The 72,089-nt window shown below is 36.1% G+C and overlaps 2 protein-coding genes across 2 annotated transcripts; one reads left to right on the top strand and one right to left on the bottom strand.

Moving 5' to 3' along the window:
- Positions 1-22,581: 22,581 nt before the first annotated feature.
- LOC110703006 (protein FAR1-RELATED SEQUENCE 5-like) lies at positions 22,582-25,683 on the top strand. The gene is made up of 5 exons (XM_021880763.1): positions 22,582-22,773; positions 22,912-23,024; positions 23,456-24,065; positions 24,143-24,290; positions 25,331-25,683. The coding sequence occupies exons 1-5, from the start codon at positions 22,582-22,584 to the stop codon at positions 25,681-25,683; spliced, it is 1,416 nt and encodes a 471-aa protein (XP_021736455.1).
- A 12,576-nt stretch (positions 25,684-38,259) lies between these two features.
- On the bottom strand, positions 38,260-44,484 carry LOC110702943. Its single transcript, XM_021880703.1, has 2 exons — positions 43,873-44,484; positions 38,260-38,767 (listed from the first exon to the last, which is right to left on the bottom strand). Exons 1-2 carry the CDS (start codon positions 44,108-44,110, stop codon positions 38,526-38,528), a joined length of 480 nt encoding a protein of 159 aa, XP_021736395.1. The 5' UTR covers positions 44,111-44,484; the 3' UTR covers positions 38,260-38,525.
- Between the last annotated feature and the right edge of the window lie 27,605 nt (positions 44,485-72,089).

Genomic DNA, 72,089 nt, shown 5'->3' on the forward strand with positions numbered 1-72,089 from the left:
TTTTGACCATTTCAGCAAAATAGACATAGTTCCATAAATGGAAAGAATCCACCATTATCAAATTTTTATGTATCATAATCATCATCGTGGTCCACTTACGTTTCTTAATCTCACACATCTACTCCCTCTATTTTTATTTAAGTACCCTAATTTGACTGGCACATGTGCCAATGCGTAACATTGTCTTACGATATCTTTAACTATTAATGAGTATCCATATAGACGGTTCTAACTATTACCAACATGGTTATGTTTAATCTTATGTATAAAGCGCAAACGTTAGTCAAAGTAATGCATGTGAATAGTGCTAAAGTCGAACCAGGTACTTAAATAAAAAGGCAGGGAGTACATAATAATTCCAAAGTCACCTTTCAGCCCTTAACTACAAGCCTCTAAACTTTCAATTTTCAAAATATATGAATTCCCTTTTTCTTCTCTTTTCATTATAATAATTTACCCAAAAAAAAAAAAAAAACAGGGTTGTTAAACATCGCCCTCAAATCTCTGGGTAACGCCCACAAAATAAAACTTAATTACGCACTTAGCCTTATATATAAATGAAAACTACCATCTCCAATGACTTTCACCACTACCCACTTCACTCCACTCCAAAAACTTCCACCACCCACTTTACTCCACTCCACTCCAAAAACTTTCTCTTTACTTACAAATCACCACTACCCATACTACAAAAAATCCCAAAATTAGATCTACGCATCACCATCGCTGGAAATAACCAACTCTAGGCATCACAAGGTGAAGGTCGTCGTGATACTTGTGAAAGATGTCGGCGCGTCAAAGAATTTTATTTTATTTTTTTATTTTTTGAAATAGGTGGAAACGTCCAATTTATTCAAAATCTTTGGGTGGAAACGCCCAAAAATTTCGAATCTTCTATGGAGGTTCTTAATTTCAAGGCGTTTCATGTGGAACAGTCCAAAAATTTCGAACCACTGTCTAAGTTTCGAATTTCTGGTCGTTTTCGACTTGGTTGTGTGAAATAAATTAACGTTTTGCCGAGAATGTATGTATTCTTTTTAATGCCTAGAATTTAAGTTATTTTGTAGTTAGTAATTAGTATTATTATTATAATTATTGTTAGTAATATTATTGTTAATACTATATTATTGTTTTTGTTAGTATTGTCATTATTATTTATTATTGTTAGTATTATTAATATTATTAATTTTGCAAAATTGGAGTTATTTGGTTGATTTTGAAAGTTATGGTGGTTGGTTGTTGATCGGTACTCGTTGGTGGCTCACTAGCTGGTGACCATTAGAGAGGACAGTCAAAATATTTGTGGAGAGTGAAAGTGGGAAGTTGAGGTAGATTTGGTTAATTTTATAACAAGGGTAGGAATGTATTTTTTAGTTATAAATGCGGGCGTTATTTAGAGATTCGAGGGTGACATTTAGCATTCCACTTAAATTTATATGATACACCTTTTCAAATATAAATTAACACCAAAAATAACTTCTATTGAGGCATAGACTTTCGAAACAACGCGAGATTGAGGGATAGCTCAAGTGGTTAGAGCTTCCGTCCTTGTGGCTCTCTAAACACCAAAAAAAAAAAAAAAAAGACTTTCGAAACAACACATGTAATTAATTGTCCTACATTGATGAAAGAATAGAGAGTTAAATACTCTATAAGGCCAAGGGCTACTCCTCTTTTTTCCATATGCTTTTATGAAACCTCCTTGCACTTATGAAGTGGACTCTATTTCTTTTGGTTGTGGGTGTCGCCTATACCCGTATTTAATATGGTATCAGCAAAATTAGACCCACAACTTGGACTTTTAATGGTTTATTTATAGTACTATAAAACAATTTGAATGAGTCCATGTGAGGGGAAGTGTGAAAATCCATTTTGGCCCCATGAAAACATCACATGTAACTAGATTTAAAATGGACCTTACATATAAGGGGAGTGTTAAGACATAGCCTTCTCAAACAACACATATAAGTGGTCCATATTGTAGGCTAAAGTGATAGATAAACATTTTAAAGACTAATGGGCTATTATTCCTCCTATTTTCATATGGTTTGAAATGGAACTTCCTTGGACTTATAAAGCGGACTCTCTCTTGGTTGCAGGTGGCGGGTGCATCACATATGACTTGTGAAGTGGACTCTCTCTCTTGGTTGCTGGTGTGACACGTGTTTATTGCACTTTGGATCAAATTGCATGTGAGAGAGTGTGTGAAAAATGCACTCTAGCCCCATGAAACATCAAATGTCACCAGATTAAAAAGGGACCTTACATGAGATGATGTGAGGGAATTATATTGAGGTATAGCTGTAGGGAACATTTCAAACATCAATTTCGAGCCCCACTATGATCATGCATTTAAGTATGGTGGCGTCCAAAGGGAAAGAAGCTAGAGATAAAAGAGTCACCAACAAGTTTTAGGAACTTGTAAACCGTCCACGGGTGTGAAGGTTACACCCCATTCACGATCACGGAGATCGCTAACTCCATAGTGGTCCGCAACCATGACTGGATATTTGGGGATGATGGTATGAATCTAACCTAAAAGAGATTGAACCCGCCCTAAATCGGCCTCTACTTAATTCTTATGATATTCATGTGCGCTTTTCAATCAACATACATTTCCCTAAACCTGTTTAATCTATATTGGTTGATTATTAATGTACAAATAAAGCTATTATTGGTGATCACTTGAGTTAAAATCATATTAGCCTAAATTCAAATTATTAGTTATCTTATTAGATGTAATTTCAAGTAAAAATTCCCTTTAACCTTCAGAAAAGGGCGTGATCAAGCAATAACAATAAATCATGAATAATCAAGCAATATAATAATTATTAGGAAATTTTGAATTTTGGTACCTTAAAAATGGGCCTAATTGAATTTTCGCACCCGTTTAAAACTTTTTTTATTTTGGTACCTATCAAAGTGTAAAATTATAGGTTTTGGTACCTCCGTCCATGTTCTATTAAATTTTCCGTTATTGGGACCCATTATCTAATAATTAAATAATTTAATTAATTAAAAAAAAACTTTTTTATAAAAAAAAACCTTAAAAAATAAAAAAAAAAACAAGCAGCCACTGCCACCCCTCCCCCCTCTCCGTCAGCCACCCTTCCCCCTCCCCGTCCCGGCTGTCGGTGCCTAAACATTCCCCCGGCATCGGCGAGCCCACCTCCTCCCTTTCCCTCCTCCGATCTCAGCCACTAAACCACCGCACAGCTTCCCTTCAAAACAACCACCATTCGCCGAAAACAACCCCCTCCCCTGTTCGTCGGCCTCCTCCCTCCCCCTGAAACAACCACCCTCCCCTTTTTGCCGCCCCCCAAAACCCTAAAACCCACCTAAAACAACCCGAAAAACAAAACCCATTTAGGGTTTTTAAACAACCCAGAAAACGGGTGGTTTTCTAGGTTGTTTCAGGTGGTTTTGCGGGGGATGTTTCAGGTGGGTTTTGCTGGTGCGTGTTGTAGGGGGTAATTTTGGTGGTGGTGGTGTGATGGAGCGGCAAATTGGAGGTGAATTAGGGAGTTTCGAGTGGTGGTGGTGGTGGCTGGAGTGTGTTCGGCGGCTTTGGTGACTGTGGGTTGCGTGCTTGGTCATGGCGGTAGGCTGCTGTGGTTGGTTGCGCACCTGATAATTAGTGTTTTGGTGGCTGGAAGGTGGTTATCGGGGTTGCCGGCATCCGCACAGGGAGAGGGGCTAAGGGTGGCTTGGAGGTGGCAGGACTATGGCTAGGCCCCACTAACGGAAAAGTTAACAAAACATGGACGGAGGTACCAAAACCTATAATTTTACACTTGGATGGTTATCAAAATAAAAAAAAAAGTTTTAAACGGGTGCGAAAATTCAATTTAGTCCCATTTTTTAGGTACCAAAATTCAAAATTTCCTAATTATTATTGACACAACAAATCATGATCATAACAAAGCAATATCTCCAAAATAATATTAGCAAGATCCTAGGCATAATACTAAACAAATTAATAACAAACCCTAGCATGTCACTAAATAATAAAGATCAAAACTTTAGGCTAAACATGATAATATAAATCATGATATTAGGAATATTAATTAACACCCTAAACATGATACTAGGAAGCATGATAATATTAGAAATATTAAGCATCTTAACATGTACTAGAAATCATAAAGACATCCTAACATGATACTAGGGATTAAAATAATATTCTAAGCATGATTTCTATATCAAAAGCGAGGAATAAGGATAGTAAATCTACTCACTTTGGTGTCTCGTATCTCTTTCTATCAAAACAATACACAAGTTAGTAAGTTCAAGAAAGAAATAAATCAAATAAACAAATCAAATAATAATTGAAATAAGGATTAAGGACCAAACCCTCAAAAATATCAACCTTTCACATCGAGGTTGAAGGCAACTACGAGAAGGGCTTGGAGTATTCAAGTCTCGCAAAGGTCGTATGGTGTGATGTGTGTTTAGCCTAAGGCTAAGCAGAGAGGGAGAAAGAATCTTATAGCTTAGTGAGGGATTAAGATGATGATTGTTGGTGATCAAGCTTGTTGATAACTGAAAACTGGTGAAACGACCTCTATTTATAAGAAAAAAGAGGGTCAAAGGATTAGAAAAAAATCCGAATTTGATTCGGAGTAAAACTATTTCGATGGACAACAGTTTTTGTGGTTTTTGTTTTTATCATAACTTTTGATCCAGTAATCGGAATAAGATATATAATATATCGTTGGAAAGATCTAAAAATCTACTTTCCAAACAAATTAAATATTTTGTAGAATAAAAGATATGGTCGAAATAGTGGAACAATATCAGTTTTGGATTGAGTTTGGTATTTTAATCATATCTTTTTTGTTATAGCTCGGAATTGGGATTATGATATATCATTGGAAATATAATTTCAAAGGCTATCACACCATCTAATTTTTGGATAAAAATTATGAGGCACGAAAATTGTATCTGAACCTCTTTTAATTCGAATAGAACAAGGACTTTCAAAAGGAGGAGCTTTATTCAATTTCAAACTCTTTGATCTTTCTCTTTCAAAAAGTATAGATTAGAACCATCTAGAGGCTTCTAGAATCTCCTAATGAATCCTAATTGGTTTAGGATTGAGATTAAGGTATTTGGACCCTCACATGATCATTGGGTCGTAGGTAAGATGGACCTAAGTCCGGTTTGGGCTTGATTTAGTATTTTGGCCATAACTTATTCCTTTTAAGTCGGATTTGGGCTTTTAATATATCTTTGGAAAGCTCTTTTCAAGACTCATCCAACTAACCAATTATTGGACCCATATTATGAACAAAAATAAACTAGTTTGGTCGTTTTTATAAAGTGGACACGAAATGAATGATTTTCAAAGACACAAAATGAATGATTTTAGGTTTAAAGACACAAAATAAATAATTTTTGGCTCAAAACATTTAAATAAAGGTTAGAAATTGTCAATGTTAAAGGGAAATTCACGAGACTCTTCAACTCTTCACCTAACTCGATAATCAAAGATGTGTAAGGTACTCATCACTGGGTTTGGTTTTTGGGGAGACACAATCAGGTGTTTACAATAGTCTTCCCAAACAAAACATGTAAGTGTCCCACGTTGATAAAAAATGAGAAATTTAAACATTTTGTAAGGCTAAGAGTGTTGAGATATAGCCTTCTTAAACAACATATGTAAATGCTATATTGATGAAGAAAGTGAGAGTCAAACATTTTATAGGGCTAATGAGTTACATTCCATCTGGTTTTGGAATGTAACTTTCTTGGACTTATAAAGTGGATTCTCTCTTGGCTGTGGTGGCGGGTGCAGCATGTATGACTTATGAAGTGGATTCTCTCTCTTAGTTGCGAGTGTGACACATGTTTATTTAATGGTTGTAATTCACTTTGGACCAAATTGCATGTGAGGGGGTCAGGAGTGTGAAAAAATGCACTCTAGCCCCATGAAACATCAAATGTCACCAGATTAAAAAGGGACCTTACTTGAGATGATGTGTGGGGAATATTGAGGTTTTTTAAGGCTAAGAGGTTATTCTTCCTATTGCTTAATGGTTTTAGAGTTGAACCTATTTGGACTTGTGAAGTAGACTCTCTCTTAATTGTGGGTGCGGCCGATACCCATATTTAGTTACGGCCCTGTTTGATGGTAGCATTTTAGTCAGCGGTTGGACCAAGTCAAAACACTTGTAGGAAATATAAGTGTTTAGTAAGGTAGCATTTCATGTAAAGCTGCGCACGGGCCGTGCCAGCCTGCGGGCGACCCAGCACGACACGCTGATTGGCACGACACGGCACGGAAAGCTGGTCGCCAGGCGTGCCATGGGTCGTGTCGCGTATAAGCCAGCCAAAAAACAGGCACGACACGAGCCCACCGTGCTTGCCCGTTTTTTGGCACGTGGGCGGCCTGCCAGGCACGGCCCATGGCACCGCGTGGCCCGCGGTTTTAGACTGTTTTCAACGAAAATAAACGGCTATTATAGCCATTGCTTGTGCTTCCCCGACTAAATGCCCCAATTATTCTATAAATACCTCATCTCCCTTCAATTCCAAATCACAACTCATCTCTTCTCTTAATCTCTTAATCACTTATATTCTCTTAATCTCTTATATTCTCTAATTATTATTTATTAATATCGAAAAAATTAAAAGTTCGTAATCGTAATTAGCGGAAAGCGTTGAAGCACGGTTGTAAGATCTAACTAATCTTTATTATTGTTGTTATTATTATTGTTATTACTTATTATTATTGTTATAATTATTGTTATTAATTATTATTATTATTGTTATTGTTATAATTGTTGTTATTAATTATTATTATTGTTATTATTAAAATTGTTAATTTGTTAATTATGACATCACCAAACATGAACAACCCATCATCCTCTAGAAAAGCCCAATTTGTCTGTGGTAATAGTTCTAGGGTATCACCTAATCCAAGAACCCCCCAATTCCAAGTCCGACCAATGACCCCAGAACCGCCCCCTTAGGTTTTGAGCAATTTAGGTATGGTGGTATTTCCGGTTTTCAACCCTATAACATGAATATGCCCGGATTTCCACAAACCCAATTTCCACAAAACCAATTTCCACCACAAAACCAATTTCCACAATTCGGTCAATTCCCACCTAATTTCTTTTACCCACAAAATTTTTATACTAGCCATAGTAGCCAAGGTAACGAAGAAAATAGCCCATTTGCCTCCGAGTCTACTACTCAACAACAAACCCCCGAATCTAAAAACACCCATATCCGAAACACACAAGAGCAATGGTTAACCAAACAAGACATGGTAAATATTAAAAGCTGCAAAAGTGATGTATGGAGTTATTTTTTGCTAAATAAAGAACAGTCAAGAGCAAAATGTAAAACATGTGGTAAAATATAGTCGGCCACATCCAAGGCCGAGACGGGACACTTAAGTAGACACTTTAAAACATGTGCACAACCATCTAGTGATCCAACCCACCCAAAAATTTCCCAATTCCATCCACACGGCTTTACCTACAACTATGAGAGGGATAGGGATGAACTAGGGAAAATGATAGTACACGCCGAAAAACCTTTTCTTTTCTCTGAAAGTGACCCATTTAACACTTACATTAATAAAACATTACAACCCCAACATAAAAGAATCTCTAGAAAAACCGTTTGTTCCGCCACTATGAAAAACTTCCTAGAGTATAAAATGCGGTTACAAGACGAATTGAGTAAACTTAATTGTAGAGTATCTTTGACTGTCGATTCTTGGAATAGTGGTTATAAATATCACTATTTATATGTGACTTGCCATTGGGTAGATGATCAATGGTTGTTACAAAAACGAATAATCCATTTCAAAATACTAGAATACCCCCACACCAGTATTAACATTTGCTCGCTATTTAATGGAAGCTATAAATGAATACAACCTTAGAGAAAAAATCATGTCTATGACATTTGACAATGAAAGCTCAATGACATATACTTCTAATTTAGTGAAACAAAATTTAACTGATGTAATATTAGATGGTGACGCACTTCATACTAGATGTGTTTACCATGTTCTTAACTTATGTGTATAAGGTGGAATTAGAGCAATTGGTCCATACTATAACAAAATTAGAGAAGCTATTATGTCTATTAATAGCTCAAACATGAGATACCAAGAATGAAAAGGTTTTCTAGGACAACAAAAGATAAGAGCAATAAAAATCAAAACCGATTGTCCAACTAGATGGAATTCCACCTATGACATGTTAACCAAGGCAATTGAATATAAGAATCCTTTAACAATTTTTTACAACCAAAATTTCCACAAAATGCTTATATGAGGATGATTGGGATAAATGTGAAAGATATATGCAATTTTTACAATTATTATATAACATGACATTTTATTTTTCATCTGGTTATAATCCTTGTGCTCATAACTTTCTTTCAAATGCATGTTTACTCGCCCAGCTTTTCTCTGATCATCGCAACCAAAGTGATTATGATCAATATCTCCAAGCAATGGAAATAAAGTGGCGTAAATATTATACTAAAATTCCTTTAATTTATAATTTTGTTTCCATATTAGATCCTAGGCAAAAATATGAAAATACATTTATGTTAGTTGACATGTATTTTCAATGCATGCTTATTGAAGATAGTGTAGAAACCTATAAGAGTAATGTGAAAGATCAATTTTTTGCTTTATATAGAGTTTATGAAACCAAATATGGCACCGTTCCTCACTCTGGCCCTTCCAACCATCCAAAAACGTAAGTAAAAAGGCCAAGCATCTATTTTCACAAGCTACTAACTTGATTTCAAGGTTTTCGGGTGATTCACCAATAAGGAGAACGCAAAGTGATGTCTCGGAGTTACAAATGTACCTAAGTTACGACTTCACCAAGGGCATGGACGACGATGAGATAAACAGCCTCGACCTCCTTGTATGGTGGAAACAACAAAGCTCGAAGCATCCAACTTTGGCGGCAATAGCACGAGACATTCTTGTTATTCAAGTCTCTTCCGTTGCCTCCGAACGAGCTTTCAGCACATCCGGGAGGGTTTTAGACGATAGAAGAACAAGTCTAAAACCCTAAACACTTGAAATGTGCGTGTGTTTCAAAGATTGGTTGGATGCTAAAAATCGCTCACAAGACCGTACTTACGCCGATAACGACAACGATGACGAAACCTTCGCTTCTGACCGTTCGGGTTCGGCTAGTTCCCAATCTATTCAACTAGCCGATAACCTTGAACGCGAAGACGAAGAAGAAGAAGAAGATGAAGAAGAATAGATGAAGAACTATGAATAGATTACATACTTCTAATTATAGACAATTTCTGTATAATATCCTTGTACGAAATCATTATCATTGTACGATTTTTATCATTATTACTTATTAGATTAATATCAAAATTTTATACTTGAGTTTTTTTTTTTTTGAAATTTATATCTTCCAACGTTAAGACGTATGTATTTATTTGTAATATTTCAAGTAATAATAATATGAAGTATGCATTAATCACATTCAAAGAATCAAAGTCCAATTTCCTCTTTTTTTTAGCCATTAAGATTTGAAAATTTCATCTTCACCGTTAAGAAAATAAAAAAGTAATATAAACAAAATAAGTTAATAACTAATTAATTATAATAAATAAAAGTATAATAAATTATAACTATAATAACTATAAATTATAACTATTAAAAAAATAATTATAACTATAATAAATATAAATTATAATAATAAGAAGTAATATTAATAAGTAATAACAAGTATAAAAATAATAAATTATAATAACAAGTATAATAATTAAATAAATAAATTATAATAATAACAAGTATAATTATAAAATAATAATAAACTTAATTAATTAATTTATAACAATAAGAAGTAAACTTAATTAGTTAATTATAAAAAAAACGTATTATTATTTTATTTTTTTTAAAAAAAAAAAACTGAAGAACGTGCTAGGCACGTGGGCCGTGTTGTGGGCTGGCTTGGTGGAAATGGAGGCGCGACACGACACGGCCTGCGATGGCACGGCCCAGCCTGCTGCCCACCTTTAATTTCATGTAGTGATTAATGGTAAAGATAACGTTTTGGTAGCTTTTCTCAAATGTTAAAAATGTTAGTGTTTCAAAGGTAACGAGTAGCTTTTGAAATGTGTTGTTTACTTTTTAAATATTATTTTGCATGTAATTTTATTGTATTTTAACATTTCAACTATTATTTTTGTCAAACGCTTATACTATCAACCGTTGCATTGACAACTAACCTTTACCATTACTAATTGACAATTATCCGCTACTCTGACAGCTACAACTACTTGATTGCTAAAAGCTATCCGTTATTGCTAGTTTTGCCAAACAGAGCCTGAGTCTCAACAACTTCCTCTCTAGCTTCAATTGCTCACACCAAATTTGACTACTGTGTTATAATTCGTATTGCTCTAGAAACTTCTATACTTGTATACAATAATTTAAAAAACCAAGCATGGTTTGGGTATTATCTAGTACAAGTATAAACTAAATCCACTAACTTACTTTACATTAGACAAATATAAGGTTCTCGCTAATTTTTTTTTCTCTTAAACTACATTTTTTTTGTAGGTAAGATGAAAGGTCCTACTGGGCCAGAACCCCTTACAGGTCAACCCGACCCGAGTTAACGGGCTAGATAATTTGGGAGAGTAGAGGGAAGGTAAGGGAATCCCACCACCCAAATTGTCACTAGTGGGGATTAAACCTTTAACCTCATGGTTCTAAGGTGCTCTCCTTTCCACTAAACCAAGCTTAGCTTACTACTCCCTCTATCCCTAATTGTTTGCCCCATGCTCATATTTTACTTTTTAAAATTTTAGTTGAGTGAAATTAACGAGAGAGAAAAGTGGTGGGACCTAAAATAATTTTGTGAGAGTAAAATACGAAGTATAATTGTGGTCCCCATTGACGTATACTTTGTATGATATAGGGCAATCTTTAAAATACACCCTTTTATAAAAAGCGGGGTAAATAAATAGAGATAGAGGGAGTACATTTTTTTTCTTTTTTACAATGGAAAATTGTTACTCCCTCCGTTTCATAATGTTAGTCTCATATACTATTTTGGGCGTTTCAAAATATCTACTCATATTGAATATGTTTCATTTTTAACTTAATATTTTTGGAATTAATTGGTTGTGGATTGATGACATGACTCTAAATAAGGAAATCTCTACCTTTAATTATGCAATTATGACTTATGTTTTTCCAAAAAAACTCAAATAACTTAAATAAGGTAAACTAATTATGAATTATTTTGTACTTTAATGTTAGATTCCAAATATATATATTTTTTGCTTATTTTATGTGATTGATTTCATATGGGACTAACTTATGAAACGGAGGGAATATTTGTTATCAGTAATATTTGATCCATGACCTCACACTCATTAAAATTAAACTTAACCACTGCTCCAATGACAAAACTTAATAGATAGAGGGAGTACATGCCTAATCAAACAGTCAATTATACGAACAGAGAGATTATGTATAAAGAGAAGCAAATAAAATGAAAGGGAAAGGTCAAAGCAAGGATAAAAAGGATAAATAATAAATGAAGAGATAAAAGGGAAATGATCTTGTTTACCGTATAGGGAGTGGGACTATGGAGGGCAGGGAATAGATATGTTAGCTTAGCATTTGACCTTGAGTTTATCTGACATGTCTAATGTCTTCTGAGGAAATGAACTTATTCTTTTTTAAAGCGGTCCCCTTCGACCGATTTATTACTCGATTACTCCGTAGTATGACCGTGTTTTACACTACTACCTCGTGTCACATGTGAATATGTGGTGCCTTTGCTATTTGCCTATTTTGCTTCATCCGCTTCAAATTTTCTGGTTTTGTATTCACTAACCGAGCTCGAGTCATATCTTCAATAGGATAAATTTGGTTTAGTTGATTTGTGAGAGGTTTAGGCAGGACTGTTTTAAATGTTTTGGGGGCTGTGCTATAAAAAAAATATGAAGTTTTGATTGTTACATTTTTATCCACTTAAAATATAAATTAATACAGCTAAATAGGTGAAAATTATCAAAGGGTATAAACAGCAAAAAAAATTGAAAAAAAACCTAAGTCAGAGATTAAAATTATCAAAAAAACATTTATCAAAACACCAAATAAAAAAAAATTAATAATCGGAAAATTAGGGTATAACCGAAAAAATATAATAGTAAAAAAAGAAAAAAAAAAAAAAGCTAAAAAGTGAAGGGGAAAGGATTCGTTCAATAACTTGGTGGAAGGGAGACACCCGACAAATTAAATGCGCTACCAACAAATTCAACTTGTTTAACAATTTAACCTCCTTAATAAATATATATACACTATCTGAAATTTCAGATTTTGGAGCCTCAAATAAAATGAGGTCCTGTGCTGTTGGGCTGTTTGCACAGCCCAATAGTCGGTCTTGAGTTTTGGTCTAATTATTTAAATTATTTGTAGATACTTATGATCACTTCCTATACTTATATATTACTCAGTTCTATGTTGATATATTTAAGTGATATGTGGGTAATATGCAAGTGATATATGATTATCGACGGTGAGCACCAAAAAAAAATCTATATATGATTATCGACGGTAAGATGTATAATTGGAGGGGCGAGTTTATTTACCTTTATACTCATGTGCCACATCTCGATGATTTACACACTCCCCTACTTTGAATGTAGTTTCGAAATTTTGTTAATATTTAAGTGTTAATTATATGTAAATTAGGAGATAATATACAAAAATATAAAATATTATTTTTAAGATCTCGTAGAATATTTGATTAATAGTTTGTTTACTACTCTATGACACTCTATATAAAGAGAGTTGTTTTTAGGGTTTAATAATGGCTCAGGTGGAATAAGTCATAGAGACCCCATCTCCTTCCTACTACCAAACATTATAGGTTCATAGTATGGATTAAGCCGATAAGGCCCCGTACTATAAACAAATATCAAAACCCTAGCCCTTTGGAAAGAGGAATCAAGAGATCTATTAGAGTTGTAACCCACATATTATCAATGAATTCATTGTTCCCATATATTTTCCTGCCTTTTTATTTGTATATTGCAAGTTTGAATTTTTATGGTTTATAACACTATCAAAGTAAAAACTACATTTAAAGACCGATCGAATGAGTATGAATATTTAACACTTATGGTCCAAGTTAGTATGAGCTTAAATGAACACTAAACTTGATATACATAGTATATTAAGATTCACAACATGGCACACACATATGTTACCCACCTATTATGATAATAAATACTCAAATATATCAACATAGGAGTAATTATTAATTTTCAAACCAAAAAAAGTATATATATATATATATATATATATATATATATATATATTTTTTTATATATATATATATATATATATGGGATCATGTGAGAACCCATGGCTTAGGTGAGAACCATTTTAAAATGAGAACTCATCTAACACCATTCATTTTTATTAGATGAATGGTTCGGATTTATTGTTTCATTAGTGGGAATTCACGTGGGCCACCTTCATTAATTGTAATGATTGTTTGTATTTTTTTTTTAATTTTTGTGCATTGGGACACAAAATCTGTCAAAAGCTGTCATTATTACATGCTTTTTATTATTTATTGCATTGAAACACAAAATGTAGTTGAAGTGTACGTCGTAAATGATGTTTCGTAAAATATAACAAGTGTTTCAATTTATAATATTAATGTTTCATATATATTATTGTCTGTTTCATATAGTTGGGCTCTATATGAACTAGGTGTACTGTGATTTCTTATACCTTATCTGATGTTTCAAAAAATATACCTTATGTTTCATTTTATAGTGCTTTTTTCCATAAAATATATGTGTTGTTTCATATACTAATGATATTGTTTTTTGTATTGGGACACAAAATCTGTCAAAAGCTGTCATTATTATATGCTTTTTATTATTTATTGCATTGAAACACGTTAATTTGAATTGGAAAACCAATAGATTGTTCAGTAAAGTGCAAGGTTCACATAAATTTGAACGTTACGTTAAAATGTAGTTGAAGTGTACGTCATTAATGATGTTTCGTAAAATATATCAAGAGTTTCAATTTATAATATTAATGTTTCATATATATTATTGCTTGTTTCATATACTTGGGCTCTATATGAACTAGGTTTACTGTAATTTCTTATACCTTATTGATGTTTCAAAAAACATACCTTATGTTTCATTTTATACTACTTATGTTCCATAAAATATATGTATTGTTTCATATACTATTGATTTTGTTTTATACATAAAAATCATTGATGTTTCATATAATATTTCATTCGAATATTATTTATATTGTTCCAGAAATATAAACTATTGTCCCATAAATATTATACATTATTCCATACCATATGTGTGAAATGTACCAATGACTGAAATGCGTGTTCCCAAGAAAATTAAAAAGCATGTACCAATGACTGAAATGCGTGTTCCCAAGAAAATACATGGGAAAGTGATAATTAATCTCAGTCATCCATTAAGTGTAGTTGGTGTACGTTAATGATGTTTCATAAAATATATTAAGTGTTTCAATTTATAATATTAATGTTTCATATATATTATTGTTTGTTTCATATAGTTGGGCTCTATATGAACTAGGTTTACTGTGATTTCTTATACCTTATTGATGTTTCAAAAAACATACCTTATGTTTCATTTTATACTACTTATGTTCCATAAAATACATGTATTGTTTCATATACTAATGACATTGTTTTATACATAAAAATCATTGATGTTTCATATAATATTTCATTCGAATATTATTTATATTGTTCCAGAACTATGAAATATTGTCCCATAAATATTATACATTGTTCCATACCATATGTGTGAAATATACTAATGACTTAAATGCGTGTTCCCAAGAAAATTAAAAAGCATGTACCAATGACTGAAATGCGTGTTCCCAATAAAATGCATGGGAAAGTGATAATTAATCTCAGCCATCCATAATCTCAAAATTGATGGTGTAAGATTGGTTCTTATTTTAAAAGGGTTCTCATATAAGCCTTGGTTCTCACATGATCCCACCCCTATATATATATATATATATATATATATATATATATATATATATATATATATATATATATATATATATATATATATATATATAAGAAGGCTCATGTAAGAACCCTCTTCTATATAAGAACTTTCTTGTATATAAAAACTAATCAGGGCCGTTGATTGAATATGATTTAACCGTTCTAATGCAACCTTATAGGAAGGCTCATGTAAGGACCCTCCTCTATATAAGAACTCTCTTGTATATAAGAATCAATCAGGGCATTTGATTGAATATGATTTAACTGTCCTAATGCAACCTTAGTAATGGCGTTTTTGTAAATTTCGTAACTAATATACCTCTTTCTTCTTCAGCTTTCCCGTATCAATTTCTCTCTCCAATATTCTCTCAGTTCTTTGTCTTTCTCTCTCTTCCTGATCTCATACTATGAGTCTCCACCGATTTTTGATCAAATTGGCAGAATTCTTCATCACATTGTTGTAAGTTTGCCATTTCATCATCAAAATCATTTTTGTTAATCGAATTTCCTCATTGCATATAGTATGTTGTACAATGCTGAATTTTTGGGCGAAATTTCAGATTATATTTTTTGATTTTTTGGGCGAAATTTTAGATAATTGATTGAATATTTTTGCTAAGTTTGCTATTATCATTCAATTTCCGATTATTTTTGCTGAGTTTTTTTAGCATTTTTTTATGCGAAATTCATCATTTTTTATCCGAATTTGCTGCGATTTTTTGTACGATGTTGTTGCGATTTTAGATGCGATTTCTTGCTTCAATTTTGCTGCTATTTTGCTGCGTTTTTTATGGCGATTTTTCTCAAAATTTTGATGCTATTTTACCGTTTTTGTTCATTTTATGAGCAATTGTTTGGTCGATTTCTGTGCAATTTTTGTTCCATTGTTTGATTATTTATCTGTTCGAAAAATGCAATCTAATCGTTCGAAAAATTGCAATTCATCAGTTTTTTCTTTTTTTTTTTTTAATTGCGATTTCATCTTTTGATTTTGTTCGAATTAATTAGTTCGATTTTTGTGATTTCACCAGTTTAATTTTTTGCGATTTCATCAGTTCGAAATCATCATTTCGAAAATTTGCAATTAATTAGTTCGATTTTTTGATACATATGTGTTCGATTATTATATGACTGTTCATCCTATCAGTTTTTTCTTCTTCTTCTTCTTCTTCTTCTTCTTCTTCTTCTTCTTCTTCTTCTTCTTAAGGTTGATGTATTTCAAATTTCAATTATCTACAATTATTTTATGATTGCTTTTGTTGCTACAATTTGTGTTTTTGAAATTAGGTTTTTGCATATTCATGGATTTAGATGATGTTGAATATAATTCTCCTTCTTCCCGTGTTACTCATTCAAGTAATTTTAATTGTTTTTAATGCTTTTAATTTCAATTTACTTACATGTTCTAAACTTTACTTACATGTTCTAAAGTTTCTTTACATGCTCTAAAAATTTTATTCTATGCTCTAAATTTTTCCAGCTATATTTTAAAGTTTACATATGGTTTATTATATGTTCTAAAGTTTTTTCACTTAATTCTAAAGTTTATTGTTTATATTATAAAGTAATTCATTATGTCTAAAATTTTTCACTTTATTCTAAATTTTATTATGTATGTTATAAAGTAATTCACTATGTTCTAAAGCATTATGTTAAGAGTATGTCCCTGATTTACTATGTTCTAAAGTTTATCCTTAATGTTCTAAAGTTTTCTCTGTATGTTCTAAAGTTTTCTATGTATCTTTCTCTTTATGTTTTAAAGTTTATTTTTATGTTCTAATGTTTTCTTCATATTCTATGACTTTCATTGTATGTTCTAAAGTTTACCTTCTAGTTTTAAATTTTACTTTTGATGTTCTAATGTTTACTTTCATGTTCTAATGCAGTTGGTGTTATTTATCCTACTCCTGAGGTTGTTGGATCATTTAGCCCTGGTGGTACCATTAAGGAATGGATTCCAAGTGTTTCCGAGGAGTTAAACCCAGTCTGGGGGATGATATTTAAAGATCTCGAAGAGGGTCTTAATTTTTACAAAGCATATGCAAATGCCGTTGGGTTTAGTTCTAGGAAATCTACTACTAAAAGGAAGAAGAATAACAAAGGTGTAATTGCTTTTCAATATGGAGTTTGTAATAAGGAAGGTTTCGGGGGAATAATAAAACTTGTTGCTCAACAAACAGTTGATGAAGAAGGAAAAGTTAGTATTACTAGGAAACGTTTAGTCACTCGTGTAGGATGCAATGCTCACATATGTATGAGATATGATGCCGACAATTATATTGAAACTCATTTCAAAGAAGAACATAATCATTCTTTATATACTTCAAGTTGTGCAAAATTTTAGAAGGATAATACAAAAATGCATTTTATGCATAAAAAGTTGATTGTTGATAATTCAAAGGTGATTTATTTTTATGTGCTAAATAATGTTTACTTTGTTATGATTTACTATGTTCTAAAGTTGATGCTTAATCATAGTAATTTTATATATATATATATATATATATATATATATATATATATATATATATATATAAACAGGTAAATGTTGGTCTTGTGAGGTCTTATACTATTATGAAAGAATTAGCTGGATCACATGATAATGTTGGTGCATCTAAACAAGATTTCAATTTTTTTTATAGAGATTTGAAGGCTTATATTGATGGATCAGATACCAAAATGTTTGTGGATAATTTTCAAAATAAGAAATTGCTCTGGAGTGCATTTTTTTTTCCTATGATGTTGATGAAGAAGATAGACTTTGTAGAGCTTTATGGGCTGATCCTATTTGTTGAAAAAATTATGCACTTTTTGGTGATATGGTTTCTTTTGATACCACATTTAAAACAAACAGGTGATGTTCAATGTAGATTTCTTTCATAATCTAACTAATATTTTACTTTTACATCTTAATTTTTTAAACATATGTTCTTATATTCTAAAAATTATGTCTTGTATTCCTAAACAAATATCCATCATGTTTTGATGTTCTAAACATATATTCCTTATGTTCTAAACTATGTATGTCTTATCTTCTAAACATATATTGCTGATGTTCTAAACATATATGCCTTATGCTCTAAAATGTATCCATCATGCTTTTATGTTTTAAACATTATCTTTTGTGTTTTACACTTTATGCTTTGTGTTCTAAATAGGGCTGGCAAACCCTGACCCAACACGAAAACCCGACCCGAACCCGACCCGAAGTTACTGAGAGAGACCCGAACCCGTCCTGAACCGAACCCGAACAACCCGAATTCGACCCGATTTGACCCAAATTTCATATTTCGTAATAATACTAAGTTTTACACTATTTTTAATAGTTTCTAAGCATAACCCGAAATCGACCCGAAATCTGACCCGAACCCGACCTGCTGACCCGAATTGCCACCCCTAGTTCTAAACTAATATCCATCATGTTCTAATGTTTTAAACATTATGTCTTGTGTTCTAAACATCATGTCTATATGTTTTAAAGTTTACTTATTAGGTTTTAAAGCTTTACACTATATTCTAAGTTTATTGTTTATGTTTTAGAGTAGTTCATTATGTTTTAAAACAACTATATTATTGGCAAGTTTCACTAGTGCAAAACTAACCTTAAATAACACCCATAAATTGTTACATAAAGTGATAAAAGTGTTATTATAGACAATTGGTAACACTTTAGTGGGTGAAACATCCTCCCATGTTACCTAAGGTCTCATGTAACACTTTGGGTACAGTATAGTAACACTTTTTAAAGTGTTACTATAAACTCTCTTATGTAACACTTTTTTATATTATAGGTATCTTTTTTAAAGTGTTACTTTTTATTTCTTAGGTAACACTTACTTATCTTTAGTATCATTTTTAAATCATATAGTAACACTTTATCCAACATTGTGTATCACTTTAACGAATTAATGTAACACCTCGTTGATTTTTAGGTAACATTTTTCAATCATCATTTGACATATAGTAGCACTGTGTTAGACATTATGTATCACTTTTTGCAAAGTAATGTAACACCTTATTAATTAATAGGTCAATTATTATTATTATTATTATTATTTAAAATATTCAATTTTTATTTCAAATATTCAAATATTTAAAATATTCAATTTTTATTTTTTTAAATATAAAAAAGTATATCAACATATGCAACTACAAATGTGAAATTAACATATACAAGAGACAATAATTTCAATTGATATTATTTTATAGTTTCTTTACAAAAAACATCCATAAACACCTTTTTTTTTATTAGCTAAACAATCTAATAATCTAAACAAAAAGAATGTCAAATTCAATCTCTAAACAACCAAATTCCAAAATACTTCGTAGAAAAAGTTAAATATCAGTCAGTGCATTAGCAAGCAGTCAACAGTAGATAGTGGTAACAGCAGATAGCAACAGCTAGCGGTAATAGCAAACAGTAGTAGCTAACGGTAACATCGAACAACAGAAGCTAAGAGTACCAGCAGCTAGCTACAGACATCAGTACTAGCAGTTTACAGCATAACAACAGTATAAAGCAGCAGTAACAGCAGTATACAACAGCAGTATCAGCAGTATACAACAGTAGTAGTGGCAGCAGTAGCAGTGAGAGCGACAGCAACATTAGATGCCTGTTGCAATTCTTTGAGGGAGGCCAATAATGTTGATTTGGAACTAAAGCCAACTGACACAATGAGAAATAAAGAAAGAGTTAGCAGCCAAGAATAATAGGCTTGCAATCCAAAGAGGTAAGAACACATTCTGCCCTTGATTTGCAATAAGTAACCCAAAATCAGCTATAATAAAGTTTGGACATATCAATACATTATACAGAAGACCTCAAAATCATAACACATGCACTTTAAACTGTAAATAAAGCATATATCTCACAAACATGAAGTCTTTACACAATAATCAATTCATAACAATATGTATTTAGAGAAGATTAAAGGATTTAAGACTTCAGATTTATTTAATCATAAAAAAAATAATGTAATCTTAAAAGGATTTAACAACACTTTGAGTATTTTTCTTTCTTCATTCTATATACCTTCTCTATTACCTCCATTAATATTCTTCCTCCATGCAAGAAAATTAAAGCAACTTACCTGCGAATAGAGCATACATAATATATATTGGGATCAAATTCATGCAAGCATCAGAAATTAAATGCTGCAACACTCACTAATCTGAAGGAGGCTTTGAAATTTTGATATTTTTTAAATGTAGGAGGCTCTAAAATTCTTCCGTATGTGGACACTGATGTGAATAAAATAGCAGCCAAGGTCGTAGAGAAGGCTAAAGAGTTGTGCACTCTAAATCAGTATAATGCACCTTTTAATTTTAGTAGTTACTTATATTGATGAGGGGCTATTGATACTTAGTGTTTGGGATTTTTTTTTTCTGCATTTCACACCACCCTGCATTACATTATCTGTCCTAAGTACGTATATAGCTTCTGAACTGTCAAGTTATGATGTGCATTGAAACACAAGAGAGGTATGGATTAAATTTAGGCATCACTCACCCAAAGACCAAATCTGAACAAGATTTTTCAATATAATAAGCCCAGATTTGTGTTAGACAATGCATATCCTTGTAAAAAAACCTTGCATATAGTTGTTGTAACAAAAGAATTCTCACACCAACATAAACACAACAGTTCCAAGAATCAAGAGACACCTACTTGATCCATATCAAAGTCCACCCAAGTTTCCGAAATCATGAGATAACAACCTTAGCAGTCCTAGATGCATCCTTTTTTGTTGGCTTGATGAGACTCCATGACCTTTAAAACACAAAGTAGCAGTCATATTTAGGAATTCAGCAGATAAACCATGCCATCTAACCTAATTTATGACACAAACTCATAATGGGCAGACAACTCAACCATATAAAGAAACACTGCTTGAATACCTTCAGATTGGTAATTATAAATGAGTTTTACATATATCAATATACAAACAATTATTGTTTCACAAATGAATTTTACATATTATCAATATATAGATAATTATTCATAGCAATTAACAAAAGATGCAATAGCCCAAAGATAGATTGTATTAATATTCAGTGTCAATCAACACAATTTCCTTCTTTCCAGAGGAAGGAATTCTCTCCCAAAACTTCTACTTACAACTTTTTTGAACGATCTTACTACCCTTCCCTCCATCCTATTTATTACAATATTCCCTAATAACAAACTAATAATGATAACAAAAACAACAAACTCCCCCAGATTACTTAATTATTCTTCCTCTAACAAATCCAGTAACAGAACTCCACATCAGCTAACAAGTTGCATCAAATTGCTGCAGGTTTGGGATTTTTCTCAAATAATTGGAACACTTTTATTTAGGGAAGAACATATTAATAACATCAACATTTTCGATTCATAAATTTTAAAGATTAAATCTAAACAATAATAGACTAAGGTAAAAATAACTAAAAACCATTTGAAACTGCAAATTAGTAAATATTCAATCATCTATTTCTGATTAACCATCAAATTGTAAATTACATGGAAACACAAACTTAATAATCGAAATCAGAAATGTTTATCCAAAAAAAAAATAGAAAATTTTTCCTCTTAGAGTCTGAAATCTATAGCAACAGTAACCCACATGCATATTTCGAACACCTAGGGAAGTAAAAATCAAGTTTACAGGCAATAGTTCAATAGAAAATTAATTATAAGCAATAGTTTAATGTAATAATCAAGTTTAGAAGAACCCTAAATTGAATATACTTACAATTAAATTAAGAATAAACATTAGATTGGGAAATTGAGATTCGATAATTGCATAGAGAATCAACTTGTTACCTGAGAGAATTCACCTCAATGGATATCAGAATTGGCCTAAGTTGATTTCAGAAGTCAGAACATGGAGTGCGCTTCAATGGGAAAGAATGAGAGACGAGGAGATGTATGTGTCAGAAGGGATCTTCGGTGGAGGAGGCCTCTGGTGGAGCACCATGAGGAGGGCGGTTGCGGTGGAAGGGGGTTGTGGTAGAGGACGCAGTGCAAAGATGGAGCTCAAGCTGAAATTATGAAATGCGAGGCAAATGAAATGAATCGAAATGCCAAATTGCCAATAATAAATTTAGGGAGCTAATGAAGAAATTAAAGGGTATTTTTTTTAATGGTACCTTTTTTAAATGAGCACTAATTAATTGAATAAATAAATAAATTAGTGTTACCATTAAATGTTACTTATTCTAAAAGTGTTACTTTGTAGTGTTACCTACGTTAAAAGTGTTACTTTAAGTGTTACCTTATATAAAAGTGTTACCAAAGTGTTACTTATAAATCTATAATTTTGCATTTCAAAAAGTGTCACCAAAAATGTGTTACATAAACTCTATTATGTACTAGTGTTGAATAATTAAAGTAAATTACTATGCTTTAAAGTTTAATCCTTATAATTAATGTTCTAAAGTATACCCTATGTTCTACAATTTACCTCTATGTTCTAAAGTTTACTTCTATGTTCTAATATTTTCTGCATATATAATTTGTGTATGTTACAGATATAATATGATCTTTGGTCAATTTACTGGAGTTGCTCATCATAAGAAATGTGTTACTTTTGTTGCTTCTGTTGTAGCTCATGAGGATATATCATCTTTTGAATGGGTTTTCAAAACTTTTCTTAAAGCAATGGGACATAACGAGCCTGTGTGTTTGATTACCGATCAAGACCTTGCAATGAAAGTTGTTGTTCGTAATGTTTTTCAAACTATAGAACATAGGTTTTGTACGTATGTGGCATATTATGAAAAAGGTGCTTGAAAAAGTAGGTCGGGCAATTGTCCAAGACACTGATTTTTTTTTAAAAAACTTTGTACATGTATTTGACATTTATAGATTGAGCCAGCAGAATTTGAAGAAAAGTGGAATAAAGTTATTTCTCAATTCCATTTGAACAATCATGAATGGTTGGCGCATATGTACAATATACGTGATATGTGGATTCCAGCGTATTTCAGAGATTTATTTTTGGGTGGCATCATGAGGACCACATCTAGATCAAAAAGTGAAAATAATTTTTTCACCATGTTCACAAATCCCCATCTCACTTTGATTGAGTTTTACATGAGGTAGTATGTAATTGTCTAAATATGTTCTAAAGTTACTCTCTATGTTTTAAAGTTACTCTCTATGTTCTTAAGTTTTCCTTTTATGCTCTAAAGTTTTCTTTTTATGTTTTATAGTTGTACTATTTATTTTATAGTTCTCTTTTATGTTCTCTTTTTATGTTCTAAATTTTGTCTTACATGTTGAAAAGTTTTAATAGTATTTAGATCATAATAAACATGTCATGTATATTATTTTTATATGTTCTAATGTAATTCACTCTATTTTCTAAAGTTATCTTCTATGTTCTAAAGTTAATTTCTATTTTCTATAGGTTTGAATGTGCATTGGATGCTCAAAGGCACACTAAAAATAAAATGGATAATGATTCGAAGAATAAGCGTCCGGAGTGTAAGACTCCAATTCCTTTAGAGAAAGATGCTTCCGAGTTGTTTACAACAACAATTTTCTATGAATTTCAACATGAGATTGAAATTAGATGTTTTAATTTTGGTGTTGAGGAGATAAAGAAGGACAATGAGCTTTACATTTTCAGGGAAGGATCTAGGAGGAGGACTTTTGATGTTGCTTTTGATCCAACTACCTTAGAAACCAAGTGTTTTTGTAAAATGTTTGAACGTGAAGATATTCCTTGTAGGCATATGATTTGGGTATGGAAGACAAGGATGTTAGAAAAAATTCCCAAGGCCTATGTTCTAAGCAGATGGACTACAATTGCTTGTAAGAAGCCAATTTTTGATGTAGAAGGTAATGTGTTGGATGAATGTATCAATGCAGTAGATAAGAAGATGTTATTGAATGATTTGTGGTCCGAAATTCATGCTTGTGTGAGTTTAGTGCAAAACAATGAAGATGATCTTATTGATCTTGTCAACAAACTTCATGCTTTGAGGATGGATTTGGAACATAAGAAAACCACTAATGCAAGCAACACTCTTTTTATCAAAACAAAAGATTTGAAATGCTTATTGGAGCTAGTCTACCTCTTAAAATTTTGAAGAACAAAGGTACGGGGGTTCATGTTCCAAATCAGGTCAACGTTCCAAATGATGTCCATGTTCCAAATGAGGTTCATGTTCCAAATGATATCCATATTCCAAATAATGACAAGAGAATGAAGAGTGACAGAGAAAAAGCTGTTGAACAAAGTCAAAAGAAGAAAAGATTATGTAGAGCATGTGGAGAGCTTGGCCATCATGATAGTCGCAATTGTTCCGGGAAAGTCAAGTAATATTGTAAGTAAACATTTTTTAATTTTCTTATTTTCTAATTAGTTATAACCTAAAATTATTATATAATAATGTGTTAAAGGTTATCAATAATGTCCTAAGTTTTTACTTTGAGTTTTAATTTAATAAATGCCTTTTCATATCATTTTAATATGTTCTAATGAAATTTGTATATGTTCTAAAATGCATCTAATATATTCTAAAGTTTATCATATATATATATATATTATGTGTTTATGTTCTAATTATTTTTAATTTTTTTTTAGGTTGATAGATATGCAATTAGTACAATCGCATGAGACGTTTTATTTTTAGAAATAATCTCATTTACTTGCACATGGAAAAAAATTCGTGTAAATTTATTTATTTATTTTTTTGTATTATATTTAGAACATAATATCATATTATTTTTTGTCCAATTATTCTATATATTTTAAAGTTTATTGTTTGTTCTAATCTAATTAATAGGTTCTATAGTTTTCCTTTATGTTCTAAATTTTAACCTCTATGTTCTAAGTTGCTTACATTTTTAATTTGTTATTTGTATGATTACTTATCAACACCATAATGTCTTGTGTTCTAAACTAATTACATTTGAATATGACTTCTACTACCACCAAACTCCACTCGCAACAAAGAGGGGTTTTGCGGAAACCTAGGCAAAAGATCTTAAGCATGGTTATTGAAAAATAAGGGCATATAGTTAACTATTAATCCAACCCAAAAAAAAATTTAACTAAAATTATGCTAAATAACACACCACCACTAGCAGCACCGAAACCACCCACCACCACCAGCCAGCAACACCAGAACAACCCAACACCACCAGCCAACACCATAAGTTTATTCTTAATGTTTTAAAGTTTTCTCTATATATTATAAAGTTGAACCTATGTGTTCTAATGTTTACTCTTTATGTTCTAATTATTTATCCTTTCTACTTACTTATCTACTTGCAGATGGAGTTGGTGGTCTTTATCATACTCCGGAGGTTGTTGGTTCATTTAGTCCAGGTGGTACTACTAAAGAATGGATTCCAAGTGTTCCTGAGGAGTTAAAACCCATTGTTGGAATGATATTTAAAGATCCTGATGAGGGTCTTAGTTTATACAAAGCATATGCAAATGTTGCTGGCTTTGCTCCTAGGAAATCCACTATTACAAGGAAGAAGAAGAACAAAGATGTAGTTGCTTTTCAATATGGAGTTTGCAATAAACAAGGTTTCAAGGCAATACGAAAACCTATTGCTCAAGAAGCACCTAATGAAGAAGGAAAAGTTCGTATTACTAGGAAACGTTATTTTAAAGTTTAGAAGATAATGTTATTCATTTTGTTCTAAAGTTTTCCTTATTTTAAAGTTTTCTCTTTATGTTCAAAATTTTACCCTATATGTTTTAAAGTTTTCTTTATATGTTCTAAAGTTTTCACTTTATATTCTAATGAGTCTATTTGTTTGATTATTGATCAAAATCATAATCTCTTGTGTTCTAAACTAATATATATGGCATTGTGATGATATTATAACATAAGCATAACCATGACATTTTTATTCATAAAATATAATGAGAAAGGATATTATAAAATAAGTAAATACGTTTTACAACAATTATATAATATATTTTATATTAACATTTTAGCATTTAATATATCTAGTAAATATTAGTACATAAAAATGAATTTGAAAATAATGTAAAATTACCAATTACTGGTGAGGGGATCAACAAGTTTTTGTCTTTATTTTCCTCATTTTTCACACTGTTTTGATAAACTTTTTTCTCCTTGTTTTTCTGCTCATTTCACTCTTCTTTGTTCTTATCTTTTTCCTCTTCCTTTGATCTCAAATCTTCATAATAATTAGATCATAAAAATTAAGTATTATAGCATAACAAAAAATAATTAGAAAATAAGAAGGAACTTTAGAACATAACTAATTTAGAACATAATCATATAATTTAGAACATAAGCATTTGATTTAGAACATAAGCATCTGATTTAAGCGCATCTTTTAGAACATAAGAAAATAGTTTAAAACATAAGCATCTGATTTAGAACATAAATATAATTTGGAAATTAAGCATGTAGTTTGAACATGTGAAATTACCAACTGTCGGTGTCTTTGGTGACCTTTTTTCCTCGAATTTCTTCCATGCCTTATCCATAACCATATCCAATTCTTCAATACATGCCGGTTCATCGAAGAAATTTTGATCTTGACTAAGTATAGAAGGGATTTTCTTTGTTTCTTTCTCTTCTTCTTGGTTCACGAATGTCTACAAAATAAGAAATTATAATTTAGAACATAATAAACATAATATTTATATGATTTTAATAGAACTATTTAAAAAATTTATTATGCTTTAGAACATAAGCTGAAAATACTTTAGAACACAACCAGAAAATACTTTAGAACATAATTATAATACCTTTGCTGTGTACTTGCACCATATGTTGTATATGAGATGTTGTATTTTTCCTGTTGTTTCTTCCTCAACAAAAAGATCTTTTGCTTGTTCTAACGTGCCATACATCTCTTTAATATTCGAGGCAAGTGTTTTTGCCAAATCTCCAAATTTGCTCAAAAAGTCCTTCATTAGAACACAAAAATAATTTAGAACATTAAGGAAAACTTATAACATAAAGGACATAACATGGATAATTTAAAACGTAAAGGATTAAATGGAGCATTAAATATAATTTAGAACATAAAGTAAATGATTATTTAGAACTTGAAGGATTATTTAGAACATAGATGATGATTTAGAACATAATAAGAAGAAAATAGAAATAAGTAAATAAATAAATAAAAAAAACATTTAAACATTATACCATCATGTCATTTCGAGAAGTTGTAGAACTAGAACCCATTGATGATTGTTCTATTCTTCCCTCCTTGCCTTTGTTTTTTGTTTGCTTTTCTTTGTGTGCCTTCCAAAACATAAAATACAAATCTTAAAACATATGCATAAAAACTTAAAATAACAAGAACAGAAAGTATAAAGTATCTACAATATTAAGAAGTTAAGCATATGTAGTTATAATTAAAAAGGTATAGTTACCATTGATGATTTTTCCATTCTCTTCTCCTTGTCCTTTTGTTTTGGTTGTTTCTTTTTTCCTTTTGGTGCCTTCTAGTATATAAATTACAAATTTAAAAAACAACAACATAAATTTTAAAGATTAGAATATAAAGGTTAGAGTAAAGTGTCTACAATTTTTAAGAGATAAGCATATGTAGTAATAATTTAAAATCTATAGTTACCATTGATGACTCTTCCTTTCTCTTCTCCTTGTCCTCTTGTCTAGATTGTTTTTTGTGTTTTTCCTACACATTATAATATATAAATTACAAAATTTAGAATATAAAGGATAAACTTTAGATCATAAAGAGTAAACTTTAGAATATATAGGGTAAAATTTAGAACATACAGGGTAAACTTAGAAAATAGGCAAAAGTAAGTTGAATGATTAGAACATAAAGGATAAACTTTACAACATAAAGAATAAACTTTAGAACACACAGGGTAAACTTTAGAATATACAGGATAAACTTTAGAACATAGGCAGAGGTAAGTTGAATATAAAGTTTAGAATATATAGGGTAAATATTAAAACAGTTTATAACATAAAGTATATAGTTTAGAACATAAAGGGTAAAATTTAGAACGTGGGCAAATATAGATGGAATATAAAGTGTAGTGTTTAAACATAAGCATATACAAATATCATACCACATTTGATTCCACTCTTTCCAAGATTTTTCCATATCCAAATCCATGATCTTTATCAAACTTATATCTCACTTGAATCCTTTCCTTTGTCCACACCGATATTAGTAAATTTTTTCTTGGTTTTTCTAACCCTCCTCTTTGTAGACGATTAAAATAGAATACCTATTTAGTACATGTTAAGAACTAATTAGATATTTTTCACACATTTTCAACATAATAAGAATAACATATATACATAATGGTAAGAAATTAAAACTTACTATTAGAAAAGGTAAAGGACTTGTAAAGTAAGAACTTCCCTTCTTCCATACATTAATAGAATCTTTTAAGTGCTCAATCACAAATGTGCACCAATCTAATTCAGCAATTTTCTTTACATCCATACAACTATACAAGAATTTAATGTATAGTTGTGTGTTGTTTGTTGATCGGATGCAAACAATTGACAACACATACCACAAAGTTCCAAAGGAATTCATCAGAAACTGTTTTTTCCTTCTTCAATTCTTGATTTATGTCGATCAATCTTTTGTTGGTTGGACTTCCCTTTTAGAGGTAAAAAAAAAAATAGAACATATATAGAGATAATAGTCAATATCTGTAACATAGGAGATTATAATTTAGAACATAATAAGCATTATATTTATAATCTAGAATATAATAGATCTATTTAGAACATAATTATTGTACTTTAAAATATAAGCAGAAAACACTTTAGAACATAAGCAAAATACTTTAGAACATAGGAGATTATAATTTAAAACAGAAAAAGTATAATAGATCTAGTTTAAGCAGGATCAAAAATGAATTTGAACATACAATTTATAACATAACCATCTTATACCAATATATTATCATAAAAATAGCTAGATATAATTTAGAACATTACAAGTCAAATAACTACATATAAGATCTGCATTTTAGAACATAATATTCATACTTTAGAACATAAAATTTAAAACATAACCACATTATATCATCATACCTTTTTGAGGCCAAACTTGCTTCTACAATCTTTTAGAAACTTGCTCTATTTCAGATTTGATTCATCATTTGGTTGCTCAATCCTTTTGCCTCTCAATGACAACCCATAAGCCAAATGAACATCAACTGCATCCAAAAAGATTTCTTGTTTTCTCTTAGGCAGCATAAAACAACATCTCTCCGTGTCAAAATTAATAACCAAGTTTTTTGTCAACCTAGAATTATGATGAAAAATGTAAGATTTAGAGCATAATACACCTAGATTTAGAACATAACAGTCAATATTTAGAACATAGAAGATTAAAACATTTAGCATAATATTTAAACTTTCGAACATAATTTAGAACATTATAGAATAAAAAAAGTTCTATTTTAGAACATAATAATCATACATTAGAACATAACCAAAAATTAATTTAGAACATTAGTGTATAGAGATTCAAACATGAGAGATCATAATTTAGAACATAACAATGATAATACGTATGATTGTAGAATATGAAAGATCTACTACTTACATTGAATTAGTATGGATTGGTAAATCCAATTCCAAAAAACCTCCAAAACCAATGTTCCGAATAGCTTGCTTATGTTTCTTCGAAAGATCTATCAACACATCCTCCATGAATTGGGTAGGAGGTACTCTTTGATAAGGTCGCCTCTTAACTAGTTTTTCTTGCTCATTAGCTTCTAGTATTTGGACATCCTCATCATCTTCTTCTTTTTTAATCTTTCTTTTCTTCTTCTTCACATTTTCAGTTTCCATGAATATGTATATCATGCAACAAGATTACTTCATAATTAGCCACATCTAAACAAATTAGGAGTGCAACTAAAAAAATAAAGACTTAATATTACTTGAGTTTGTTTGTTTGTTTGTGTTTTTTTTTATTGATTTTTTGTTCCTCTTCACTATCATCTTCCATCTCCTCCTCTTTTTCATCTTTCTCTTTTATCTTAACATCACCCTTATTATTATCCTAACCATCATCTTCACTATCATTATTCTCATCATCATCCTCACCATTATTATCCTCTTCTACTTTTTGATCTTTTTCTTCTTCTTCCTTTTTTTGCAATTTTCGAGGTGGTTGAAGCCTTGTTGGAAGTATGATATGTCTTTTAGCAACACTTTTACTTGCAATATGCTTCTCAAATTTCAATTTGTCGATTACTTCCTCTTCAACGTTTTCAACTTTCCTTTAAAAACAATCATAAATAATTAGAATATAACTTATATTTAAATAGAGTGCAAATATAAAGTGACAAGATGAACATAAACTATAATGGGTACACATTAGAATATCTAGCATAAACTTTTGAACATATAGCATAAACTTTCGAACACATAGGGTAAACTTTAAAACATAGGGGTAAACTTTAGAGCATAAAGGGCAAATTTTAGAACATAGGAGTTGTTCAGTAAAATACTGAATATTAAATTTGGAACATGATAAAAAAAAAATAAAAAAAAAATTAACCAATTCAAACCTCAACACCAAAACCTTCAATTTCAAACATAATCAAATAAAACCACAAAAGGAAAACTTCATACTCATGTGTGCTTTGATCAAAACGTACATATAGTGCAAATATAAAGGGTTAAGATGAAATTTAAATATAATGGACAAACATTAGACTACAAAATAAGCTTTCAAACATATATGATAATCTTTAGAACATAATACAAATCTTTAGAACATAAGGGAAAACTTTAGAATAAACTTTAAAACATAATAGGTAAACTTTAGAACATTAGTTTAGTTACCTTTTTCTTAAATAAGTAATTTCTTCTTCTTGTATATTAGTAACTCCTTCTTTTGATTTTTCTTCATTTTGGCCTTGTATTTTGTTGCAATTTTAAGAAATCAAAAACATTAGTAACATTCCAACATTAGTAATATATTTTTGAACATAGAAATAATTTTGAATATGCTGAAAAAGAGTTTAGAACATGCTTAAAAAGAGTTTAGAACATGCTAAGCTATGTCAGTTGCTTGCATATCTTAAAAGTATATTTTAGATCATAACATTGACATTCTATAAGCATATCGACAAGAACAACGTGGAAAGATCAACACCATGTTCTAAATTTTTTCAACCTATGTTCTAAATTTTTTCTACCTATGTTCTAAAGTTTTTTTTTTCCTATGTTCTAAATATTCTTTTACCTACGTTCTAATTTTTTTTCCTATGTTCTAAATTTAGTCTACTTATGTTCTAAAGTTTTTTACCATCTCCAACCTCCTCCAACCACCGTCCACTACAACAACCACAGCTCATAGCCACCCAACACCGCAAGCAGCCGCGCACCACCAAATCACCATTCAGCAGCACCCCACGCTGCTCCTAACCACCGCACCACCATTACTCACCCTCGACCTCCACCATCACTCTCCAAAAATGACGCCAAAAAAAAACGAAAAACATGGACTGAAATTATCTAATAATCAAGAGTAACGGTGAAATTACCTCATATTGCTGAATTCAAACACTAAAATCGCTGAAATTCGAACATTAAAAATCGCTGAAATTCCAGCCCAAAATCGTTGAAGTTTGAACCCTAAATTTGCAAAAATCGAACTCAAAAAAATCAAACTCCATGCGAAATTTATTAAAATCAAATCAGAAAAATCGAACTCATGCAAAATTCATGAAAATCAAAACAGAAAAAACGCAAATATCAAATCATAAAAATCGCTGAAAATTCGTGAAGAAACAAACAAATGGTCGAATGTAATCATACCTGAATTGTGATATCTAGAGTTTTTTCGCCAAAATTTGCTCTTAATTTGTGAAATTTAACTTATTTTATGATCAATGCTGTTGATTTTAACCGAGAAAATGAAGGAAAATTGTTGAAAGTTCTTCGAAGTGCAGCTTCTGGCAGTTTTGTGGAGAGAGAAACTCACAAGCGTTTAGATTGAGGAGAGAGAAAGTGAAAGCTGTTTGAGTTTGAGGGTTTGTGATTTGTTTTAATCGTGGTCGTTCATATCAATCTAATCCTACGATTAAGATTAGTTCTTATATAACTAGGGTTCTTATATAAGGAGGGGTTCTTACCGGATGCCTCCCACCCATATATATATATATATATATATATATATATAGTAGGATTTTAATTTTTAAAAAATTATTAGAATGCCACTTAGGATTAGTATTTTTTAAACGCTACAATCGGATTATGCCACGTAAGATTAGTTTTTTTTTTTTTTTTTTTTTTTTTTTTTTTTTTTTTTTTTTTTTTTTTTTTGTAAAACTCTACGTAGGATTAATAATGTTAAAACGCTACAATAGGATTATACCACGTAAGATTAATTTTAGAGCGTCGGAAAATGTTATATTTTAGCCAATGAAAAAAAGATTTGCAATTTATTTCAGATCAAAAATTTTATATTAATTAAAAAAAAATCAGCGCGTTTTTTATGTGGCTTGCCATATCGTGCGGCCGGCTGAGATACACTCAAACACTGACCGAGTAACCCATGCCCGTCCGACTAACCCCTGATCGATTGAGTAGCCCTTGTCCAACCAAGTAACTTCTTACCAAGTAATCTCGACCACACGGTGTGATCAGCCACATATAAAACTTTGTAAAATAAAATATTATCTTATTATATTACAAATTTTATTTAAATATGAGAAACAAAGTTAATAATTTATTTTATAATAAAAAATTCAAATTATAAGCAAGCTAATATCACAAAGTTTATTAGATAAATTTATATTTAGTAAAATATTTTATTTGAAAAAATATAAACAAATCGTGCATCGCATGAGCTTCAGATAGTAGTGGATACAAAGTGGAGATCATGGATGCATGAGAACAAATGAATATGAAGCAGATATGATTTCAAAACTTTCATGTTACATGTTAGGTATAAATTTTGATACCCACCTATATATACCAAATTCATACTAGAACTCGATCCAATAAGGGATGGTACAACGTAAATTTTTAGCTGAGGTCGCGCCCAACTAGCTCTGGTTGGAGTCGCACAACACAAATGAATATTTACTAGATAAAAAAATGAACATCTATTTCTAAACATTACAATATATAAAAATGAACATTTATAATATAAGAGTAAAATAAAGAGACTATGAATATGAAAAATAAAAAGGATTGTACATCTAATATTATATAACTAAATATTTCAGTTGTGAATAAAAGTAAACCTATAATGTTATTGTTTTCATGAACATTTTTTAAGCTTCAAGTGAAATACCTTGATTTGTTCAATTCTCTTGAATGGATATCATGCAATTCGCTGAACTATATGATTTAATACCAAACAAATAAATCAACAATATATTTTTTTTTAATAATGAACAAAATGCTTAATGTCTAACATTATTAATGCTTATGTTAATTGAACATCCTTTACTATAAAACGAACATTTTATATATCTGAACAAATACAAAAATTTATATTAATTAAAAAAGAAAATGAACATTAATTTTATAAGAATGAACATTATACGGCATGAAAATGAACATTTATTTTATAAGAATGAATATCGTACTACATGAAAATGAACATTTGATTAAAGAGAAATACAAACTTATTGTAAAATATATTCAGTTAGAAAATGTTCATTTTTGTTATGATAAATGTTCATCTTGATAGTAACCTCATAAATATATAGCTAGGCTCAATCTCAGCTATTAACGATTGCTGGTACAATGTGAAATTTATAAAATTGTACCCAGTACCCCCATACATCTCTAATTCACATTTTGGATAATCATAAGACGATTCATAGTTGAATATCATACCCATTCGAGACATACCTAATATTTCATAGGTTAAACACTGGAACCCTTCGCAAATCAACCCAATACTCATTTGCAGTGCTAAGCAAGTAAGCAGGCACTATAAGTTTATGAAGAGTTTGACTTGTTAATCGCAACATGCCAACATGTCATCCAAAACTAAACTTGAGTTAACTTTTACAAAAATAATTACAGAGTAATGAGAATCAGAAGAAAAAAAAAATTGGTACTTACTTAGGAGAGAGAAATCTAATAACTAGGTCGTGGTCATGACTAGGGGTCAGTGCTATCTCAGTCATTTTTGGGGCCCTAAGCGAAAAATAAAAATGAGCCCTAAACAGCGAAAGGTGTATCTCATACTAACTACATTTTAGCCAGGGTAATGTCTCGAGTCATTGCTTTGAATTTCAAAAATATATCAATTGTTTATTTTCGAAAATTTCATTAAACATCCAAATTCATTATTCGATGTGCAGCAACCTAACTTTTACATAAGTTTAATTTATTTGTGAAAATGATTTTATTTTTCAGTTGTCATAAAAATTCCTTAACAAACTAAACATATATTGTGCTTAATAGAAAAAACCTTTGAAATTGCTATGCATTTTTAAGTTACATATTTTAAATACATATAACTCATATAAGAATTATGAATGAATAAATGAAAGACTTGAGATTAATTTTGTAACCATATTATTGTTGAAATATACACATTTCAGTTGGCAGTTAAAATTTTAGAATTTACGAACACGAATAATACTTTTTAACATAACTTTATTGTTATAAGTTGTGCCATTGGAGCAGTGATTAAGTTTATTATCATAGGTAGTGTCATAAGTTGTGTTACTGGAGCTAGGGGTGAGCACTACCGGGTACCTGGTGTAAAACTAAAGACCCGGTCCCAAAACCGGTTAGTACCGGGTCTAAGATTTTGGAACCGGACCCGAAACTGGTAATAACCGGGTCCCAACATTTGAGATCCGGAACCGGAACCGGAACCGCTGGGATCTGGTTCCAAAACCGGGTACTCGGTTTGATATGTTGCGTTTCTAGCCATTAAATAAAAAAAAAAATAAAAAAAAACTTGAACCCATAGAAAAATTCCAGCCACCAGCCTTAAACCTGACCAATGCCAACACTTGAACATCGAATTTGACGCTACCTCTAAAACGATCATCCTTCAATTTTTTCACTGAATCTAATTCAAGGTAAGTAGAGGAAGCGACAAGCTGAGCATCCATGGTGGTCACATTCTTAGTCCCGAGGTACAGCTTGATTTTTTCCGTCTTTAACATCAAATTCACAAAGCCCGTAAAAAATTCTCTAAAGAATTGCTTGCGGCGATAGCTCGACGGTGCCTCAATTGTTGCTTGCGGCGATAACTCGACCGGGTGAAAGAATATGATGATGAGAAACGGGTGGAAGAAGATAGAGACATAGAGAAGAAGATGAAGAGAAGGGAAAGAGGAGAGAGAAAGCAGAGAGGATAAAGGAAGAAGGAGGCGGCTGGTTTTATGTTAGGGTTTGCATTTTAGGGCTGTATAAGTTTATATATATCGGCTTAAAAAAACTTAAAATTTATAATTGAACCGGGTACCCAGTGGGTACCGGGTCCGAAATTTTAGGACCCGGTCCCGGAATCGGTTACAACCGGGTCCGACATTTTGGACCTGGTCCCGGAACCGGTGAGACCAGTTCCAGGTCCGGACCTAGCGGGTCCTAACCGGTTCCGGGTCCGATACCGTGTACCCTGGGTCTTTGCTCACCCCTAACTCGAGCAGTGGTTAAGTTTAATTTTAATGAGTGTGAGGTCATGGGTTCAAATATCACTGCCAACAAATAACAACTTTTTTAGTGAGGAAACATTGGTTATTGATTGTAGTAAGATAAAATTTGCATGTTGTGGGTAGATGAATCTTCCTCATAATTATCTATTTATTATTAAAAAAACTCACTTTTTAAAGGATTTTGGCTACTTGAAGCTTTGTGATCAACGCGGGGCCCATTAAAAGGGGGGCTTTGAGCCGTCGCTCGACCAGCTCCCCCTACTAGCCACCCCTGCTAGGGGTGTTAACGAGCCGAGCCCGCTCGAGACTTGGCTTGAGGGGTTGATGGCTCAGTTCGAAAGATCGAGTTTTTTTTTGTGATAATAAATAATTATTAGCATAAACTTTTCTTCATATTTAAGGCTTAGGACTAAAATTACATCAAAACTCTATTGTTGATGATTTTTTGTTATTGTTTATAAAGGAGAACTAAATAAAAAAAAAATAGAAAGGAAAGTAATAGTCCCACATTGAAAGATAGGAAAAAGGGATAGAATATGAAAGCTATAAAAGTGAACTTTGATCGGCATTTGAGAAGCAATGACTATGGGCACTTTTTGGGCCTTTGTTAGATGGGCTAAATATCAAAGTCCCTAAGCATCGAGCAGAGCCGAGCCAAGTTCAGCCTCGAGCCAAACCGAGCTGAGGTTTTAGGAGTCTCGACGCTTAAGGAGTATTGAGCTCGAGCCAAGTCGAGCTTAGCCTTAAAAAGTTTCGAGCTCAAGTCGATCCCCAATTTTTTAGGCTAGATGAGCTTCGAGCTCGAGCCGAGCCTACCAAGGCTCGGTCTCGGCTCGCTAACACCAGCCATGACCTTTGGCCAAGGATGGGTAAACAATATGAAAGTGCCACTTGTCATGGTATGATTGGGCCATTATTATATTTTTTTTAAATTGATCGTAAAGTTGAAAGGAAACAAATAGAAGTGTATGGACATAACTGGGCATGGTAATTGGGCATAAATGAGGTGAAAAAAGAGATACTTATAAAAATAAATAAATAAATTAATGACCACCATTGGCCATTGGCTTGGGCAACCAATGACTTTTCTTAATCTAATTCATTTTTTCTTTCCACCTTAAAACAAAAGTTATGGCCAAAATTTAACACTTATACTGATTAATTGAATTTAATTATGGATATATTTATGTGTACTATGTAGCCCTTAGAGCTAAGAAATAAACATTTAATTTCCTAATTTTATTTATATAGGAATGCATGATAAAATCACGTATAAATCCGTGTAATTAATGTTATATTTTCATTTTTTTTTTCTATTTTTAACTCCTTACATGTAGCCCTAAGGGCTATGTATGTCATTTTCCTTTAATTATTTAGAAAGATACACAAAGATGTTACAATAGGTTTTTAAAATATTAGAGATTCTTTCCAGTTTGAACAAGTTTTAATTGAGCATAATATGCGTGCTCCGTAAATATACAAGTGGTTCAAACTTGGTTGATCAACTTAATTACATACTTTTATCCCCTTTTAACTCTTTTACATTATATCTCACTAGCTTGAGTCAATATTATGAGTCAACCTCTCATTTTTTTTTACAATGTGGAACCAGCTCACTACAATTAAAACAATTGTTTTATGTTAAATATGGGCAAAAATTGAATGAAAATGCAAAAATTTGCCACTTGTCATCTTCCTCTTTATCACCGGGGTCGTGGGCTGAGATGGTCACTGACTTGGAAGAGGGATGAGCCTTACCACAAAAGCTCTTGACAAGTACCTATTACAATGGTGAGCTAACTTAATATAGGAGAGAGAATGTTGTGAAGAGGATGTAAATTTATATCTATTTCTTTTATAAAACTTTACCACTTTTGAAGTTGATGATGTGGCACCTCATCATTGGCCAAAAAAAAAAAAAATTCAATTCGATATTGTCAATTTTGTTGAGTCGGTCTTCTCAAGAGTTCCTTTCAAATGCATATGTAGTCTTGCACCACTTTATTGCAAAAAACTCAATCTTGTATGTAAGTCTTACTCAAGACTCACCAATAAACTTACCTTTTTTTTTTTAATCCCTATTCCTAGAACTAGGATTCCTAGTTCATGTCTTTTACATAATTGGATCAACTTATGATGACAGTAGAAGCATGCCTTTGTTTTAGATGTACATTATTTTCTTTGATAAAAAGTACTTGCATGAGTTTTGGGGCAGTTTGGAGCTACTTTTGATCACGGGAGGATAAAAAAGAAGAGTAGCTTGGTCTTTATATAATCAATGTTGGCAAGAAGCCAACAATCATAATTGAGGTGTCCTCACAAGATGCAGAAGACAAATGAGACTAGCAAGCTTGGAACACAAACAGGCTACTCTTAACAAAGACGTATAAAAGATATCAGAACTGAAGAAAATGAATTGACATGTCCCAATTAACTTCTTGTTAGTGAGTTTATGGATGATGGTTCAATTAAGGAGCAAAATAACAACAATCAACTCAAAAGATAAGATGTTTAGTAATAAAAGCGTGGTGCCGTGGTGTGGAAATGGAAAGAAGATATGGGTGACTTACAGCACAAATCAAAGAATAAACTGGACCGCAACATACTATTGCTAGGAGCAGAAATGAACACCATATATCAAAATTCAGGTGGTCTCTGGAAATTATAAATATCACCAAACAAGAAAACCAGTTCTACAACAGCTTGTATTTGTGTGAAGCGATTTCTTGAATGTATACATAGCTAATTAGGCTGCAATCCCGTAATGTTATTGTTCCCCTTCGTCGTAATTCACAATAGAAAGCGCTAACAAATATTTTTTATATACTAGTCAAAATTTTCGTAACAAGTTTTCTGCTTGTAACTACAAACAGTTTCTTCAATCACTAGGTTCTTCATCAGACTCTGTGAGATCCTCATCTGAATCTGACTCTGTGAGATCTTCATCAGATTGAAACTGATGACCTTCCCCTTGTTGGGTCTTTGATCGAAATTCCTCCATTAATTCATCATCTGTGTCATCATGTTTACCGCTCAACTTCCTAGCTAGTATGCCTTCAAAAATGGAAGGAAGAACCTCCATGTCACCTTTCAAGTACCTGTCAATTCTGTGCTTCAGCTCTGGCCATAGATATGCGTCAAGAGGATGATGTAAGATACGTAAACACTAATCTTCAAAACATCAAAGTAAGGTTTCACAATCCACTTGCTGCACGCGAATTAGTGAGAGCTAGAGAGATATATACTTGCTAGTTGATACCAGATTATTGAATGATAAGAAAATCAACAGCAATATATTGCTTTATGGTCCATCATAGCCTCACACTATCTACAGTAGTCAAAACTTAAAATGAGCATTGGTAAAAGATAGGGTATTGAACATGGTAAAGATAATTGCTTCATTTATACCTATTGAAGGACCTGATGACACATACTCAATACTTTTTAGTTGCAACACGTACCTTTTAAACATACAACACATTAGTTGCGAAAATTACAGTATTTGGCAACTTCTTTACTTTAAAATACCAATAGTATCCTAATATATCAGATTGGTTCTCTCCTGCCTCATCATTTATCCAATTATCCCTTTCAGGCTTACACCAACCACCACTAGTCCTGTAAGCAGCATCAACACCCCCCCCCCTTCCCCAATTCAACCCACCCTGAGCAGCCAATTACTTCTCTCTCCACTGTAATCCTTTAATCCATCAGTTAGGACTAAGCTAGACGGCCAAATAAATACTAACAGTTCCAGGTGTCCTCACCACAGTACACATAGATAAATAGGGAGAGGAAGAATCACATATCCCCTTCCCAAAACTAGTGACGAACAAATGTGGGCAGTTATTGGTCAACTTCTGGCAAATAGCAATTCTAGATAACCAACTCCAGCAATCCATGAGCACATTTTGGCAGATTAAAGATGGGCATATTTAATTGTCTCTTGCTTGCCAGATGAGGGATTCAGATTGGAACTCTGTGGAGGATTGTGGTGTCCTGGTGGGTGAAAATAGAGGTTGGGGTGGTGCCGCTTGATGCCTGTGGTAGGAGGGAGAGATTGGTTCAGGTATGGAGGGGTGGCACCCGCAGTCAGGGAAGGGAAGAGAGTATGTGGGCAATTGATAAGCCTTTCTACTTTCTCTGTTATTGTACGTGGTTTATGGTCCATTCCTTTTGTTGCAACTAAATTAAAACGGAGGAAGTAACACACATAATACTATGCTCAAATATCTAAAAACTATAGATATATAGTCATCTAAAAATTATTGATAAAGTGATTTAAGAACTGGAGTACAAAAATATTATGCAAAAGTTTAAGCTATTACTTACCCTTCATAAAGACTTAACATGTTGCAATTACAAAAGTTGTTCTGTAGCTTATAAATTAAAATATACACTATGTTGATTTGTTGGGGTTTTTAAAGATTGAATTTGACTATAAAGTCATATTCTTTTGTACTGAATACAATTTATTGACCCAAACACTCAAGTGAATTAAAAATTTAGAAAATGCAATAAATCCAAAAGATTGGATCTAATTCTCAATTTCCAATCAAGCTTATTCCGTACCTTTTTTTAAAAAGGCGAGTATGAAATTTTCATTCCACATTTCCCTAATATGGGTTCTTAACACATTGCATTTCTACTTGATATATATATAACTTGTACTCAATTACTGACTCGCTTATATAGATATATGTTCTTTATTATACCATATAAAAAACTAAACTAAGTTTGTTTCAGTGAATGACAGTCAAATGTTCAGTGAAACATTTTTATATTCAAGGTTTTTTTTTTTTTTTTTTATTTTTTTTTTATTTTATTATTATTATTATTATTATTATTTTTGTATAAATTTAATTCAATTACGGATATAGATCCTCTTACGATTTAGGTGTTTTTAACAAAATTCACTTAAATTTATGATTTGCTTGTGAATTCAAGGAATTAGTTACAAAAAAATTTATAGCTCAAGCACAAACTTATGGCACCATAATAAAATTACCATAAATTATAGCATGATTTAATTAGTAGAATTTTTCAAACTTAGAACATAAAATAGAATCAAGGAATCATTTGAATAAAAATAAATATAAGCGAAAAACAACATCATGACTATGATTTATTATTACCAAAAGCCACCAATTTTCAATTCCTTATGAATCTATCACTCAAATTAAATATACTTTACGGATAATGTCTACGTTTATGATAGAATTTAAGCGTATGCAAAAGTTTAATATTCCAAATATGATACAATCAATTTACATTATCATATATTACATATAATTAATTACATTCCAAATTGTACAACATTTTGGTGGAAGACTTGTATTTCTAATTTGTGAGACCTCATTTCTCTCACTCTAATCTTGGCGAATACTTCCATCACTATATCAATTTTGTAGTAGCTCTTAGCTTTAGTGGAAGACTATTGTTGTCCACTTTATATCATACATACACATAGCATATATTTATATTGGAATATATTGGTTCTTTGTTCCACTATTCTTGCACTTGTTAGTTCGAGATTTTTCTTCTTACAACTAGATTTCTGTTCTCTACAATTTTTTTACAAGATTTTTCCATACACTAAAAATTCCAGATTATTCTTTATTATTCTAGACAATTATAAACACTAAATTTTTCTAGATTACCATATTTCAACAGTAACCATTTCCTAATAATTGTTTTACATAACACTATCGGCAATGCACTTTGTTGTATACATGTATATAGACTAATAGACCTCCATTTGCTATTCAAATTACTGAAAGCAAAAGGAAACTCACATTCGAGCACAGTACCTCCAGGTCCTCCACACTACTAAATATATTTTAGTATAGAAATTACTAATATCATCTTTCAGAAACAGACTTACTAGTGTTACTACTTTCTAGACACCCAACAACATTTCTAGTTTTAGATACATAACAAACGTAGGAAAAGGGAAACACCACTTATATTTGTAGTGAACTAGTATAGCCTTACATTAATTTCCGAAGTTCAATTCAACTTCAATAGCATCACTTCCAACATCTTAAAACATTATTAAGAAGTTTCAATGTAACAAACCACAATACATCCACAAGTTCAAAACTTTCAAGAATATTCACAAGATTATAGATTCAACGAAACATATTTTACATCAACGAAACTTATTTCACACATTAGTATTATAATTATACTATTTGCATCCAAAAACATGAACTTCAATTCAATCAGAATCAAAAGTATTCAACAAATTAAAATTGAAAGTATAAAAAATGTACCAGTAGACCGGTAATGCGATGAAAAAAAGAGATTAATAGATTAATTTATTCATCCAGTTGTTTAAGACCGGCAATTTTATTCAATTTATGTATTGGAAACTATAAGACTTCTCATTTACAGGGGCAGAGAGAGTTCACCATATGAAGCAACAATAAATTACGATACAAATTAGAAAATTATATATCAAAACTTCGAACTTCAAAATGCAAATTACGAATGAAGACTATAATCGCATTTGCAAAAGATTCGAAAAAATCAAATCGAAGTTGAATTTGCAGGATTATTATATTGCTCCCCTTGACACGTTCATCGGAATCGAAAAAAGCCGACTAACGCAACGCCTCGGAAAGCAAATTGAAAATTGATGAACAACAAAATTCTTACCAAAACAAGAATAAGGGGCCGTTTGGTTCGCTGTAATGGGAAAAGGAAATGGGAATGATTTCCTTTGTAAGTGTTTGTTTTGTATCTTTTGTCATTCCCATTCTCCATTTTTATTTTTGAGTTTATCCAAAATTGTTCTAAAGTCATTCCCCACCCTCCCTACCTTTTCCATTCCCTTTCCTTAGCCACCCCTCCACCACCACACACACTACCCACCACCCTTTTACCGTACCCCCACCACTCAACTGCCATCCAGTCGCCCCTTCCCCGACCATCGCCGCCCCTTCCCCGAGCATCCCACCGTCCAACCACCACCCAGCTACCCTCGCCGCACCTCACCTTCCTCTCGTCGCCCTTCTTCGCCGCCCAAAAACCCCACCCTCCCGCCCAAAAAGAACCACCAAAAGAAGAGGGGAGAAAACATGAAACTGAATGTGGAAGAAGGCGAAATTAGTGATGGTCCACCTCTGCGAGCTCAATCGAATATTAGACCCATAAATGTTGAAGGTATTTCTTCGATTAATTTTGGGAATCTTGATAATCTTGATGATCTGCTACTCTCGCCATAACAATCGATGCATGAATTGATTCAAGGTTCAAGAACAAAGTCTCGATTGGGTGTAATTCATTCGAAGGAGAAGATTGATGAAATAGTGAAAATATTAGTACTTCCTCTGAGTTACCTATCTCTTCCTCCTCTAAGAATTTTCTACAATTTTCAGTTGATGATGTTTCAGATGAAATTACATATTGGAATATGGGTATTGTTGCATTTGTAATTTGGGGTAACCCATTTCTTAATTCCTTTACTGGGGTTTGTCAAAGAATTTGGGGGGGCGAAGAACATAGATAAAGTAATTCCACTTAAGAGAGGTGCTTTTCTTATTAGATTTTTAAATTTTGAATCTAAGTATAAAGCTCTAAATTTTGCTCACTTGATGTTTGATAATCGTCCTGTATTTTTCAAACAATGGGTTGATGGGATGGAAATTGATAGTACCGAGTTTACTCGATTTCTAGTGTGGGTTCAATTACCTGACCTTCCTCTGAGGTTTTGGGGGGAGGGTGGGGTTTTTGGGCGGCGAGGAACGGCGGAGATGGGTGGGGGAGGTGCGACTAGGGGCGGCGACTGTGACTAGGTGGTGGGCTGGCTGGGTGATGGCTGGAAATTTGAAAGAATGAGTTGTTTGTGTGGCTGTGTGGTGGTGGACCGGTGGCTCCATTCCTTTTATTTTTTTTAAAACAAAAAACATACTACTTGAAAAGATTTTTCATTCCATTATCTTTTATTCCATTTGTTCATTCCATTTCGATTACCCCTACGAACCAAACGGCCCCTAAAATCAAACACATAAATAGAACTCAATTATTCGTGGTACTCAAATGATAATGTCATTATATAATACTTCGTAAACATCAAGTTATGGTATAAAATTGTTCCATATTCTTCTGGGATTCCAATAAACATAAAACGAACAAATTCAACTTCAATTGATTTTCAATAATGTAAAAGAAAAAAAAAATAAAAAAAATACAAGATAATAAAATGAAAAGTTGGGAATCACCTTGAGTAGTGACATCAGTGGGTATATCGTCAATAGAAGAAGATTCTGGAATATCATTACTGCTTTGGACCTCAGAAGGTTTAGAGTGAGAAGAGGACTGAGATGAGGAATATTGGCGCAAGAATGCAGAAAAAGAGGAGAGAGAAAATAAAGGTGAAATTTCAGGTTTACAAAATGATTTGGGAATGGAGTTAAGTTGGATATTACTGAGTCTACGGAGGAGGAGTAGTCTATTCATGGCGGCTTTCGTTGAGACTTTTTTTGGTAGGCTCCAATTGTTTCGCCGGAAACAAGTGCAAATTTTGGGTGAGTTTGGGGTAGAAATTAGCCAGTTTATAAAACACTATGCCCTAATTTATGAGAAAATAAGGTTTTTTTTTTTTTATTTTTTTTTTCAGAAAAACAGATGGCGTGCCTTATATTAATTGATTGTCCATCAATACATATGGGGAGACCTCACAAAGACTATGGTTCTCTCAAACTTGTTCAAAACCAAAAGACACTATACGGGCTAAATGATGAGGTACAATATTCCCATCTCGTTTAACATGACTCCAAACGATAGAATTAAAAGAACTACAAGATTTCAGCACATCTTCTAGCAAATTATCAAGATCAGTGAGAAAGATTGAGCCCTTGCTAAACCTTCCAATCATTACCTGGCAGTCCGACTCCACCACTACATCCCTAAGGCCATAGCGTTTTGTGAGTCTCGTGGCCATTGCAACAGCTTTGCACTCTGCTATAATGGGCTGCCAGAATGCTTTTGATCGTCTGGTCGCTGCAAATAAAATCTCCCCACGCAAATTTCTATCCACCACACCAAGCCCCACCCATCCATCATCACTGATAGACGCATCACAATTAAGCTTGAAAACCCCTTCCGAAGGGGCAACCTAAGTTTTGGGGCTACTGCCCTTAGCTCGCACCACACTATAAATTTTCTCCGTATTTGATATGCATTCACTCGCATGACACTGCACTCTATCCACGATCACAGGGTGATAAGTTTCAATCCCTTGGAAAATCTTCTCGTTTCTTCTCCACAAGTACCACATTAGTATGGCGCCCTTACATCTTTTCTTCGAGCTTTGCTTGCTCCACTCTTCAAAGAAATCTAGAAAGGATACCTCTTGCGGCCAAACAACAAGTTCCTGACATTCACATTCCACCCAAAGATCCTTAACGGTGGGGCATTCAAAGAAAACGTGCTTGTTTGTTTCAGGGCATTCATGGCACCATGGACAATTCTCAACATCGGATATATGACGGTACTTGAGGTAGTTTCAAACCAGCAAAATACCTGTACAAATTCTCTAGAGGAAATGACGCACTTTTGGAGTGACTTCTAGCTTCCAAATGTCCACCCATGTTTTGTGAAAGTCGTCTAGATTACACGACTTTCCTAACATGTATGCGATTTTAACCGAGTAGAAACCGTCCATAGAGAAAGCCCAATAAACTGAGTTTACAGAGCTGTGAGAACTCAAAGGGATAGAGAGTATACTACGAGCATCAATTTCATTAAATTTATCGGAGATAGTGGCTTCCTTCCATTCTCGACTATCATGATCAATCAAATCTGCTACCTTCTCAAGGCCTTTCATTCTTGGGGAGGAAATGAACCTGCTAGTGCTGCTATCAATCCACGGATCACACCATATGTTGACAGCCGTACCATTCCTAATGCGCCACAAGAGACCCTCCTTTAGCAAAGCCTTTAAGGACCAAATGTTTTGCCAAGAATAGTTGCCGCCATATCCCAAGCTCGACTCTAAAAAGCTGGAATTCGCATAGTATTTAGCACCCATGACTCTATTAAGAAGTGAGCTCGGAAATTTATTTAAACGCCAATCTTGCCTTCCTAGGAGCGCTACATTAAACACATGCAAATCCCTGAACCCCAAGCCTCCCAAACATTTTGGATTGCATAAGTCTCCCCATTTCTTCCAATGAACCTTACGATCTTCTTCAATGCTTCCCTATAGAAATCTTGCCATCATAGAGTGAATGTCACTAATAACACTATGCGACAATCTGCAGACTCCCATGAGATAAGTGGGAATTGCTTGAATCACAGATTTTAGAAGAACTTTTTTTCCGGCACGAGAGAGTAACCTTTCCTTCTACCCAAGTTTCTTCCAGATTCTATCTTTAAGATCCATAAAAACCATCCTCTTCGATCTTCCAATGATGGTGGGAATACCAAGATATTTCCCATGAGTATCTACTCTTCTCATTGCCCAAATCTCAAGTAATTCCTCTTACGTTGATGTACTAACATCCTTGCTAAAAGAGACCTCTGATTTGTCATAGTTAATTTTCTGTCCGGAAGCTGATTCATATGTGTTGAGAATTTCAACAATTTTTGAGCATTCCTTTCGATTGGCTCTTGCAATAAGAAGACTGTCGTCAGCAAAGAGTAAATGAGAAACTTCAGGGCCTTTCCGACTAGCTCTAGCACCGTAAAGGGAACCTTCACCCATAGCTTTTCGTATAAGACTAGAAAAAGCATTAGCATCAAGAATAAAAAGATACGGAGATAGAGGGTCTCCTTGCCGTAGATCCCGGGAAGGAGTGACCGAACTACATACCCCACCATTGACGATAAACGAATAAGAAACCGAAGTAACAAAATCCATTACTGTCGATACCCATCTTCCTACAAACCCATTTTTAGAAATTTTTTTTTAAGAAAATTCCATTCTATTCTGTCGTAAGCTTTGATCATATCCAATTTCATCGAAACCAATCCTTTCTTCCCCTTACACCTCGTTTTCAAAGTATGAAAAAGCTCCAGAGCAACTAAAGCATTGTCTGTAATTAATCGACCCAGAACAAATGCACTTTGATTTTCTGAAACTACTCTAGGGAGTATTCTTGAGCTCCATTACAATAGCCTTAGAGGCTATTTTATACAAAATCCATTACTGTCGATACCTATCTTCTTGCAAAGCCCATTTTCAGAAAAAGTTTTTTAAGAAAATTCCATTCTACTCTGTCGTAAGCTTTGCTCATATCCAATTTGATAAGCCGTGTTTTGTGCATAATTGTTAGCCTCTTTTTAGTTGTTCTTATTAGTCTAGCTTAGTATTTTAGTTCATTTTGGTTTGATTTGGTTTAGTTTCGATGATTCGATGCTTTTATGGGTAGTTTCGTTGTTTTTGATGTATTTCAGGATTCACGAAGCTAATTTAGAGATTTTATGAAGTCATGAGACTAAACCGAGGCCCACGGACCTTCACGAAGCTCGTTGGTCGAAGAACGAGTCACTTAGGCCTTTTTGGAGTCAAGCACGACCATGTTTAAGAGAGGCACGCCCATGCCCTGCTTAGGCACGTCCGTGCCTGAGCCTCATAAACTGAGGGAAATTCTCTGGAAGTGAGACATATCCGTGTCTCATAGAGGCACGTCCGTGTCTGTGCTGCTGCCTTCGAATCTGCATATGTGGCACATCCGTGCCCAATATAGGCACATCCGTGCCTGGAGTCCAGAAGATGAGAAAAACCTTACTCGAAGTGAGGCACGTCCGTGCCTCTTAGGAGGGTTATGCGCTGAATTTTCTTACGTTTTCTTATCTTTTTGTTGGGAGTATAAATACCCCAGACTTTATTTTATTTCAGGATCTAGCATTCCTTATTAGACCTAGTTTTCTCTATAACTTCTATGTTGCTTTTGTAATTTAAAATTCAAGTTCTACTTTTGCAATCTCCATTTATTTCAAGATTTGGTATTTTTCTTTCATCCCTTATTTCTTAATTATGTTTTCTTTGATTATTTTTGCTATTAGTTATTTCAATATGTGTGAGTAGTTTTTTATATTCCAAGATCTAGGGTAGCCCAATAGTGATTGATGCATGAATTGATTCTTTAAATTCTCTAATGACAATTGTGATTATTTATGCTAAATTGATTGTGATTATGCCAATACTAGATTAAAGATAATTAGTATTGTTATTATTCCATAGTTTTAATCACAACGAGAGTTGGGTTTTAATGGATTTGAGTAGATCAATTTAGGGTTTGAGATTCATCACGAGAGTAGTTGAATTGATAATTGGGAAGCGAAGTAAAGTGTTTAATGTCTCTAATTTGCATGATTCCATGAGAATATGCTTGATTGTGGTTAGAGAAGCCATTGATACTCGAGAGAGGTCCTTGGTATTGATTAGGGTTTGCTTTTCCCCATGTTAATTGGATTTGTATGCTAGGGGTAGATAGATAATTGCATCGATCGTAATTGTGGTGATACTTGATCTTGGATGTTTTAGTTCATTTATTTATCACATTCTTTAGATTTATTGAGTTCTTTATATATTAGTTCTTAGAATATTTCACCATTGATTGTTACTTGCTTAGTGATTATTTGAGTGTATTTAATTAGGTGAACCTTAGTCTCTTGGGATTCGATCCTTACTTGCCCGTCTACATAGTAGTGGTCTTGTTAGGTTATTTTTGTTAGGTACGCGACACGCCTATCACAATTTTATCGAAACCAATCCTTTCTTCCCCTTACACCTCGTTTTCAAAGTATGAAATAGCTCCAGAGCAACTAAAGCATTGTCTGTAATTAATCGACCCAGATCAAATGAACTCTGATTTTCTGAAACTACTCCAAGGAGAATATTCTTAAGCCGCATTACAATAGCTTTAGAGGCTATTTTATACAAAACATTACACAGAGCAATTGGTCTAAATTCAACCATTGAGGTAGGGGAATTAGTTTTCGGGATAAGAACAATGTTAGTACTATTTACAGAGCTAATAGAGTCATTTTCCGTGTAAGATATGACTAAAAAAATGAGAGACATCACCAATATGCCAAAATTTTTGAAAAAATATAGCATGCATACCATCTGGTCTCGGAGTTTTACAAGGGTGCATTTGATTGAGGGCTGCAAAGATTTCCTCCTTCAAAAATGGACGAAGCAATTCATCATTAATGTCCGGAGAAATAACAGAATCCACCGCACTGAGGACCTGTTCACACGCCTCCTAAGATGGCGTTCTGGCTATAAAGAGTTGATGATAAATATTTTGTACAATTTCTTCAAGCTGATCTTCATCTTCCCTCCAAACCCCATTGCTATCAAAAAGACCCTTGATCTCATTCTTCTTTTTGCGTTGCGAGGCTTTGTGATGGAAATACTTCGTATTCCTATCTCCATCTTTAATTTTGGACGCCCTAGAACGCAAATACCATTAAGACTCGTGTTTGTCTAGCAGCTCTTCTAACCGCCTGTCAAGCTCATTACACCTCACAATAGAATCATACCAAACCTCCTTACCTTGCGCAATTTTTAACTCCCCTTTGAGGTCACTCACTTGCTTACTTAAATTCTAGAATTTTTTGCCACTCCAAATTTTCAGATTACCCGACACTTTTTTGATTCGGTCAGTGATCCAGTTCCCAGCCCCCTCCAAGCACACCATACCACCTCTTCACACTCTTTCTCCAATAACCAGCAAGTCCAAAGCGAAAACATCTTTTTTTTTTCTTTTTCTTCCTATGCTCTCCAATTCTGAGGAAAATCGGAGAGTGATCGGACTAGACCCGAACTAAGTTCTCAACATAAGCTCCAGGATGATTATTGAACCACAGATCATTGGCAACAAACCTATCAAGTCTTTTCTAATGTGACTTTTCACCGATAAGCCCTTTTCCCAAGTGAACCATTATCCTTCATACCCGAGATCCCGCAACCCACAATCTTGCAAAGTGTCACAAAAATCGGGAATTGAACGTCTCTTATTGTCCACCTCGCCTTCCTTCTCTTCATATCTCAAGATTTCATTGAAGTCACCACCAAAGAGAATCGGGCCTTCATAATCCTCACAAAGGTTTTTAATTAAACTCCATGTTTTGTGCTTGTTACCTGCCTTCGGCCAGCCATAAATTCCTACAAAACTCTAACTCACCCCTGAGATAGTTTTAACATCACCACAATTATGGTTTTGAGAGAACGAGACCAAGTCAAAATCAGTACCATCTTTCCAATAAATACAAAGACCGCCCGACAAACCGACACTACTAATACCAAAAGCATAAGAAAAACCAAATCTGAATTTATTATTCTCAACAATAGATTTTTTAATTTTAGTTTCAGACAAAAACATTAAATCTGGGCCTAGAGATGAACACCACTGACATAAAGCTCTAACTGCTCGGGGGTAGCCAATTCCCCGGCAGTTCCAGCAAAGAGTACTAATTGTGGATGGCGTGGTTGCTCCATGTTAACCACCGCCGGACTAACAACTTGATTTGTCAACTCAGGGCTGGCTCTGAACCTTTTCCCAATCAAAGACTCCTCCACAACTGTTAAAAAAGAAGGGTCGTCTTGCTTGCGTTTACCGGAAATAGAAGTGAGCTCATTCATTGATGCATCGAGGTCTCTGTCAATCCTCTTCCATGTTCTGAGAGGGGGGCATTGCGTCTGTCTCACATGAATCAATTCAGCACACGATTCAGGAAGTGAGGGCCTTGGGGCTGCCACACCAGTAGCTATGTCAGCTGCCTCAGCCATGGTGGCAATTGAAGACCCTTAGGCAGCACTACTGCCACCAGCTTGTTCGAAGCCTGGTGGAGCAGTGAAGGAAGCATCATTCTCTTTACTTTTATCCACGGACTAATCAGAATGGCATAGGGTCTCCAAGCTCATGTCCTTGCCAGCAATCTCCTCATTATCCTTGTGCACAGATGAGTTGAAATCAAGTTTTCTCGCCACTCCAGGAGGACCTTTCCGAACAGCCATCAGGTTGAAATACCCTGGAAGCTTGGGTTTTTTGTTCTCTTTAATCTTTGAGAGCCAAGATTTATCTCTATCTCGCTAAAAAATCGAACCATGCACCTGTTTTTTTTGGTGAAGCTCCAAGCCATGGTCCATACTCGTAAACCACACCCTTCTCCACCACCCCTTCTTCTACAAATTAACATTCCACATTTGTGTGATTCATCCTTCCGCAATAGTAACAAAATTCAGCTAATCGTTCATATTGAATGCCACACCATCTTGGAGTAGATGAGCCATTCGCAATCTTTAAACCCCTTTGCGGGTTTATTAATGTCCACCAGAATTTTCCTCGAAGGTAAGAATCCCACCCAACGGATCAGAGTCATCATACTCCAAAAAACCTCCCAGATGATCTCCAATTTCATAGGTAAAATCTTCGTTCCTCTTGTTAAAAGGAACATCTCTTATTTGAACCTAGAAAGGGGACGAAGTAAAGTGCACTTCTGAGGGTTGTTCTTCCCCCAATATCTCTGTTAAGAGCAGAAGTTTTTGTCAAAAAACCAAGTGCATCCTTCCATCACTCTAACCTTGTCATCCTCGCAAAAGAATTAGAAGACAAAAAGGTTTGTTTCGATCATACGAATCGCAACATTGTCCTTGACCCTCTACACATTCAACAGGGTCCGTTTCATCGCCTCAACATTGTAGGGGCGTACAGTCAATAGTTTCCCTACTAATGTCAAAGTGATTTTGGCTTTCGTGCTTTCCTCATCAACCGCTTTAAAATTCTCTCTAACAATTTTGTTCTCATCCTCGGCTAATTTCAGGTTCTCCAGATCATCTAGCACCTTCAAATCCATGGTAAATTGCTATGAAAGACGGAAAATTGACCAAGAATCGAACAAGAATTGCTTAATTTGGGTACGAAATAGGATACAAAACGACGACTAACCCTAACCAGGGACGTGAGCAGCGAACCCTAGCAAGGGACTTTTTTTTTTTCCTCTTATGTCTTTGATTAAGTGCGTGTTTGGTTGCAATTCAAATTAATTTGAATAATTTCTCATGAAATTTTTTTTTTTGGTGTTTTATCGGTTCATCGTTTTAGCTAATCCAGATTTAGGGTTCAGTTCTATGTGGTTAAGTTCCAGTTTTTATTTTTATTTTTATTTATTTTTTATTTTTTTATTTATTTTTTATTTATTTTATTTTTTTCTTTATTTTTGAAACCAAGTTCCAGGTTCTCCCAATGTGAGAATTCATTTCCCTTATTTATTTTCTACTAGGAATTTATATCTGTGAAGGCACCCCATTTTATCTTAATAATAAACAGATTTTTTTTATCTAATGGCAAGTTTGTAAATAAGTACGGTTGAAAATCGTGTCTAAAGGATAACATAAGAGTTTCTTCTATTTAATGGGCTCCAACTAAAAAGTTGGTAAACTGACGTCGTTAACTGTTAAAGCTTTCTACTTCATTTCACTGATGAGTGGCATTTATGCCACTATTTAGCCCTTTTTATTAATGATTTTCCCCCATTTGTCACTTGTATGCGACTTCTCTAGCCGTTTTTACCCTTATTTTGGTTATTTTGTTCTTTCTCGTGATTTTCCTCTTCTTTTCTCTTTTCTTTTGTTTCATATCTTTTCTTTGTTAATTTTGAAGGTTTTTGGCACTCTTGGATGGAGTTAAAGGAGCAAATTTGGCTAAGGAAGAGGAGGAGATGCTCAAGAGAGAGGGCGCGCAACTCTACAGGGAGCCGCGGGTGGGGGTGCTCAAGCCGCGGGCGCAGACAGGTTGAATTGGAGCTCAACCTTTGAATCTGTAGAAGGCTGGCCGCGCCCTTGGAGAGGGCTCTCCCCAGTCACCCACGAGCACGGCACTTCATGACGCGGGTGCGGCATTTTGAGGCCTTGATTTCCCCTGCTCCTCAGCCGCGACCTCTCCCCAGCTGAGAGAGGCCTCTCCACCAATCAGCGCGGGCGCAACACTTCATGACGCGGGCGCGGTGTCCTAGGTTTTGCAGTTCCGTAACCAGCTTGGAGTGGGCGCGACCTTGCTCGAGAGGGCTCTCCTTAGTTTGTTATTTCCGAAATTTTGGTGCTACATAAATAGACTTTTTCTTGAATTGTATTAGGAGGCTATTTTCCAAATATAATTAAAACTTTGTAGTGAGAGAAACTCTAGTATTTTAGAGAGAGAAAGTTGCTTAATCTTCTAGTTTCATCATTGTAATCAAGATTTCTTCAAGTTTTCTTCAATTCAATGCAAGAATTTCATGCTTTCTTCATCAATCAAGCTTCATAGTAGTAACCTCTTTACTCTTACCTTTTGTTTGGTTTAATTGCTTTTGATAGTGTTGATTTCCATTTATTTCCTTGATTTTACTTGTTTGATTGCTTTTTCCTTTCAATTTGAATTATGTTTAACTTTGTTAAAATTGAATCCATGCTTAGTGTAGTTGTGATGTTTATTTTCTCTTCTCTAGCTTAGATTTCTAGCTAGGGAAGGGGGTGAAGATCATGATTGATTGGGATTGTATTGATGATTGATTGGATTTAGCCTTGATTTGATGATTTTGTGCTTAAATTGCTTGGAGTTATTGATGTGCACCTTTAATTCCAATGTTTGAGTTCTAAATTAGATGCATGGGAATGACCTAGTTTAGTTTTGATCTATTTCATCGATTTGCTTGAGTAATTGCATGGGAATGAATTATTTGAGTAGAATTTGTATTCCTTGGAATGAATCCATGTTGATTATCATTGTTGTCTTAGTTGATCATGATGGGAACCCCCTCTCCCTAGTGTTTTGATCATATTTCTCTCAAATCTTGTTTTACATCCTTATTTTAGTGTTTCTACTTTGAACTTTCTTGGTTTGCTTGCTTTAATCTTTTTAGCAGTTAATTTGATCATAGAAATTCACAAAAACAATCAAAATACCCCTTGTGACTTCCAATAGATTCTTAATTCCACTTTGATTGTGCATTACCCCGTTTCCTTGTGGTTCGACCCTAGCTTGCCACTATCTAGTGTGAACTTGATAGAGAAAGGTTAGGATTATAAATTGTTGATTTGATTTAGGATAGTAGACACGACCTATTATCCGGCGATCACCCACCCACCATTTCCTCCATTTTTGTCGAGTTAACTCGACTGAAGGAGCTTGAGCTTCGATCATCTTCATCCCTTGCCAACCTTCCACCACACCACCATCTCCACCGACAAGACCATTATCAAGCTGCCTAATCAAACAAAAAAAAAACTTATGAAAAGTTTGATCATCTTCATCCCTTGCCAACCTTCCACCGCACCACCATCTTCACCGACGGGACCATTATCAGCAGCTTTGCCGCCCAATTAAATGAAAAACCTTATGAAAAGGGTGAAATTAAGGGTAAAGTCAACCCAAAATAGTAGGGGTGACCAAGTCCTCCATTGATGCTACTATTGAGCTTGATCTCATCCATTAAAGAGCTTGCTTTTCTCCATTGTTAGTTCTGAAGTTTCGAGAACGACATTAATGCTAAAGTAACAAAAATCTGGCGTTAAAGATATGAACTTGTGAAATAACTATGATGCTCTTAGTTGTTCAAAGTTTACTATTTTAACTAACCTTAGATAAATAGATAAAGTTTATTATGAAGATAAACTTGTATTTTCTCCTACATCTATACTATTAATTTATAGCAGAAAGTTTAAAAAGACACTTGTCCTCTTCCTGCTATTCTGATTTATAAAAATATTTTTGTTTTAGATTTTTGATAACTAGGGCAGTTAACGCGCACGATGCGCGCGTTATGGCTAGCCATGTCCAAGAAGTTCATTCGTGTTGGCCTTGTGTTATGATTTTAATTTTTGGTAGCGTTAATGAGGGAAGATATGTAAATAAACATTTTTACGGATATAATGTAACACCCCCAAATCTCCCTCTATGTATATACTAGTATAATATGTATAATTATACCGTAGAAATAGATTTAGGTGTATTACTGCTGCGTGAATACGCAAGGCTACTCAAAACACTTAACTTAATAACAAACTTGCAGCGGAAAACTCAACTCTTCTTTTATTAATACTTATAAAATATATAGTAACATTGTTATGAGTACTCAAAATAAAGACAAAACCAACATTCCTAAACTAGGTGAAGCAAATCCCGGGACTCCCATATGCTCATTCATGACTCACCTGAAAAGAGTCAACATTGCTTACCAATAAGGTAAACAGGACGAACCAAAACAAATAGGAAATACGGATTAGCAAAATATGCTAACTACGATAAGTGAAAGATAAGTAAACTCAATTTATTAGCAAACATGCTTAAAAAACTAGTTCCAATAATTAATCCAATAATTCCAAAACTCAGGGATACAAAATCAATCCCAATAACTAATCCAATAATTCCAAAACTCATGATTAAAAAAAATTCCAATAATTCAATAAAACGATTTATAAAACCAATTCCTCTTTTTAAAACCAAATCCTCACCCAAGTGTGCACACCCCCCAAGTTAGTGTCTTTATATTGAAAGGCTATCCTTGAGGAAAGACTCGGTCATACAAAGTCCAAAGTCTTAGCAACCAAATCCGCATAGTGGGAATAATATAATCAAACTTGTAAAACTTAAATAATAATTCAATAAATCCTCTTTTAATCAATAATTCAATCTTTATAATAAACAATTCAAAACTCCTTTTATATTTAATTCAACAAGCTGTTAATTAAAATCAAAATTTTTAAAAACACTTTAAATCAATCCAACATACTTTTAAACATAATAAATAATTTCAAACCATTCGAAACAAGATAGAAATCCATTCTCAAACATATTTATTAAAACATGAATTCTCAAGGTTAATTTACAAATCATAATTCAAAACAAGTTATTAAAATCACACAAACATGCTTATTCATTTAACAATTTCGAAGGTATCTAGCCACCTAAATGTACCTTGATTCCGAATCTCAATCAACACTTCGCACTTTCAAAGTTCAATCACGAATACACCTTGCAATAACATAACCATAAGGTTATCACAACATCTTTAGACATAAACCCAAATCCAATGTGCATGGACGATAAAACTCTTTTAAAAATAATAGTTTAATATAAAATTATAGCTTTGAATAAGTATTTATATTTTAGAAAACTAACTATGAAGAAAATAAAGGAATAGGATTAAAGAGAATTGAATTTGCGTTGGAAAGAATAGGCAAAACTTGCAGAGGCTATAATGTCTTCAATATAACTCCAAATTAGATGATTCTTGATCCTTACCTCAAGAATTTTTCGAGAGGAATATTTTTTTGTGAAATAGTAAAAACCCCAAAACTAACCAGAAGCGCCCGAAAATTGGCTCCAAAGATATACGGGTTGATTTTCTTTTAGAAAAGAGGAGAAAAAAAGTAAGAAAATTATATAAAGGTTAAGGAAAAGAAGAGTAAGAGAAAAGAAGAGAATTGAGTTTTTTGGTGTGAACAATATGAGGTATTAGGAAGTATTTATAGGCTCATGAATGAAATAATTAAGGTAAGATTTTGTAGGAAGAATTATGGTAAATTTAGTTTAAGGAATTACTTGGAAAAGAGAGTTAAAGAGTTTAGGAAAGTCTAGTTAATGGTGATTAAGAAATGAAGAAATAAGGTAAGTATGTAGTCATGAAATATTAAATGGTAAATAGCTTTGGTTGGGGAATAATCAAGAATGATTTAAGGCAAATAAATTGTATGATCAAATCTTTAATTTCTGAGATGGAGAATAGGAATTAAGGAAATAAGGAATTTAAGGAAGATAATTAAATAAAAAACTAACAAAATAATTAACCCAAAATTAACATAGGGTGGCCGAAAATATTGAGCATATCCATGCTCATATTTTCTGACCTCCACTACTAGTTTTAGGAAAATATTTTCTAGATTTTAAGGATTAAAAATGATTGTGTAAATAATATATTTTGTAAAAAATAATTAATTAGAAAATATTAACTTAAAACTAACTTGATTAACTAATAAAAATCAGATTTTCTACACTTAGAAAATCTGAAAATCTCATTAATTAATTTAGGAATTTCAGCCCTTTAATTTATAAAATAAGAAATATAATTTTTGTTAATTAAAATATCCGAAAAATATATATATATAATTCGTTTTTTATTAAAATAAATGGATAATAAATATTATCCAAAATCCAAAATAATTATTGAGTTTTGAAAATGTTGTTGGCGCCAAAATTCAAATAGTAAAATAAATTATTAAAATACCCTTTTTAGAAAATACTAATTAATTAATTAATTGGAAAATACGTTTCAAAAATACGGGTATTACACATGATCGTCTCAATACTATTTATAAGATTTTAGTCATACTTTTAAAAAGGTATGGATAACCACCAACAATTATTCTTGTTTTAGTAATAGCTCCCAAACAGTTTTTTTACTAGATTGACCAACCATGGGGAATGATGAACCGCTACCCGGTATGGGCCACCTCGCCCAATACCAAGTGACGTCAGTTTTTTTTTTTTTTTTTTTTTTTTTTTTTTTTTTTTTTAAGGGTAAATAATAGTACTTAATAAACCGGTGACAATACTTGGTAAGTTAATAAAAGCACCTTACTTTAAATTTTTTTTTAAGGGTAAATAATAGTACTTAATAAACCGGTGACAGTACTTGGTAAGTTAATAAAAGCACCTTACTTTAAAATAACAATTTTTAATAATATACTGATTATTTCTATAATTCGACTTGATAATCACTTATATGACTTTTATTGGTACTAGTTATCACTACATACTTTTCTACTTGTATCTTAAACAAATTAGCGTTTATATCTAATAACCCACCATGCTTTGCAATATTAAATGTTTTACTTAGAAAGTTTTGACTAATACCCAATGGAACCTCCGGCGTTCTAAGCTTCCGGCTTTACCAAGCTAACCCCAACCTCGTCTTCCTTAAATCAGGCATAGCACAGATCTGATTCGTTTCCTACCTTAGATCATAGTCTCTACTAAAACAATCTTTATTGTATTCGTGATGGTACTTTTAAATATGAAAATAACTCATTTGAGATATAAGTTTTGAGAGGATAACGTTCCCTTTTGAAAGGAAATTTTATTTGATTTGAAAAGATCACAACACTCATATCTTACAAAACTAATCCAGAAAGCTTAAATAGGCATGACAAGAAATAGTGTTTTTCTCTACTTTAAGAGAGATGGAGAACCAATCTGTCTCTTAAGGTGAGAATTTTCTCTAGAGAATTTTTTTTTATTTTTCAGAAACGCTCTAGCAAACTCACTTCAAGCCTGACTTCACTCTTTACCTAAGTCCCTTTATATAGGGAAACTAAAGGTGCCTAGGATTCCCATCCTGACAGAGCAAATGGATCTCGTCCATTTATTTTTACAAAGAAATACAGAACACTCATTTTAAAACATGGCTACAGTAATGTGCATGATTACCATTGTAGGGCTTAGTCTTCCACCATTTCATCCGTCATTTCCTTTTGTGGTCCACCTTTGCTGTCTTAACCATCTTCATAGTGGACGTACATGGGGTTGTCTTCTTCTATGCCAAGATCTACAACACATTTTGATTAGGGGATTTTTATCCACCAATCACCGTCTGACAAGTGGACCAACCAGGTTCCGCCACGTGTTCTTCACGAAGGCCAACAGGAACCTGCCACGTGTCAATCACAGATATGTCCTCCACGGACCACTTAAGACACGCCACGTGTCCACCCATGCCAAATGGGAAAACCGGCCATCAAGGCCCAGTCCAGTCTAGAGGCCCGGTCAGCCCTAGGTTTACCTTAAACCTAGAGAGTTGCACGCTTCCCAAGGCTATAAATACTCGATTAATCCTCATTAATCAGGGACCGAATAATCAAGAGATCAAGCAGAGAAGAACAGAGTTATTAACAACCGGCTAATCTCGCTAACAACGCAGATTACCAACACTAAGCACTCTCACCTAGAGATATCTCATTACTTAAATTTCTGTATTGATTACTCCTTAATCGGGTACTAACTTGACCGTTGGAGGCGGAGCTCTCAGGAGTCTCCGTTATTTTGCAGGTACAGGCGTCCGGTTCCAGTCTCGGAATTGTAACTCTCCCGCAGGACATCAGAAAACCCCGAAACATTTGGCGCCGTCTGTGGGGAGAGTACTTCAGAGATGGCATCCAAGTCTGTACCGACTCCAGAAGAGAGGCGTCCCCTAGACGACCCTCAAGTTCAGTCGGACCATGATACCGAAAGTGAATTTGAAGTTGAAACTCATACAGCTCCAGACGGGACCCTAAGGGCCCGACGTACCCGTCATACCGAAATGAGGGAACGGGAGTATCTTCAAACAGGAAGCGAGCCAGCAGGCGCACCGCTTGCTCGGCAACAGCCGACTGATGGGTCTGCTCCCATCACAAGGAACGAACTCATGACCTTCATGAGGGACTTCAAGGGAGAGATCCAAGAGTTAATCAACAAAAAACCGCCTGCTTCAGTCAAAGAGCAGTCGGCCAAGAAACCTTCCACTTCACTGAAGAGGAAGCCAGTTCAAGGGCGAGAGATGACTCCCCATCCTAAATCCAAGAAGCGGGAACCATCTGCTCTTGATTTCACAAAACTCCGTTATCCTACGGGAAATAGGAAACCGGTTCGTCATATTCAGGCGGACGGGTCAAAGCAAACGTTCACAGATGCTCGGCACCTGCTAGAGCAGAAGAAGAGTGACCGATTATCAGAGTCGGCTTCTACTTCAAATTTTCAGGACAGTTTGCGAAATGCCTCGATGAGGCCAACTCAGTCGTACCATGAGAGTCAGTCAGGCGGCACCTCCCGTCAGTCCGGCTTTCATAGTGCCCAGGCGGTACCAAACTTACCATTTGTGCCGCAACAACAGTATTTTATGCAGCCACCTCCATTTGGTGGACCTGCAGCAAAAAACGTCCAACCTATGGACTGGCAGCTACGGCTGCTTAGACTTGGTGAACAGCCGTCGGCCTTCTCCAAGGAAATTACTGAAGCCGCTCAGCCGGCCAAAGTAAAAAATATTCTAGTAGGCGCCTATGACGGCACTACTAACCCAGAAGACCATCTGATGGCATTCACCAACCTGATGTACCTTCAAGGGTTGGATGACCCCACCTGGTGCAAGTGTTTCCCAGCGACTCTCAAGGGAATCGCACAGCAATGGTTCGGCAACCTGCCGACTGGTTGTGTAAACAACTTCAGGACGCTTGCTTACTTATTTGCCTCCAACTTCGCTATGAACATCCCTGCGAAGAAAACGACCCTTGATTTGGGAACAATTCAGCAGGGTGAAAAGGAGGGGCTTCGTTCCTACATCAGGCGGTTCAACCTGATGAGAATACAGATTCAAGGGTTACCGGATGAGGTAGCTTATACTGACTTTTTTAGAGGTCTCAAAGACGGGTCTACCTTCAAATTTGATTTAGTTCGAAAAAGGGTGGCGACTCTTCAAGAGGCCTTGATTGAAGCAGAAGCCTATATACAGGCGACTGATCTGTGTACGATGAAACAGTCGGACGGGAAGAGGTTCGACAAAAGAGAGGGACGACAGAAACAGTCGTCCAACAAAGATGAAAAAAGAAAAGAGGTCTGGGCGGCTGATTCCTCTAAACAGCCGGCCCAGAAAAAGAAAAAAGAATTCAAACCATACTCCCCAAAGTATGTGTTTAACAAGGATAACCAGTTTATCCTAAAAGAAATAAAGGGACGACTCTCAATTGAGAAGCCGCTCCCCATGAAGGGTTCTGCGAGCAACCGGAACCAAGACAAAATCTGCGCTTATCATGATGACATTGGTCATCACACCAATGACTGCATCAGTCTCATGCGGTACCTAGACCGCTTGGCTGATCAAGGTGATCTTGACACTTATGTCAAGAAATCTACGGGAATACTTCCTCAGAAAAGCAGTCGGCCAAAAAGAATCAACAGGCCGACAATTCCGATACAGATGATGCAGTCGTCTACACCATTGCAGGCGGCTTCTCAGGAGGCGGCCCCACTATTAGGGGCAACAAAAATAATATAAGGCGGTTAGATGTAAATTCCGTTCACCAAGAACGGCCGTCCAAATATACATTTCCTGAGATTGTCATCACTGAAGAGGATCTAGGAGGAATAAGGGGACCGCATGACGACCCTCTCGTTATTGAATGTAAAGTGGCCAACCAGAGAGTTGGCCGAATCCTCATAGATACCGGGAGCTCTTCAGATCTCATCAGCAGCAAATGTCTGTCAAAACTGAAATATCAGACGGACTGCATACATCCGGCCTCCCACCCTTTAATAGGTTTTGGAGGAGGAGTCGTCCACCCACTGGGACGAGTGGATCTACCCATTCGCCTGGGCGAAAAAGGGGAAGGACGACACATGGTAGTCCGGTTCCTAGTGGTAGAGGAACTCTCGGCCTACAACATGATTCTGGGTCGACCAACCCTGAATAATTCCAAGGCTGTTATAATCCCGTCACTTATGCTGCTTAAGTTTGAAAGGGATAATGGAACAGTCGGCTCCCTAAGGGGAGATCAGAGGATGGCCCGAGAGTGCTATCTCTCGGATGTCAAGCCCACTGTTATGGCCACTGGGTCAAGTGGAGAAAAAACAGACCTTGACAATGTCAAGGAGAGTGCGCCTGTTCAAGAAACAGGCGACAGAAAAAGAAAGGCGTCCCAGACTGAGTCCGCAAGAAAAGCAAGAAAATAGCAATCATTGGCAGAGGACCGGCCGGATGATTTCCGCCCTCAGCCGGCTGGTGAGCATGCGGACCTGATATTAGACGACTCCCATCCTGACCGGACAGTCAAAGTAGGGACGACTGCTCTGAGAAACCTTGGTGACGACTTTCACAACCTGTTGAAAGAATACAAGGACATCTTTGCATTTGAAGTCCATGAAATGCCAGGCATTAGTCCTGATCTGGCAGTACACAAACTCGCTGTGGATCCGAAAAAGAAGCCGGTACGACAAAAGAAACGGAACCATGGTGAAGAAAGAGGTCAGGCGGCAGCCGCCGAAGTCAAAAAATTACTTGATGCAGGGTTCATTCGGCAATGTTACTTCCCAGATTGGGTTGCAAATGTGGTACTTGTTAAAAAGCCGAATGGCACCTGGCGAATGTGTGTAGACTACACAGACTTGAACAAGGCGTGCCCCAAAGACAGTTACCCTCTGCCTAAAATTGATAACCTGGTCGACTCAACAGCCGGCCATGCCTTGATGAGTTTTATGGACGCCTATTCTGGTTTTCATCAAATTCCTTTATGGAAGAAAGATCAGGAGAAGACGGCCTTCGTCACTGATCAGGGATTATACTGTTACACGGTCATGCCGTTTGGTCTTAAGAATGCCCCGGCTACCTTCCAACGAATGATAAACACAGTGTTCTTTGATCAGATTGGGAGAAACGCCGAGGCATACATTGATGATATGATTGTCAAGACTAAACTTCAGAAAGATCATCTGACGGACCTCCGAGAAACTTTCGCCACACTCAGGCGGCACCATGTCATGCTCAATCCCAAGAAATGTGTATTTGGAGTTGAGTCTGGGAAATTTCTCGGATTCCTTATCAACCAGAGAGGAATAGAGGCGAACCCTGAGAAGGTACAGGCGGTCATTGACATGCAGTCGCCTCGTACCGTCCGAGAGGTTCAGAAGTTAACAGGTTGTCTGGCGGCCTTGGGAAGATTCCTAAGTCGATCAGGCGACAAATGCCTATACTTTTTCCAGGCAATTAAGAAAAAGGCAAGGTTTGAATGGGGGCCGGATGCTGAGGCCGCCTTCCAGAAATTAAAGGTTCACTTGCATTCCTTGCCGAGGCTGGTCAGCCCTTTGCCCAAAGAAAATCTCTACATGTACCTGGCCGTCTCTGATCATGCGTTAAGCGCGGTGCTCCTTGCTGAAAGGGACGGCTGTCAACTTCCGGTCTACTTTGTCAGTCACGTACTGAAAAATGCCGAGTTGAGGTATCCCCTAGTGGAGAAATTTGGTCTTGCACTCTTCATGGCTGTTAAAAAATTAAAGCCCTACTTTCTGGCACATGCAGTCATCGTGTATACCGACCAACCGATCAAGCGACCCCTTACCACCATGGAGTCCTCCGGACGAATGATCAAATGGGCCATAGAAATGCAGAGTCTCGAAGTTACTTTCGAGCCTAGAAAAGCAGTGAAGGGGCAAGCCTTTGCTGACTTTATTGTAGAGATGACTCGTCCTCCTGACTCTCAAGTTCCAGACCAAGTCTGGAAGGTATATGTGGACGGAAGCTCTACTTCAAACGGTTGTGGAGCAGGCGTCGTATGTCAATCTCCAGAGGGCGACAGGTTCGAGTATGCTCTACGCTTCAGTTTCCAGGCTTCAAACAATGAGGCAGAATATGAAGCTTTACTAGCCGGGATCCGCATGTGTAAGGCGGCAGGGGCAAGGAAAATAGACGCCTGTTCTGATTCACAACTGATAGTGAGTCAGTACAATGGCGAATACGAAACAACACATCCGGCCATGATCAAGTATTTACAGGCGGTCCGACAAGCAGTCGGCTCCCTTGAGGATTTCCATTTGATCCAAGTGCCGAGATCAGAAAACAACCAGGCAGATGCACTTTCGAAATTAGCATCATCCGCCTCCTCCGATACTCCTCGAACTGTGTTTTGGGAAGTAATGGAGAAGAGAAGCATCGAGGAAAATCCTATTGGAATTCTAGACAGAAGCTCAACCTGGATGGATTCAATCAGGGCATATCTGACAAACGGTACACTGCCGGATGATCCTCAACAGGCGGCAGCACTGAAAAAACGAGCCTCCTGTTTTGAAATGATACAGGGAGAACTTCACAAGAGGGGGCACCTTCAACCCTTCTTAAAGTGTGTTACTCCTGAAAAGGGACGAGAGATACTAGATGATCTTCACTCTGGTTTCTGTGCTTCCCATATAGGTGGTAGGATGCTTGCTCAAAGGGCAAGGCGGCAGGGCTACTTTTGGCCTACTTTGGAAGCAGATGCAATGGAGATGGTGAAAAAATGTGACAAGTGCCAAAAGTTTGGCAAATTAATTCACCGTCCGGCTACTGACCTCACTACCATTCACAGCCCACTACCGTTTGCTAAGTGGGGCATGGACATTCTGGGTCCATATACGCCTGCTACAGGCGGCAGAAGGTATATACTTGTTGCCGTTGACTACTTCACTAAATGGGTAGAGGCGGAGGCTGTAAAGGGAATCAAGACGAAAGATGTAATTTCATTCATTTGGAAAAACGTCATCACTCGGTTCGGGGTTCCCATGTCTATGGTTTTTGATAATGGTCCCCAATTTGAGACGCCTGTTCTCAAAAGCTGGTTGGGAGACCAAGGAATTGCACATTACTTTGCATCTGTCGGCCGTCCACAAGCAAACGGCCAGGTAGAAGCCTTTAATAAAATCATCTCAGACGGTCTCAAGAAAAAGATTGAACGAGCAGGCGGCCTATGGGCAGATGAACTACCACATGTTCTTTGGGCCATTAGGACGACTGAAAAAGGGGCGACTGGAGAAACTCCCTTCCTCCTAACTTATGGTGCAGAAGCTGTTCTTCCAATAGAACACTACGAGCCGACTCTTCGAGTAATGCTATATGACGAAGAGGCAAACTGGGAAGCTATGCGCCTGGCATTAGACTCACTTCCTGAAAAGAGGGGCAATGCTGTTTTGCGCCATGAGATCTATCGCCTGAGAATGACTAGATCATATAACAAAAAAGTACACAGGCGTCCACTCAAAGTAGGGGACTTTGTACTTAGAAAAATGGAAGCAGTTGGTAGGGCTAATGAGTCTGGCAAACTAACTCCCAACTGGGAAGGACCCTACCGAATCTATGCGGAAGTCAGGGACGGTACCTACCGTCTGGAAACACCAGGCGGACAACCGTTGCCTCGAACCTGGAATGTAGATAACCTTAAAAAATATTTTTTCTGAATGATGTAAAGTAAAGAGCTACTTAATAAAGTTTGCACTTACTATTCAATTTTGTATTACGAGGGGCATGCCGTCTGTACCTTTACAGTCGGCTACTCTCCATTGAGTTTCACTCTTCATCTTTAGAGGGGCATGCCGTCTGTTCCTTTACAGTCGGCTACTCTCCATCGAGTATTTTACTCACAATACTTAGCTAAAAAGATTAGGGCCTGGCCGATCCTGTAACTAACAGGCGGCTACCCTTCTTTTACTTAGCACCTACGTTCACCAAGAACTTACCAAGGCCACCGGCCGAATGATCAGACCAGGCGCCAAGCCACCTGATCAAAACTACAAAACTAATTCGACCTGTCCCAACATCATAGCAGGCGTCCGACGGCATCCCTCCGGATGAAATTCGTCGCAGAGAGCAGCTCCCTTTTGGGTGGAACATTGTTCTATAAACTAATTACACGGCACCTATACGACTGTCCCCAAGGGCAACCACGTAGCCGTTTTTGAGACAAAGATAACTCTATCACTAACCAAACCAATGGTAGCAGTTGACATCTGAGTCAGATAACCGCCTGTATTACTTGGGATAAATGCAGGGGGTACCTATTGAGTTAATAGCCAACAAACATTGGCGAATCAAGGGGTCTAGCCGGCCTACGCCGCCTGGTACCTCTACTTCTCAAACAAAAGTGACGGCGACTGAGTAACTCCAAAGTTAACTCATAGTCACTCCTTCAAATTTGGTATGGAATCCAAAAAGTTTGAGTCGTCCGCCTGTTTTAAACAAACAAGGCACTCGAACCCCTATTCCTACTGGATAACCTATTGAGTTAATAGCCAACAGACATTGGTGAATCAAGGGGTCTAGCCGGCCTACGCCGCCTGATACCTCTACTACTCAATCAAGATTGTGACAAAGACTAAGTAACTCCTATGTTAACTTAATAGTCACTCAAACTTAGTATGGAGCCTAAAAGGTATGAGTCGTCCACTTGTTTTTAATAAACAAAGGCTCTCAACCAATACTCTTGCTAGGTTAACAAATAACAAATTAAAAGCCAACATTGGCAATAAAGGGAAACAACCGGTACCCGCCGCTTGTTTTCCTACTTAATTCCTTGGCTACTAGGTAATTCTATTTACTTGGTCAAATTGAATAAAGAGTTCGAATACCGATTGATTACATGGCCGACTGATCATCTATCCTGGAAACAGACAACCAGTCGTCCAGGGGCATAGGCGGCATACTTACTATTTGTACCTGTCTTAACGTTCGGCCATACACAACAGTCGGTCTAGTGAGCAAATTTCAAATACTTAGACAAATTTGAACCAAAACAAAAAATTTGATTAAAATGAGCCGGCCATAAAAGACCAGCAGAATATTCAAAACCCCGGCCCTCTGGCCGGGTAATTACAAAGCAAACGGCACGCAGGCCGTGAAAAGAAAAAATACTTAAAGCTTAAGAAGGGGGCAGTTTAGTATCAGCAGCAGCCGCCTGGTCAGCACTCTTCTTGCTGGACTCGGCCTTAGCTGCACCATCTTTTGATGCCTTACCCCCAAGTGGCACAAGCGCCACAACCGGCTCTTCCTCCTCCAACGCACCGTCCAACGCCTCTTCTTCAGCAGCCGCCAGGATCTGTTGATTATATATTTCCGAACACTGGCGGTACGTTCTTTCCCATGAGGCAAAGTCGGCACTGGGGAACAGTCGTTCCCAGGTCATGCGTTGGATTTGGGCGGAGTCTTCCACCATCTCCCGGACGAGCTCTTGTTTCTCTTGCTCGGCCTTATCCGAGAGCTCTTGGGTAAGACTCTTCTCCTGGTTCACCAGGCGTTCTTTTACGTTAGCCAAAGATTTCTCCATGGCTTCGTAAGAGTGCATTTTTTGGCGAAGGGGTTTCAGCTCGGCTTTAAGGTTGGTGACGGTCCCCTCCAGCTCGTCAACCTTCTTTTGGGCCGCCTCTAGCTGAGCCCGAACAGCGGCGGTCGCCTGCGCCTGATAATAAAGAAGATCAATGGTCAGTACTTCATTTTGGACAATTTGAAACATTGCCTTATCACAGCTGGAGGCGGCCATAGCCTTTGCGGCCTTTACCTCTTTGTTTTTCCGATCAATCGGCTTGCGAAGGCTGTTGACTCGGAGCAGGGCCTAAGTACAAAGAAAAACAGGCGTCAGTTTCCAATCAAAAGAGTTAACAGGCGTCCTGGAACTCAAAAGCTCAAAAAGGTGCTAAGTATACCTCAGCTAGGACCCCTGAAATTCCATCAAGGTCAAGGGTGCCGGCACCCTTGACCGCCTCCCTGTCAGATGGAGGAACTACTTTAACCATTGACTTGGCTACCTCAACCAAGTCAAGTCCCTGGGGGCCGGCTGCATTAAGCGAAAGGAAAAAACAAGTTAGACCTAATCAAGAAGGAAGCAAGGGTGAGTTTTAACAAGCAAGTGTCCATACATCTAGGCGGCCCCGCCTGGGTTTTTGAAGAAGTGGCCGGCTGCTTCTCAGCCGCCACTGTTTTCCTGGAAGACCCAGGAGAGCTTGCAACAGTCGTCCTCCGGGCCTTGGGGTCCGGCTGTTGCGAGGAAGAAGCCCTTGGAGTGCCAGACTGAAAACAAAAAGAGTTAGTATATGCATAAGACAACTAAAAGGAGAAGAGTTTTCAAAGCTTACCAAGGGTGCCTCCTTGCTGGGGGAGTCGGCATACGACTGCTTCATTAGCGAGACCCGCAGCATGGCCGCCGCAGTCTTAGATGCTGTTATTTTACTCATGGCGTCGGCTGAAAGAAATAAACAGCAAAGTTAGTAAAAATCCCAAGTAAACAAGGCGCGAAAAAACAGAGTATTCGTCAGGCCGGCTACCTCTAGAGCACCGACTGCTGAGGCCACAGGCGGCCAAGAAGTACTCGTCATAGAGCCACTTGAAGCTCGGGACGCAGTTTAGGGGTACTTGCTCTCGTACCCCTGAAGTAGAGTTCACCCTAGTCTCTACTTTGAAGAGTCCTTTGTCTAGGATCTCTTTTTTAGCCTTTGGGGGAACAGGCGGCATGCTGCGGCCGCCTGCGAGAAGAGGCGGATCCCTGTTCCACTTGTTAAAACGTTTGTTCAGCTCCGTGTCTGAACTCTCGATAATAAGGAAGGTGTTCCGCCAATCCTTCCATTTGTTTGCCTTACCTCTCGTCATGAGGTAACCCCTATGGCTTGTTAATTGATACCAGCCGGTACCTCCCGACTTAGGGGTCCGGCTGAGATAGTTCATGTGGGCGAAAGCCTCAAAACTTGGCTCCACCCCGTTTAGTTCGCACCCGGCCACATAGCCGAGTACGTTTACCCAAGAGTTGGGGGCTAACTGCCATAACCCCAGATCATACCCATCTAAAATCCGCTGAACAGCCGGATGTAATGGGAAGCGCAGTCCAGCTTTGATGGCCGCCACATAGCAGCCAAAGCAGCCGTCACCATAGCTGGTACCAGCCGGCCAGACGACAGTATCTTCTGGATCCGGCACAAACAGTAAATACTCCGGGCCCATTTTGTGGTTAGCAATAAAGCTCGCCACGTTGTCTCGCATGGTTGCAATCCGGCCCCGGGGTACCCTGCAGTAGTAGGGGGCGTTTTCCTCTCTGTAAGAGGCGGACGGCTCTGCCCAATTATCCCCCTTCTCAACTGCATGAGAACGTCTCGCCTCTTGTAGGCGGCTATGTTTTTCTTCTGAGCCAGAAGAACTGTGGCCAGAAGAGCTGGATTCGGACTCGTCCCCTGACGAGTCCGAAGAGGATGACTCCTCCCCTCTCCTAGAGGGGCCCGCCTCCTCTCCCTTAGAAGGAGCAGAAGGAAAATTAGACATGTCCACGGTAAGATGGGAAGGGAACACCTTGGTCCCTCTCTCAGAACTGTCAGCTTGACAGTTGCCTCGTTCTACATTTGGCGCCTGGTCAGATGTTTCACTAAGGAGCACCCTTTGGGAGGAGCCGTCTGAGTTTGATATCATAGCAGTCTTTTTTGTTCTGGCCATCACGTTCTGCATAGACACAGATACAGTCGGACTTTGTATAAAGGGCAAAGATGGGTCCAGAAAAGGGCAGGCGGCACTCCTAGTCCTAGATTCAGCCGTCCCCGGTGACCGGCTGATCACTAACTTAGGGCGTGTCGTGTGCTTCCATGGTGCCATTTCAAAAAATAAAAAGAAAATTAAGAGTAAGAGAACTGAGTTACCTGAACGAGAGACGGTTGATGAAGTCCTGAAAGTTCGGGTCAGTCGGCTTGTCAGAACAGGCGGTAGGCAGAAAAAGTCCGAAATGTCAGAGCAAGTTCAGGGGTCCGAATGTTCTCGCAAAAGTTCTCAAATGTGAAAATGACCGAAGTCAGCACTTCCTTTTATAGGCAAAGTGAGAAGACGAAGGGTCGCTTCCAAATTCAAAATTTGGGCGGGAAAATCTCTCGGCCGTCTGCAAGGTGACACCTGTAACGGGCCGTCGCCTGTCACCGTGCGACACCTGTCACAGGCGACACGTGACCAGTCGCGTGCCACCTGTGAGGGGCAAATGATTAGGGGATTTTTAATCCACCAATCACCGTCTGACAAGTGGACCAACCAGGTTCCGCCACGTGTTCTTCACGAAGGCCAACAGGAACCTGCCACGTGTCAATCACAGATATGTCCTCCACGGACCACTTAAGACACGCCACGTGTCCACCCATGCCAAATGGGAAAACCGGCCATCAAGGCCCAGTCAAGTCTAGAGGCCCGGTCAGCCCTAGGTTTACCTTAAACCTAGAGAGTTGCACGCTTCCCAAGGCTATAAATACTCGATTAATCCTCATTAATCAGGGACCGAATAATCAAGAGATCAAGCAGAGAAGAACAGAGTTATTAACAACCGGCTAATCTCGCTAACAACGCAGATTACCAACACTAAGCACTCTCACCTAGAGATATCTCATTACTTAAATTTCTGTATTGATTACTCCTTAATCGGGTACTAACTTGACCGTTGGAGGCGGAGCTCTCAGGAGTCTCCGTTATTTTGCAGGTACAGGCGTCCGGTTCCAGTCTCGGAATTGTAACTCTCCCGCAGGACATCAGAAAACCCCGAAACACATTTGACAGCATATGATTTATCCTGCTTGGGATAAAAAAACCCCCCATGCCACGTGGCCCAATACCGCGCTGACACGTGGCAGCTCTTCAAAGGCCCAATGGGATCCAATCGGATGCTGACACGTGGCATTGTAACCCTAATGGGGGAGCAGATCTTCATCGGCTATAAATAGAGGAAACTCTTCATTTATTGCACATTCACAAATATACACAAAAAACAGAGCAATATTATTTGCGGAATCTCTCTGAATCAGAGAGAAAAACCCATTTACTTTCCGCACTTTTCCACATCCGGAGACGTACTAACTTGATCGTCGGAGGCGGAACTCCACCCAACCGGAGTTTTGCGGTTTTGCAGGTACAGACGTCAGACGCGCTTTCCTAGAATTGTTACTCTCCCAAGGGACTTCAAAAACCCCCGAAACATTTGGCGCCGTTTGTGGGGAGAGTACTTCTGAGATGGCATCCGACAGTGTACCGCCTGTTGAGGGTAGACGGCCTTCGACCGAGCTTGAGGTCCATACGGACCAAGATAGTGGTGACGACTATGAGGACAACACCTATGTGGCCCTAGACGGGTCACTTCGATCAAGGCGCACCCGTTCCAAAGAAACAAGGGAACGGGGCCAAGACAAAGCTGGTCCTAGCAACCCAGCCGGCAAGCCTGCTGTGCAACCCCACGCGGCGGAGGGCATATCCCCCGTCACCAGAGACGAGCTCATGAAATTCATGACGAGTTTCAAAGGGGAAATCAAGGACATAATCAAGAAGTCAACTGGCTCAAACAAGGGTCAGTCGGCAAAGAAGCCTTCTCCCTCCAAGAAAAAGCAACTTAAAGACCGGGTGCCTACTCCTCACCCTAAATCAAAGGGGGCGGATGGGCCCCTGATCGACCTCTCCGAACTTTGTTTCCCTGAATCAGGGCAAAGGAAGGCCATCCGGCAAGTACAGCCGGATGGGTCAAAGAAGACTTACTCTGACGCCCGGATGTTCATCCAGGACAAGAGAAGTCAACACATGTCTGAGTCGCCCTCAACGTCGACTTACCCAGACAATTTCCGCAATACTTCAATGAAGCATTCAGAGATACATCAAGGGAGTCATTCATGCGGCATGTCCGCCCGTATTGGCCCTCATATCATCCAGCCGGTTCCGTATGTGGCCTAACAACCATACATGCCGTATGGATCACCATACATAGCCATCCCCCTTTGGGGGTTAGGCGGCACATTAGGTCCACCCCATGGACTGGAAGCTCCGGCTGCTGAACCTTGGGGAATAGCCTTCGGTTTTCTCCAGGGAGATAACCGAGGCGGCACAGCCGGCCAAGGTTAAAAATGTGTTGGTCGGTACCTACGACGATACCACCAACCCGGAAGACCACCTAATGGCATACACCAACCTCATGTACCTAAAGGGGTTGGATGACGCTGCCTGGTGCAGATGCTTCCCGGCAACATTGAACGGCATAGCCCAACGATGGTCTGTCAATCTGCCAGTCGGGTGCATCAACAATTTCAAGACGCTTGCATACCTGTTCGCGTCCAACTTCTCCATGAACATCCCTGCCAAAAAGACAAGTCTCGACCTAGAGGCTATTTAGCAGGGAGACAAGGAGGGCCTACGGTCCTATGTTAGGCGGTTCAATCTGATGATAATTCAGATTCAGGGGCTGTCTGGCGAAGTTGCATACACAGACTTCTTCAAGGGTTTGAAGGACGAGTCAACCTTTAAGTTCGACCTGGTCCGCAAGAGGGTTGCCACCCTCCAAGAGGCGCTGATGGAAGCCGAAGCCTATATACAGGCGACAGAGCTCTGTGCCATCAAGCACTCGTCGGAGCCTAGACGGTCCGATAAGAGAGAGAGTCGACCTGCCCAGCCGGCCAAAAAAGAAGAGGGCAAGAAAAGAAAAGAAGTCTAGGCAGGGGATCGCTCTGGTTAGCCGTCCCAGAAGAAACAGAGAAAGTTAGAGCAGTACATCCCCAAGTACGAGTTCAACAAGGACTGCTCCTCCATCCTCATGGAGATCAAAGACCGGTTAACTCTTGAAACGCCGACTGCTATGAAGAGTTTCATCAAGAACCGTGACAAGAGCAAGTACTGTCACTTCCATGAGGATGTTGGCCACGACACCAATGGTTGCTATAGCCTCAGGCGGCTATTGGACCGTTTGGTTGATGAGGTGGCTTTGACATCCTACCTGGTGAGGTCCAAGGGTAACCCCAAACCCAACAATGGACAACCATCAAAGAAGCCGGCTGTGAGTTCTGATACTGATGAAGAGTACATCTTCACCATAGCAGGCAGCTTCGCAAGCGGTGGTCGTACCATCCGGGGTACCAAGGATAACATCCGGAAACTATTAAACCTAGAGGATGAGGGCCAGGCGTCGAAAGACACC

The sequence above is a fragment of the Chenopodium quinoa genome, unplaced genomic scaffold, assembly GCF_001683475.1.
Source record: "Chenopodium quinoa cultivar QQ74 unplaced genomic scaffold, ASM168347v1, whole genome shotgun sequence".
Taxonomy (NCBI): Eukaryota; Viridiplantae; Streptophyta; class Magnoliopsida; order Caryophyllales; family Amaranthaceae; genus Chenopodium; species Chenopodium quinoa.

Excerpts from the sequence above, each read along its gene's own strand:
- LOC110703006 (XM_021880763.1), top strand. The coding sequence starts at position 22,582 with ATGATCTTTGGTCAATTTACTGGAGTTGCTCATCATAAGAAATGTGTT. Across the intron at positions 23,025-23,455 it reads CGTGATATGTGGATTCCAGC|GTTTGAATGTGCATTGGATG; the intron begins GTATTTCAGAGA and ends TATTTTCTATAG. Across the intron at positions 24,066-24,142 it reads AACATAAGAAAACCACTAAT|AACAAAGGTACGGGGGTTCA; the intron begins GCAAGCAACACT and ends AAAATTTTGAAG.
- LOC110702943 (XM_021880703.1), bottom strand. The coding sequence starts at position 44,110 with ATGAATAGACTACTCCTCCTCCGTAGACTCAGTAATATCCAACTTAAC. Across the intron at positions 38,768-43,872 it reads CACTGATGTCACTACTCAAG|AGCTGAAGCACAGAATTGAC; the intron begins GTGATTCCCAAC and ends ATCTATGGCCAG.